General features: G+C 34.6%; 7 protein-coding genes and 1 non-coding gene across 8 annotated transcripts; 3 read left to right on the plus strand and 5 right to left on the minus strand.

Annotated features, from left to right (window-relative positions):
* Positions 1-2,548: 2,548 nt before the first annotated feature.
* On the minus strand, positions 2,549-19,068 carry LOC125825864 (magnesium transporter MRS2-I-like). Its single transcript, XM_049505156.1, has 11 exons — positions 18,535-19,068; positions 17,676-17,705; positions 12,820-12,970; positions 12,553-12,674; positions 10,609-10,683; positions 4,764-4,988; positions 4,605-4,649; positions 3,399-3,443; positions 3,282-3,311; positions 3,026-3,145; positions 2,549-2,912 (listed from the first exon to the last, which is right to left on the minus strand). The coding sequence occupies exons 1-11, from the start codon at positions 18,799-18,801 to the stop codon at positions 2,826-2,828; spliced, it is 1,197 nt and encodes a 398-aa protein (XP_049361113.1). The 5' UTR covers positions 18,802-19,068; the 3' UTR covers positions 2,549-2,825.
* Positions 19,069-20,729: 1,661 nt separating this feature from the next.
* LOC125825851 (protein transport protein SEC23) lies at positions 20,730-33,362 on the minus strand. The gene is made up of 2 exons (XM_049505137.1): positions 32,465-33,362; positions 20,730-22,634 (listed from the first exon to the last, which is right to left on the minus strand). Exons 1-2 carry the CDS (start codon positions 33,143-33,145, stop codon positions 20,979-20,981), a joined length of 2,337 nt encoding a protein of 778 aa, XP_049361094.1. The 5' UTR covers positions 33,146-33,362; the 3' UTR covers positions 20,730-20,978.
* Positions 33,363-37,438: 4,076 nt separating this feature from the next.
* LOC125825875 (auxin-responsive protein IAA4-like) lies at positions 37,439-39,331 on the plus strand. Its single transcript, XM_049505167.1, has 3 exons — positions 37,439-37,765; positions 38,316-38,630; positions 39,156-39,331. Exons 1-3 carry the CDS (start codon positions 37,590-37,592, stop codon positions 39,232-39,234), a joined length of 570 nt encoding a protein of 189 aa, XP_049361124.1. The 5' UTR covers positions 37,439-37,589; the 3' UTR covers positions 39,235-39,331.
* A 323-nt stretch (positions 39,332-39,654) lies between these two features.
* Positions 39,655-48,327, minus strand: LOC125825868 (transcription factor UNE12-like). The gene is made up of 7 exons (XM_049505159.1): positions 48,046-48,327; positions 47,483-47,581; positions 42,701-42,820; positions 42,483-42,548; positions 41,999-42,064; positions 40,692-40,769; positions 39,655-40,558 (listed from the first exon to the last, which is right to left on the minus strand). Exons 1-7 carry the CDS (start codon positions 48,274-48,276, stop codon positions 40,328-40,330), a joined length of 891 nt encoding a protein of 296 aa, XP_049361116.1. The 5' UTR covers positions 48,277-48,327; the 3' UTR covers positions 39,655-40,327.
* A 946-nt stretch (positions 48,328-49,273) lies between these two features.
* Positions 49,274-56,293, plus strand: LOC125825849 (acylamino-acid-releasing enzyme-like). Its single transcript, XM_049505134.1, has 18 exons — positions 49,274-49,425; positions 50,375-50,550; positions 50,723-51,026; positions 51,113-51,334; positions 51,428-51,640; positions 51,799-51,873; positions 52,131-52,269; positions 52,552-52,703; positions 52,794-52,876; positions 52,995-53,116; positions 53,242-53,320; positions 53,484-53,661; positions 53,933-53,993; positions 54,165-54,287; positions 54,464-54,661; positions 55,120-55,188; positions 55,763-55,842; positions 56,031-56,293. The coding sequence occupies exons 1-18, from the start codon at positions 49,274-49,276 to the stop codon at positions 56,092-56,094; spliced, it is 2,490 nt and encodes an 829-aa protein (XP_049361091.1). The 3' UTR covers positions 56,095-56,293.
* Positions 56,294-56,816: 523 nt separating this feature from the next.
* On the minus strand, positions 56,817-56,888 carry TRNAK-UUU (transfer RNA lysine (anticodon UUU)). The gene has a single exon. It is a non-coding gene; the product is annotated as a tRNA-Lys (tRNA).
* Positions 56,889-58,117: 1,229 nt separating this feature from the next.
* LOC125825934 (CBL-interacting serine/threonine-protein kinase 7-like) lies at positions 58,118-59,481 on the minus strand. The gene has a single exon (XM_049505221.1). It carries the CDS (start codon positions 59,417-59,419, stop codon positions 58,118-58,120), a length of 1,302 nt encoding a protein of 433 aa, XP_049361178.1. The 5' UTR covers positions 59,420-59,481.
* An 8,454-nt stretch (positions 59,482-67,935) lies between these two features.
* LOC125825855 (3-ketoacyl-CoA synthase 11-like) lies at positions 67,936-70,696 on the plus strand. The gene is made up of 2 exons (XM_049505141.1): positions 67,936-69,326; positions 69,782-70,696. The coding sequence occupies exons 1-2, from the start codon at positions 68,553-68,555 to the stop codon at positions 70,565-70,567; spliced, it is 1,560 nt and encodes a 519-aa protein (XP_049361098.1). The 5' UTR covers positions 67,936-68,552; the 3' UTR covers positions 70,568-70,696.
* The last annotated feature ends 717 nt before the right edge of the window (positions 70,697-71,413 follow it).

Below are 71,413 nucleotides of genomic sequence, written 5' to 3' on the forward strand. Positions count from 1 at the left end.
ATTTTTTTTGGATGTTTCAGGCGTTAAATTAATGGTCTAATACACACGAAAAAAAAAAGAATTTGCGCCATTACTAAATAAGGGCCTGCAGATGCGGAAATGGGCGTGACAAAAATGGTGTGATATACATAGAAGGTTCTCCAACTCAATACGGAGGTCCTCATAAAGTTTTTTGACAAAAAAAATTTGGATGCTTCGGGCGCTAGATTCATGGGCTAATACACACGAAAAATTGAGGAATTTGCGCAATTCCTAAAAAAGGCTTGTAGATGCGGAAATGAACTTTAAAAAAAAATGGTGTGAGTATACGTGATGGTCCCCAACTCAATACGAAGGTCCTTATAATTTTTTTTGAGAAATTATTCTTGGATGCTTTGGGCGCCAAATCCATAGGTAAATACACACGAAAAATTGAGGAATTTGCGTGATTCCTAACTATGCCCTATAGATGCAGAAATAGGTGTGAAAAAATGGTGTGAGTATACATAATGGTTCCCCAACTCAATACGGAGGTCCTCATAAAGTTTTTTGAGAATTTTTTTTGGGTGATCCGGGCGCTAGATACATGGGCTAATACACACAAAAAATTGTGGAATTTGCGCGATTCCTAAAAAAGGATCTGAAGATGCGAAAATGAGCTTGAAAAAAATGGTGTGAGTATGCGTGATAGTTCCTCAACTCATTATGGAGATCTGCATAAAGATTTTTGAGAAAAATATATTTGGGTGTTCAGGGCGCTAGATCCATTGGCTAATACACACGAAAAATTAAGGAATTTGCGCGATTCCTTATAAAGGGCATGTAGATGCGGAAATGGACGTGAAAAAAATGTTGTGAGTATACGTGATGGTTCCCCAACTAAATACAGAGGTCCTCATAAATTATTTTGAGAAAAAAAATTGGATGCTCTGGACGCCAGATCCATAGGCTAATACACACGAAAAATTGAGAAATTTACGCGATTCTTAAAAAAGGGTATGTAGATGCGGAAATGGGAGTGAAAAAATATGGTGTGAGTATACGTGAAGGTTTCCCCAACTCAATACGGAGTTTCTCATAATTTTTTTTGAGAAAAAAAATTTAGGTGCTTCGGACGCCAGATCCATGGGTTAATACACACGAAAAATTAAGAAATTTGCGCGATTCCAAAATAAAGGGCCTGAAGATGCGAAAATAGGCGTGAAAAAAATGATGTGAGCATACGTGATGGTTCTCCTACTTAATACGAAGGTCCTCAGAAAGATTTTTGAGAAAAAAATTTGGGTTCTCCGGACGCCAGATCCATGGGCTAATACACACGAAATATTGAAGAATTTGCACGATTCCTAAAAAAGAGCCTGTAGATGCGGAAATGGGTGTGAAAAAATGGTGTGAGTATACGCGATAGTTCCCCAACTCAATACGATGGTCCTCAAATGTTTTTTGAGAAAAAAATTTGGGTGCTTCGGACGCTAGATCCATGTGCATTAATATACGAAAAATTGAGGAATTTGCGTGATTACTAAAAAATGGCTTGTAGATGCAGAAATGGGAGTGAAAAAAATGGTGTAAGTATACGTGATGGTTTTCCAACTCAATACGGAGGTCCTCATAAAGTTTTTTGAGAAATTTTTTTTGGGTGCTCTGGGTGCCAGATCCATGCGCTAATACACACGAAAAATTTAGGAATTTGCTCGATTCCTAAAAATGGGCATGTAGATACGGAAATGGGCGTGAAAAAAATGGTGTGAGTATACGTGATGATTCCCCAACTCAATACGAAGGTCCTCATAAAGTTTTCTGAGAAAAAAATTATGGTGCTCCGAGCGCCAGATCTATGAGCTAATACACACGAAAAATTGAGGAATTTGTGTGATTCATAAAATAGGACCTATAGATGCGCAAATGGGCGTGAAAAAAATGGTGTCAGTATACGTGATGGTTCCCCAACTCAAATGGATTCCCATGGATTTTTGGTGATATGTGATTCCGACGGTTTTTGACCGAAATATTTTGTGGGCATCTGTAACGACCTATTTAATGGCATGCGTTGATTCGGAGGGGCAAACATAGGCATTTTCAAGTTCAAACAAGACCCGAAACGAGAAATACCATCTTTTTTCATTTTTCGTGTGCTATAGGCCATGATATTGAGTGATTTGTGATCCCGACAGTTTTTTGGCCAAACTTTTTTGTGGATGTCCATGACGATCTATTTAATGGTGTGTGTTGGTTCGAAGGGGAAAACTTCAGCGTTTTCAAGTTCAAACGAGGCCCAGAACGAAAAATATCATTTTTTCATGTGCTATGTAGTCTAAGAATTTTGGGTGAAATGTGACACCGACAAATTTTTGGCCAAAATTCTTTTGGACATCCGTGACGACCTTATTAATGGAGTGCGTTGGTTCGAAGGGACAAACATCGACATTTTAAAGTTCAAATGAGGCCCGGAATGGGAAATGACAGGGTTAGGGCATTTTGAGCGATGGTGTGTTGGTTCATTAATTTGAGCTTGTATTTATTCTTCAAAATCAATGTAATTCATCACATTGTGAAAAGGGCATTTTCGTAATCCAACTTTGTACTTTGATCATTTCCACTTTTAATAATAATAATAATAATAATATATGATGATATGACAGGGTAAGCCCTGCAGTAGATATGTCAAGCTTGTTTTGTCCAAAAGAGTGAATGGAATTCTCTTGACATGCTAAAATAACTAGTCATTCACAGCTTTGGGTTTTTTGTATGGTTCCTTGACATATGTGCCATCAAGTGTGTTGGCAATGAGAGATGGGCAAAAGCTTTAGCTCGACATTAGATCTGCCTTGACTTGATAGTAGAACTCATGATCCAACAAGCCCTTTGAAGCGAGCGTAAGAGATTATAAGTATGAAAAGCACGGCGCAAATGATGCCGCTAATGGCTACCACCTGCACAACATTAAACCAAATATTAACCAAGTAGCTAGTTTATTTTCCCATAAAGGCGTGGTAACCAGACAACAATATTACAGCTGGTCAGAACTAAGAGGTGTCAAACTTACCCATTTAAACATGTAACCATGTTCGTCATTCCAAGAATATGGAATGTTCATCCCAAAAATTCCAGCAATCAAAGAGTAGATAGACGAACACACAGTTCCTGAACTGAGAAAGAGTTCTAACTGCAGCCAGCATTGACAAAAGCCCATGAACATAGAGACAACTGTCATCGTGAGTTTCATTGAGATTGTCTATAACACAATAAGAAGAAAATGATAGTAGAAGATTGGTAGGTGATTAAGATAAAATGCAGAGCACCTGAATGAGCTGATTTCGATGATTGTCCAGCTGAAATAAGAAATGTAAGTTATACATCACAATAACCCATTCAGATGAATCATATCAAAAAGAAAACTATCTTGCCATTTCAACTACCTGAATGTTTATATAATCTTCTGTGTTGTCAATATATTCTCGTAGCTGCAAATTAAAATACACAAATATTAACTAGAAATTGAAAATAAAATGCATTCGGGAACAACTTCTCTATCTTCACAAGGTAGGGATAAGGCTGCGTATGCACCACCCTCCCCAGACCCCACTTGTGGGATTACACTGGCTATGTTGTGAAAATAAAATGCATTCAACATGGCACTCAGAACTGAAAATTCCTGAAGAACAAAATCTAAAAGATCAATGGATTTCCACCCATCTAATAGTCATGTCAGACGGACCATCAATTTGGAATAAAAGGGACATGTGCTAGTAAGTAAAGGAAAATGAAGGGGGAGGCATTGTGTTGAATGAATGGATTCAATGAAAGCAACAAAGACTGGTCCACATTGAGATCCCATTACTCAACAATGGAAGGCCTAATCCCTCTAGTCACAACCATCTTAGAAGCACTTTGTTTTTCAACATTTGCCAAATCAGAAAAATCAGACCTGATTTGTTGCATCTTAAAGAGGCATGACAGAAAAGGTAAAAGAAAGCAATGACAATTCGGGTTCAGAAAGAAGGAATATCTATATGTAAACATAAGGAGACTTGGTTGCTCTCCGACCATTAAAAACAATGACCACCAGCATTGAGAATTGAAGAGCATTGAGAAGAGGGGTAAAAGGAAATGGATTTATTTTTGTGCCAAATAAAACTATTGAAATGGATTTGTCAAAATATCCTTTTGATCGAGTGGATCTGTCAAACATTAATCAACAAGATACGCAAGCAGAAAATAAATTGATAGCAACAAAAATGGCAAAGCAATAAAAAAGCACCACAGATTGGAATATTAAGGAAGACCCAGATCACTCAAGGTCGGATAGTCAAACACACAGATACGATATCCAAGAGAAAAGGTAGAAAAATCAAGATGCAAAATATTTGTTGGGGAAGGGGGAGGGTGAAGAACTGAACTATTTGGCTCAAGTCCGCTATTCAATCACTTCAAAAGAATTTCAGAGGCAGCATACAACTACTATAGCCATCTAAAGTATTATGATACCTCTACTATTATAGAGGCACAGACCAAATTTAAAGAGATGTCAAACTTGAACTCCATCTAAAGGTTCTAAAAGGTTTTGCCAGCTTAAAATATCCAACTTCACATTACTAAAGCTAAAGATGGCAAAACTTGCATACCGTAGTTAGTTTATTAAATGTGCCATCAATTTGCATGAAGTAAGCCTGCAAGAAAGAGAACCACTTCCTTGTAAGTATGGCTCAAAAGAAGCTTTGTTTATTTTTTTCAACTTTTCCTTCTCTTAGGTATAACGAATGATGGCATTAGTAGAAGGTTACCTCCAACAGCATTTCAAGCTCTTCAACATCATTCTCATCCCCCCGAACTGTTGCAATACTTGCTCTACTAGCCCTAGATATTTTTGAGCCAATGGTGGGTGAGGCAAGAAACCAACTGGCTGCACCTGATCCACTTACAGGTGATGCACCAGCCAATTTTCTGGACAAATAGAGGTCAGCCATGTCGTCGTCATCATCCAGAAGTTGTTCAAGCTCATCTCTCACCTGCAATTAAGTACATAATCATAATGAAGCAAACATAATGACTAGACTGTTCAGTGCATAGTGTGACAAAGGATAGCAATGGCAGGTATTGCACTGCTGATATATGGGTAAAAAGATACTGTATGATATCAAAAGAGGTCTAAGAAAGAACTATAACTTAAAAGGATATTACACACTGTCTAGTGCATTGAGCAACTGAAGGGGGCCGGTTACATCATTTAGAAGGTACAGTTTTTTTTTTGAGACAAGTAACAGTAGAAGGTATAGTTTGCTTAATAAAGTAAAGAAATACACTTATATTTGAGGCTAATTACATTTTCCTTTTTGCCTAATAAACTTCTGAGATTTTTATCCATCCGAACAGTCCATTTAGTGCCAGTTATGCATTAGTTATGCAGGTATTAGTTATGTAGGAATTAGTTATGCAGGAATTAGTTATGCAAGCATTAATTATGTAGGAATTAGTTATGCATGTATTGATTATGTAGGGATTAAGTATGCATGTATTATTTATGCAGGGTTTAGTTATGTGGGAATTACCATACATGAATTTTTTTAAATGAATATTTTTTATTTATTTTTTTGATAAAGTTTTCTTAATGAATATTTGATTTGTTTTAAATTAATTTACATTATTACTGCAAAGAAACAAAATTTAAACGCTCTTAAAAAGGGCCAGAAGTACTCATCATGAATCTAGTTATCACAATTTGATACCTAGAGATCGACTTTTGTTTGCATGATTTGTACGGAAAAAAAAAGGTATTGCCAGCTGGCCAAGATAGAAATCGTAATTTGGATCAGTAGACAAAATTATAGGAGACAATATAAATAAAATATATAATTCTTTCTCATGCTCAATCACATTAAATATAAAGAAAAAAAAAACGTTTTAAGAGTGAATTGATAGAGGTAAATGTGTAATTCATTATTTTAATCCATGCATAACTAATCCCCACATAAATTATTCCACCTTCTACCTCACATAAAATTATACATAGATTTCATCATAAATTATGTGAGCACTAATTATGTAAAATTGCTAAAACACAACCAAACACCAAATGGTTATGTAAAATTCTAGAGAAAATGGTCAAAATGGTCCTTCATGTATGGGGGTTGAATTATTTTGGTCCTTGCTATATACCACACGATAGAAATTGTCCTTAATGTATGTAAAAATGGGTATCATTTTGGTCCTAATCCCTAAATTTAACTATTCTCCGTTAAAATCTAACAACCTCCTCTCAAGCTCATCTCTCTCTTCTCCTTGCTTGCTCTGCCTCCCTCTCTACTTCTCAATCCATTTGATTGAAATGACTTGAAATTAGATTCCACAAAATATCCATCCGACTGAGCTGGCCTAGCAAACATTGTACGATTCCACAAAATTGAAATGGCTTAACTATATACCAATTGATCTCTTCCATAGGATGATGAATATAACCCAAAAATTGTTGTTGTGAACAGAATAATATACACAAGCAAGCTCACAAAGAATGGTATTTTTCATTGTCTATCACCATATACCCTTCCGGAGTGAGAATTAGAACTTTTATCATTAATTACTCTTCCTAAATTAGAATTGGCATATTTCCTCATGCTCAACAACCAGTATACAAAAGAAGCTAAATTTTACAAATGAGTTGCAAGCAAAAAGTTTCCAAGACTCGAGCTTTTCACCTTTATCTCCTCCAGAGAAAAAAAGGATGGAGCTTTACCATCAATGTGAAAAAAAGATGATATGGGCTATCAACAGAAATGGATGTTTCTCTAGAAAGAGCACTGAAGCTCAAAAGCTTTCAAATTTCCACAGATGAAAAAGTAAAATTATTGGTGTTGGGTTTTACTATCCAAAGAAACTGACTAATAAAGGCAAGGTTGAAAATTGAAGAAAAAAGTGATAGCACCAATGTACGACTAGCAGAACAAATTCAAATAAAATAATCAGATTACCTACAAACGATAAATAGATTGCAGTCCTGCTTGCAGTGAAGAACCAGAGAGGCGGTGGGTCAGCAAGGAGAAGAGAGAGATGAGCTAGGGAGGGGAACGTTAGATTTTAACGGAAAACAGTTAAACTTAGGGATAGAGTTCTTCTACTCGAGAAACTACAAAATTCATGGCAGTCTATGTACATATTGTAAACATGCAAGATAAGGCGTGAGGTAAGAGATCAGTCATTATCATCCCGAAAATGTCATTTAATGCTGGGTGGAAGGTCACTGCAGTTGAACTCTCACTTCATTTATATCGAATCCCAGAAGGCAGTTACAAGTGTTGCTAGGAATACAGTGGAAGGACTCCCCTACACAGAGAGTGTCACAAGGAATAAATGGACGGCCAGAGAAATGAATGAGGCCACTGTTCAGGAGAAAGATGGTATCATCACCATTTCTGGAGGAGTCGGCACTTCCCAAAATGAACTCTCTAAGAGCGAGGTGGGTAGCCTTCCAGTAGGGATTTCAGAGAAATATCGTTGGGCTAGTAGCACTTGGAAGCAGGCATACATAATGTTAACATCTATGAGATGGGACAAAACCCTTCCTCCTCGAATTCTCATTGAAGACAACATCAAACCATGTTCTAAAGGGGAAGTGGTATTGGTAACTTCAAGAGTTTAATTTTCAATGGTGGTCGTCGGCAGTGGGCTCTCTCTTAAAAACTTCAGACATCAATCATGTTTGGATCAGGTAGGTTTCCCACTACAATTATGGCCCCATAATGTTTTCAAGGAAGTCAGAGATTACTATGGAGGTTGGATTCAAATTGAAGAAGAAAGAGGGCTCAGAGACCATCTAAAATGAGAAAGACAGAAAGGTGAGAGGGAATGAGGACTTAATCCCAAAGGGTTGCTCCAAAGATGTACAACCTAATATCTTTGAGAACTCATATCTTCTGGCATGTGAGGGCATGACGGCATGTATTTTAAGAGATCCAACTATAACAAGAATCGGCATAGAATTTGACATAGATTTCCAAGGATGCAAAAAGGTGGTTTTATAATTGTTCACGAAGATTGATCATAAGAGGAGAACAAACAAAGGTGACACAGGTTCGCTGATGGCAACAACTCCAAAAATTAAAGGGTTCCAAAGAGCTGAACAACACACTTTCTTTAAAAAGTCCAAGCACCACATGTGAACAATGTTTTTGGAGAAGGAACCCCAACAGTGCTTATGAGGATAACACCATTGGTAAGCTTGGACTCAACACAATCTCACTGTTTGCACAATCTTTCAAGCAACAAAAAGCATCCCCATTCATTTTCGGCCTTAGTGGAGCTTCTCACTTGTGAGGAAGAAAGGGAATCTAGTATCTTAGCAGCAGCATTTTCAAGGCTGGGTTCTCGAAGAGCATGTAAATAAATTAGAATCCTTGAATCTATTTCCATGGAACAGCTAATTCAAATGAAGTTCTCTTTTTCGTCTTTTCTTGGGTAGAAGGTCATAAGAAACTCTAACAAGCCACAATAATTAAATCAAGATATCTTTTTTAATTGGTGAATATGATCAAGATAGCCTGTACAGTAGGTTCAAGATAGAACTGGGATATTGACGAGAAACAAAGCACTTTGGAGTATACAAGGATCCTAAGAATCCAACTGCAACAAATTCCATGACAAAGTTCGTTCTTAATAGGAGTAGAAATTACAGCACACGCATAAGTTGAAGATATTCATTTAGGGGTCGTTTAGTAGAGTGTATTAATAAAAATAATGCTTGCATTAGCTTTGTGTATTAGTAGTACCTTGTTTGATCCATTTTTTTATGCTATGTATAACTAATGCAAGCATTAGTTACACACTCTATTGTGTATTGATAAGTGTATTACTAATACCATGGATTTCTACGTATTAGTAATGCAAAGGATTTAATACATGCATTAACATAATTAAAGACCCAATTACCCCTCAAAAACACTTTTACATCTTTTCCACCATAATTGTGGAGAATACTTCTGTAAATAAATATTTTTATACAATACACACTTTTTTTTAATACACCAAACCAAACAATGCATAAAAAATATCTATGCTTGACTAATGCAAGTATAACTAATACAATCATTACTAATACACTCTATTTAGCATTATTTTTATACACTCTACCAAACGACTCCTTAGTATATCAAAATGGAGTGGAGCTCCATGGCTTTGGTTAGATGGCAAAGGTAGTACAACACAGGGATGTGTCGTAGGCGCATGGCATGAATTTAAAACTTAGTAGCAACACCAAGACTGGATTTCAGCAGAGAAGTGCAGAGCAGGGAATCCATTTCTACTGAGTTTTGAATATGAAACAGCAAATTTCTTGGTTATCAAAACAATATATCAAAATGGAGCAGAAAGAAATGTGTTCATATAATGGGTCACGATTCTAATATATACAAGCTAATCATGTATGAACATTGGGCTTCTTTACTGCTAACTTTAAGATCATTATCAAGTTTTTCTTTTCCCCCTTTTTCTTGGTGGGTGGGTGGCAGTTTCTGTACAAATATCTCTCCGAGAAATGTAAATATACTAGCTGCATATATATAGCTACTAGGGGTGGCAAAATTAGCCCATGAAGATCAGGTCATTGGTTCAAGCCATTTTGAGACGTCCAATTCAGCCTGTAAAGAAATGAATCTTGCGCTTAACTCAACCTCAAAAGTTAGCTCATGAGGGGAGGATTGTCCAAGTCCATATAAGGAGTCCATAATTCTCTCATCCCACTGATGTGGGACTTAACACCCTGCCTCACCCCAGGACTGGACATCTAGTGAGTGGATAATTTAATATGAAAGCCAAACATCACCAGTAATTGGGATGGGTTTGGCTCTAATACCATGTAAAATTAGATTTTGGGACTAGCTCACTCTGCCTAACTCACCTAATTTTACATGGTCTCAGAGAGGGACTTATCTCACCTGATGTTGGGCCCCCAAATTAAATTTGTCCACGTACCAGATGTCCATCCCTAGGTGTGAGGTGGGGGGTGTTAAAAGAATGAAAAAATTTCACATCGGTGGTTAATGAGATGTATGGTCTTCTTATAAGGCTTGGGCAATCCTTCTGCCTTTGAGCTAGCTTTAAGGGTGTGGGTTAGGGTCAAGACCTAATTTTACACAACCATTTAAAAATCGGGTTGATATGTAGCTCAAGTTGACCCATGAAAAAACTTGTCAAAATATTTTCAAAAGGACATTTTTGTTTGATATGTTATATATTACAAAAATAAATAGGTTCTTAAAAACATATTAAAAACAAACAAAGGAAATTAAAACATAGTAAGAAATACTAAAAATTGGGCGGGTTGGGTTATGACCCGTGTTTTAGCTCGTTTCAGCCCAAGTAACTTTTAAGTCATTTAGACCCGCCTAAGTTCAGCCCAACCAGCCCATTTAACACCACTAATCGACACAAAGGCTGGAATCTGTGGTCATGAAGAGGCATTTATTAATGGAACAACGGAATAATATAAAATATGACTCTTTCAACAAAATATCTTTAACAATCTGGAGAGGAAAAAGTTCAAAGGATTTAAATGGTGTTCAACTTGTTAAAACAAACTAATAAAAATGAAAACACAAATAAGAAAGTTAATGTCAATGTCACTTAAATATAGGTTCCAACCTTTTGTACACGAGCAGTCAACCGTGTCATTTGACTCTTTAATTTCCGCACTCTATCCAGATTACGGCTACTAATCTGCATTAAAAATTATTTTGAATAAATTACCCCATGATAGATAGATAACATTCTAGCAATCAACCTTCCAAGGATTGTAGACACAAAGACATCCACATATACGTGCATACAGGAGATTATGCGTGAGGATCAGGAAAAAGGAACCACAGAAAAGAAAGAATCTTAAGATTCTTGACATGAAAAGGAACATGCTGAACTTTCAAATGCAGTACAACCTCAAACTTGTTGAAATTAGTAGCTGCACCTAAGTTACCCAAGAAATGCAAGCAAAACTTTACAAGGACACACAGCAGGAAACGGACACAATGTCCAAGATGCCAAAAGACACTGAATATAGATATCCCAGCAAACTAAGAGAACAGTATACATTCTTCCTTTTTTTTCATGTAGAAAATTATATGCATTCTTCATATGTGGAACAATATCTGAAGGATAAGGACCTCTTTCAGTAAGTTTTGGGGAACACCTTTCATTGAAATAGACATGCAGAGGGGTGTGTGTGAGGGAGAAGGAGAGTGAAAACACCTAACAGTTTGTGCTGAGTGAGTATGGCCTGCCCTAATTGACATCTGTTTATTATTCTTTAAGAAGTAAATATGACCAAGTTTTACTCCAAAACTATCAAGTTTTCTGTGAAGGGTACTCATGCTGAAATTAACACGGCGAAGGGGGATAAGAAGCAGTAGAACTTTTTCAGGAAATAGTTCACACTTCCTCATATCAGAAGCAGTAAAAGAGAGAGTCCAAACAGTATTTAATATGGCGAGGAATTCTCTTTTAAAGGACAAACAAAAACAACTACAAGTTCTACTGTTTACAAAAAGGAATTATTTACTGTTAATAACAAAAGTGTGATTTGATAAGGTGAGAGTGGCCCAGGTGGAGGACAAGTTACGGGAGGCAAGACTGAGATGGTTCCGGTATGTGAAGAGGAGATACAAGAATGCTTGGTGCGGAGCTATGAGAGGTTGGCTATGGATGGTTTCAGGAAAGGTAGAGGTAGATCAAAGTATTGAAGTGAGGTGATTAGACAAGACATATGACAGGACATATGGCAGCTTGATCAGCTTACAGCGGACATGATCTTAGATAGGAGATTATGGAGGACATGGATTACGGTAGTATGTAGATGAGGATTGTCTCGTTCATTCTACCTTACTAGCAATCGTAGTATTACTCTTGTAGTTTTTGGTTTCTTTGATTTCTGTTACTATTTATTATTCCTTGTACTTCGTTTATCGTATTACTTGATTTCTTCACTCATATTATTTTCTTAAGCCAAGGTTTATCGGAAACAATCTCTCTACCTCCCAAGGTAGGGGTAAGATCTGCATACGCACTACCCTCCCTAGACCCCACTAGTGGGACTACACTGGGTTTTGTTGTTGTTAACAAAGTGTTATCTGTGTAGAGATAGTCCAACACTCACCCAAATTTTTTTACTTTTTCTTAACCTTACGATTCCAAGTCAAAATTTAATGGCGTCTCATTTTCTTGAGAGGATAACAATGGCCAAAGGCAAAAAAAAAGAAAGGAAAAAACCGAGTGCCAAGAATGATAAATAGGATCTTAGTTCACGTAAAGTGTCATAAACAAACGAAAAGCATGATAGTTGAGATTGAAGATTTCCAACACACACACACAAACATAAAAATAATTATTTGTGTTAGTGTGTGTGCAGGAAACAGTTAAGGATTGCAAGTTATCAATTGACATATAACAGGAAATTCAGGATAAACAGGGAAAGATAGGAATGTTGGCAGAAGGTAGCTCTTTTTTCTAGGGATGGAAGAGCAATATCATTTAGCATACTTATAATGCAAACATAGAAATGTAAACACTAAACAGATTTATGTTTCATATACACACCTTTGATGTCAGCATATCCAGAGCAGGGTAAACAGCAGTTTCCAATTCTAATGTGCGCGCAGCAAGGTAACTACAGATGGCTTCCAAAGCGACCTCTAGGGCTCGGAATTCAAATGGAGACTCTGCGTTGTATTTGGCACAAGAAAAAATGTTAACATACTCACAAAAAGAACACGAGTAATATCCAAAGAAATGAGAAGCATGAGCTTAAAAATCCAATGTGAGAAATTCACAAGTACAGAAAATTGAGAATGATAAGAGGAAAACCATCTTCATCAGTTGTTTCAATATCATGCTGAACATTGGAATCTTTTTCCTCTCTCTGGTCTTCACGATTTGCATTCATTGGTTTCAGTCGCCTTCTGAGTTCCTCAACAACGGGAGTAACATTGTCATCTGATGGATCCCGAAGAAGAACCTGTCCGATAGAAAATTTAGAAATGGTCATATATTTGGGGCTGATTTTATAAGCGAAAGACGCTCAATGTGTAGAAGTTGATGTGAATATCCACAATAACAAGATCTAACTGCCCACATGGAGCTTCAATTACCCAACATAGTAAAGATGTATGTATTCTTTCTCCTCACCTAAAATAAAAAACTTGGGAGCCAAGGGATTGGAATTTTAATCAAAAGAAAATGGTAGGACCAAATCTGACTCATTTGTCTAATTATAAAGATAACTTTTGTTTATTCTAAATGATGTCTCACTCATGTAGTTAAAATAAAGGTCATTGTACTCATTCATGTTGATTTGATTTTCAGAGAAATATAGCATCAGCGGGAATTCTAATCCTACTTGTGATCAAGATAAATCTAGATTAAGAGCCCACTTGGGTAAGCTATTTGTAAATTGTTTATGAACTTCAAGTGTTGCAAAGCATTTTTAAGTGATGAAACTGATTTTATAAATAAGCAGTTACGTGTTTTGAATAGAAGTACTAAGACTGATAATAAGCAATTAATGTGTTTGGTAAAAAGTAGTGATTTTTTTAATCAAGTAAAAGTATTTTCATTCATAAACATGGTCAAACTGAGCGTACACAAGAGTACACCAAAAGGTAAAGAATTTACCTATTATGATTCTCTACAAACTCCACCCAATCATCTATACAACAAGGGACTTTCTGATTACACCAAAAGAAAATAAGGGATCAGAGACTACTCCTCAACTGAGAAGAACTCAATTCTACTCCTTCAAAAGCTCTCATGTTTCCCTCCCCAGGCTACCCACAATAGCACAAGCACAACCACTTTCCACCCCTTCGTCTTCTCTTCCGCCCGCTCTTTCAACTGCACATCAAATCTTTCACAATTTTGGCATTGCCCAAGGAGTGCCAAACCTCTTAAACATATCCTATCATAATCTCATGGTTAGTCCACAATATAGAAGAAAAATTATCCATGTCCTCGCCTGCCTCCTTACCATGTAACACCAACTTCCGTGTTCCCAAATTTTCTATTGTCAAAATCACCCCTCTAATGGCTAGCCAAGTGAAAAAGCACACCTTCCTCGATGCATTTGGAACCCATATTGCATTACATGATAAAGCAACTCCTCCCTAACCAACAATTTATCATGAAAGGAATTGACTGAAAACTCTCCATCGTTTCCCAGACTTCACCACCAAACATCAGAATTATCCATCGGATTGACTTGCCAATGAAGTAAAACTAATAACCTTTGAAACTCACTCACTTTCCAGTCTTGAAAATCCCTTCTAAATCTCGAATCCCAAAAAGACTATCCCCCTTGTGTCCCCCTAATTTGTTGAAATATTGAGTCTCTTTGGCAAGATAATTTGTACAAACTCAAAATTCATCTTTCAAAACTATGTTCCCACACCATTTATTTCCCAAAAATAATCTCTCCTCCCACCTCCGACCTTGAATGAGATATTTTGCACAAAATAATCCCATCCGTTCATGATATTACTCTACAAACCACAACCGAATGGCAAAACAATATCTCTAGTCTTCCACACACACACACACCTTCCATACTCCCATATTTATTGTTATTGCCCCCCTCCACAAAGCCTAAACAACCATTTGCCTAGTAAAGCTTTATTAAAAACTTTTAAATCTTTCATTCCAAGTTCTCCTATTTTTTAGGAGATGTGATCATCTACCACCGCACCAAGTGGATTTTCTTGTCCCATCCACCACATCCTAGAGGAAATTTCTTTGAATTTTTTCCAACTTTTCAATGACCGAAGTTGGAGCATGAAAGACATGTAGTAAGTGGGAATGCTCGATGAGGTGCTCTTAATAAGCACTTCCTTCCCGCCCTTGGACAAATATCTTTTCTTCCCCCTGCTAGTTCGTTCTCAACCCTCTAAAGAACCAGATTTCACATTGTATGATCCTTGTTCGAATCACCTAAAGGCACTCCGAGATATGTAGTCGGAAAAAGTCCCTACCTTGCAATTCAAGACTCAAGCGATATCATTCATCTCCCCAACAGGAATAATCTCACACTTCCTCAAATTAATTTTAAGACCTAATAAGTTGCTCCTTGGGTCAAAAGCATAAAATACTTACAAACAATTCTAAATTTAACAATATCCTTGTAAAGAAAAGGTAAACGATGAATACAGAGTGAAAAGAAAGTTGGGGGGGTTTATTCTGTGAAAGGTATTTTGAGAATTAAAACAAAATATCAAGGATAAAATAATAAAAAAACTTGATCAAACTAGAAGTGCTCTTATAAGCAATTTGAGTGTAAACCAATCGCGTAGATAAGGCATAAAATGCTTATATGAATTTGACCAGCTTATAAGTTTAGCCAAACACCCTCTAAGATGCTAAACAAAGATAGAAAACCCAGTTCCTATCTTCTCTGGAATGAACAAGACCTGAATTAAGACTAATATGGAATCACTATGTTCAAAGTATGTTAGATCTGAATGCAGCAACTAGGCTTCTTAAGTTGGCGGAAGATGCTTTCACCAAATAAAGATTAGGGAGCTAACCCATTCAATATGTAAGAATCATAAAAAGCATTCAAAAGCTAAGCAATAAATGATCTTGGTCTTCCAATGTATACTTGAAGAGCCTAAAGGATTTAACTTTAAAATCTAATAATTGCATTAGAATCAAACTTCTAATATTTCAAAGTATAGACCTTTTGTTGAATATCTACTTTTTGAGAAAAGGTAACTTGTATTATAAACACAGGAATACTCAGGACGTATTCCAGTGATACTTACAATTAGAAATACAAAAGTGTTGCTGTTTTCCTATGAACTCATTAAGAACTCTAAGATACTAGGGATATCCTCATCTTCATGAGAATATTCATGTTTACACCAAAAATAGAAAAGAGCTAAACACTTCAACTTCATCTTCTCCATAGAGCAGCTCTTGTTCTCAAAACATCTCTGATTCCTTTCCAGCCAAATAGTCCACCAAATGCAGGCTGGGACAATCTTCCATCTGTACTTATCTAATTAGATGTTGGAAAACGTACTTTACTATCTTATAAAGGGAAGCTAAGTTGTCATACTTTTTAGGGTTAAGTGAAACATGAGATAAAAAATCTAGGATGGTATATGGTGGGAAAAAATGTAAAAGGACTAATAATTCTACTGGCCTATGGTGGACTTGACCAACATAACATGTACATGACCAAATTCTGGGAATGGAAAAGGAGGGCACTTGGAAAGAAACAACAGGGATGGGTGGTCTAAATTTGAGGTCAAATGAACATTTTAATCAATTCCAGACTTTGACCACTTTCCAAGTAGGAGAACCCACAAATACTTTAGTTACAAAACAAAATTCCAACAGCCTATCTGAGGTTTGCACAGCATATATCTTCCCAAACCCATGTAAAGAAGGAAGGCTGCAGCAAGATGCCATCTAGTACAAAAATAAATAGTCTACTTATGATGAATTATCTGAACTCCATCTGAGTAAGCTTCCAAAAGCATAACATATCCCATCCTAAAATCCGTGTAAACGATGAGGGTTGACGCGTGTTACTGGCTAGAAAAAAGAACTCCTAACTGTGATGAATCTTATGAATTCTGAACTAAATGAGATGTAACTAGGTACACTGCAATATCGGCGTCCAGGTTTAGTGTTAGATGAGCAACGGGTTCCATAACATCATTCTGGAATTACAAAGTATAAGCAAGGTAAGGTTCCCGCACCATGGAAGAGAGCGGATGAAGTCGTCCCACAAAATCATGCTTGGGTGTGATGCAAGATAAAAGGGTTCCCACATCTTATTAGATGTATGAGATAATGGATACTACCCCAAGAGAGTTGTATTCGAATAGATAGTTTGAACATAGGCTCGTTGATAGGAAAGTAAAAAGAATTTGTTTTTGCCTTAAATAGGAGGAGAGTTGATATTATGTGTCAGCAAGAGACTAAGTTGTTACACTAGTAGAATTAGGTATAAAGAAGTAAAGGCCATAACAAGCATGAGGGTAAGAGAACATGTGGTCTAGATGGTATTATCGAGATTTAGAAGTTAAGACCAGTCAAGGTGATTTTCTCAGTGAAAGATTTTGTTATGTCATACAAAAACACCTACTAACATATTTCAGAAGCTCACTCTTGTTACAACTTCTATAAAATGCGTGTAAAGAATCCTGCTATTATGCTATCCTTTCTAAATGATAGCACAAACATAATTCAGTTACATGTCCTCGTATTTTTTTATAAGTACATGTCCTAGTATTATTGAACATCCTCTCAGAGGAGAAAGGAAAAGGTAGCATTTTTTGACTTCACAGAAAAATAGAACCAAGCCCTGACAATAAAAGATTATAGAAAAATTGTCATATCCAATCTTTGTACTGCAATTGTAGTCTTAACTCCTAATTTCAACTGATGAAAGTGAAATCATAAGCAACACAACACAAATGTTACCCGCCATAATAAAGTGAAACTGTTGGCATGCCTATCATTAAACAAAAGTAACAGTATACTAAAGCAGTTAAACCACAAGATTGGTAAGAACATGGCTGACTGCATCCTGACTTCAAAAGTACAAAAAATGTAGTTCCATAGACTACACACATACATACAGTTAACAAAAATTCAAATAACTTTGCAAGATCAAAAGTTCAGAAAACAAGAAGCTTCTGTGAAAAAAAAAACATAATTACCTCTTCAGATGTAATAATAGCCTTGATATGCTGCCCTTAATCACATAGAAAAAATTTGCAATGGTTAGTAAACAAAGCACTTGAAAATGGAAAATGGAAAATGAAAGTAGGATATAAACTGTCAAGCAAAAAAGCAAAATGTGAAAAACAGGTATAGGTATTTACAGAAAGAACAATTAGCATATCATCGCCAAACACAGAGTGCATATTCCCAACAACTCTGTCTCAATGACAAATAGGACAAAATTGACGGCTTTATGAGTTCTCAATTTTCATTTTGCTCAATTTACAGAGCAGCTATAGCTATTTACAGAAAAAAAATATCATGAAAATCAGCATATCATCTCCAAATGCAGAGTGCACATTACCAACAACTACGTCTAAAAAGGCAAATCGGACAATATTGAGGACGGCTTTAGCCTTTTATGTATTCTCGATTTTCACTTTCCTATTTTAATCCAATACTCAATAATCCAGGATTCTGTATAACAAAAAAAATCAATCACCACTACATTTAACGTAATAATCTCCAAACACAGAGTGCACATTCCCAACAACTAGGTCTCAGTGACAAATTGGACAAAATTGCGGACAACTTTATGAATTCTCAAATTTCATTTTGCTCAATTTCTACCCATTTCACTCCAACACAGAATAATTGGCTATTCTGTATAAGAAAAAAAAATCAATCATGAATTTTCAATCTTCATTTTGCTCAATTTCAATCCATTTCATTCCAATACTCACTAATTGGGTACTCTATATAAGAAAAAGAAACCTCAATTTTCATTTTTCTCAATTTCGACTCATTACTCAATAATTGGAGATTCTGTATAAGAAAGAAAAAAAAAACAATCACCTCTAAATTAAGAACAATAGCTCTTTCACGGCCAAGAATGGCAGAAGGATAAGAAAGGAGTGGATCAATAATCCGAAGATCACGAGCGTGAATTTGCACGCGATGCATGATCTCATACTTATCAACATCTAGAACAGTTTCCAATCCTGAAGCATCCATCAAAAGCCAACTCCTTGCACCCGCTCCCTTCTTCTTCAACCCACCCACCACCGTACCTGGATCCACCGGCACCACATGCCCACCTCCCTCTCGACCCATCATCATCATCAACAACAACAATAACCATTCAACCTCAATATCAAATACCCTTTTACACACAATCAACCATAACCCAGATTTTTTTTTTCCACAATTTGTATGTATATATGAATGTATATAGAGTATATTAAAGAACTTTCTCTGTCGTTTTCTGTACAGAAAAATTCAAGGAAAAATAAACCCTAATTGAATGAAATTATTAGGGTTTTTGGGTGTAAATTGGAAAATGTATAAGAATTACATGGCTATACACACAGAGAAGTGGAGAATTATATTTTGGATGAAAGAGGAACTCTGGGAAGAAAGCTTTATTTTGTTCCAAAATTCTTTTGTATGATGGCCAAATTGGCCCCAACTTCTTTTGGATAGTTTTAATTTATTTGTTTTATTTTTTGTTTTAAAAATATTTATTTTTTGTTGATTTTCTATATGGCGTATTTATTATTATAAGATTTAAGTAATACTTTATACATTTTGTATATATTTAGATTAAAATTATAAAGTTTAAAAGGTTTTCGTAACCTTTTTAAAAAAAATTCGTGTAAATCAAAATTGTTAGATAAAAATATTGAAACGAAAAGAATATTAATTTTCATTTGGGACCACAATTTTGAAGGAGGAATACTTATTTGTAATGGTCAATTTAAGGGTAGCTATTATATAATAAATATTGAATTATCATATCAAAATCAATAGTTAGATGAGGTAAAATAGAATACATTTCAAATTAATTACATGAATTGATTGATCGTCTTGTAGTTTGTCTCAAAATTTACTCCTAATTGAGCTACTGTTCAGTTTTTTCTAGTGTTAATTATTAATTTAGTTGTGTTTACTATTTTTAAGTTGTTATTATCTTTTCCCTTCTAAGAATTAACGTTTCAATATTTGTTATTATTGATGTTTATTCAATCATATATAAGGATTTGTAAATATTATCGAATATTATCATCTTTCTTCTCATGTATCAAAATAATAGAGTATAGACCACAGAGTCAAGATTTTGAGTAATATTCTATGTTATTCGTGTATGTTAAATAGAAAGAATATTTTCAAGTCATAACAAAAGATTTATGCTTCATTAAAGTATATATTTTAAATAATAAAAGAAAAATTCAATCACTTGATATTAAGACTAAAGAACAATGAGATTTAATCGGTTTAAATTTAAAAGAATCAAATAAAATAAGACATTAGAACTTCTTTTTTGGTCTAGTATAAGCATATTTATGCACATGATATAGCTTAACTTGTTTTTTTTTACAAAGTAATTAGTGAAAGAAATACAAGAAAATAAGTTAAAAGGTTGATAGAACCACACGTAAGCTTAGATTTATAATTTGACAATTCCAATATAATTTATATGTGCTTTTGTATCTTTATCCCTTTTTATACTATTATATATATCAGGATAAGTAATTTATATTAACCAACCACTACACTATGATTCCTCCACTACAAATATATTCCTTTATTCTTCTCATAGAACTCTTACATCAACAAATTTGCAAATTTGTAAGCAGTATTTAAATAAATGCTAGTAATAAATATAGAAATATGCTGTTTTACTTTCAAAACTATAATCAAATTGATTTGATTTAGTTCGATCGGTTTTTTTCAATTATTTTGATACAAATTAACTTTGTTATGTGATGACACATAATTGATAAAGGTGCGCTTAACAGCTCATTTTTTGGCTTTTTCACCATGACAACGTGTGAGATTGACACCAACTTTCATTCTCAGAGTCAAAAGTTGGTGGCAGAGTTACTAAAATTACAATACAATGTCATTTTCACTATATATTATAGGCAAATGGAGTGGTAAGTAGTACGCCTGGTTGTACCACTATAGGGCCCAATCATACTCAAAAGAAGAGTTTGATCCTGACTAGAAGGAACGCTAGCTATATGCTTAAGGATCGTGGCAACCGTAAGTATCAAGTACTTCTGAAAATAAAGTGGAACTGCAAAATTTTGTATTGTACTTGTAGTACACTATTTTCGTGTAAGCCAAATGTTCCACAAACAAAAAGGAAAAATTAGAACTTCCCATATGCAAGGCAATGAGGAAATGTTCATTTCACCCAACCAAAAAAAAGAAAAATCTACTTAACAAACAGACATTTTTACCTTGCTGCTAATGTACAACACTTTTATATAACTACTTTATACAACACTCAAAATTTAACCCTGCACTGCTAAGGCTTGCAAGTGCTCAATAAAAACTTGTAGGCTTAGTTCTTCAGTAAATATAATATCTGAGCCTTGTGTGTAAGTTGAGTTGTGTGTAACAGATGGATTCAACTTGGCAAGAAGAAATCTAGCCTGACTACTATGCTGGTCACATTTTACAAGCTTTGGCACAGGAATCCTTTCGGACACTAGTTGCTCTGCATCGATCTCGGGAGCTTCTAACAGTTTGCGGAAACTGTCGTGGCTAGGATCCTTGTCGTAGCCAAGTTTACGCCATTGTGCGATCTTAGAGCCATAATGAATAACCACATAGAAGTAGGAGTCAAAGAGCAAGATAACATCCGGAGAGACGGAGCAGATATCTAAAAGAACAGGGACAGGGGGACCGTCGAATGAATACTGGAAAAGAGTTGGCTGGACCATAATAAGTGAGCGAACTACCCCCTCACGGTTCAACAACAAACGGAAAAAAGCAGTTTCGTCTGGGGTGCAGTTGAAGACATCAATAAACTGGGATCTCCTTAGATAGTAAATGAACTGTGGGAAAAGGGATAAATTAGTCGCAAGACGGAATGATGAGGGGTCTTCTGGGATATAGTCTCCAAACTTTGAAGCAAAACGTATCAAACGTTTATCTAGCCACCGGACAACATCTAGAGAAAAATTGCTCTCTGCTCTATGAATGGCAAGCCTAGCCATCACTGAAGCAGCTGCTTCCTGATCAAAACCAGCAGCAATTTCCGGAGAGTGGTTCCCGACCCACCTTCTTGCAGCAGTGATCACCCTCTTCCGAATTCCCATGCTTCCATATCTATAGTTTGTTATGAACTGTATGAAAAATGCAGAACTAGGTTGGGCTTTCTGTTCATCCCCTACTTCGAAAAAGAAGGCAACACACATTTTATCAGTAAGTGCCCCCAATTTCCACATATAGGTACCTCCCTCGCCAATTTCTTTGTCACTGACTGAACCATTCTTCTTCTGAAGAGAAACACATGAACCAAGAGCCCCACAAATTTTAACATCCTTTGTCGTTACTATCTCAATAGTTGCATCAAGACACATTTTCAAATTACCAACCTCATCATGGCTAAATATATGACGCAAACACTTTCTGAACTGGTCCGAGTCAAATGACTCTGTTAACATCATGAACCCCCCTGAACTTTCAACTGGAGCTCTAAGCTCAGCTGCTCCAACTTGATCCAATGAACAAGCAAAGAGATCAAGAGCAATGGACGAATCAGACAATCTTCTAGATATATGCTTGTAGAATTCACTGGACTTCTTGTAGTATGGTGCATAACCATTACCAATGTCTCGCTGATTCCTAATGGTATTGCCAAAATCAGAGTTTACAATCATCCCTGGGCCGATTGTTGCTGGCCCTGAGGTGAAGACCATGATACGTGAACCTGCAGAGACCAAGCATCCTTCTAGTAGTCCAACAGCAACTGATACTGCTACTCCTGTAGCCCGTAAAGGTCTATGCCCTGGCATAACCTGCGGTGAAGAATGGATATCTTCAATTGCTGATGTGATGCTGAACTCCCCTTCTGATAGTGGTATCAGGAATCCCTGTTTTGGAGCCATATGTACCATTCCTGCTTGGTACTTCATACGATGAATACCCAGGAGTTGCTTGGTCTGTGATTAAAGAAAAAATAGCAAAATGAACAAATTAAAGCATAATCCATAATGAGTTTCTCAAAAAAATAATGAGTTTCTAGATGTTGCTGTTGATGCATATTTTTGTGTTGGTGGGCCGTGGGGGATTGGAAAGGGGTAATCAAGACCACAGAACAGGTTACGCAAGGTAGCTTACTTTAAATTGAATGGTTAAACCAGCTTGAAGCGACTTTTTATTACTATTTCATTTTCCTTATGGTTCAGAATATTGATTAGTAAATTGGTCATCCAGAAACTCTAAAGCATTCTGAAGCCCTTCAAACTATTCTCAATTTGGGCAACATACACTTCAACTATTATTTATTTTTTGGTTTGGCATCTAAGCCTTGAACTAACCCCTTTTTTAATAAAGTATAATTGTATTGATAATGGGAAAGTCATATACAAGAGGTATACAAAAAAACGTAGAGAATTTACAGATAGATATGATTCTTTACGAAAGACGCCCAATCTTCTATACAGATAGAGACCACATGAGTGCACCAAAAGGACATTATACGCAGGAGGCTATTCATCAGATGCACAAAATCAAGCTCTTCCCTTCAAAGGCTCTCCTATTTCTTTCTGTTCCTTATACCCACATAAGTTTTAATGGTGCAACATCCCAGGGTCAGTGTCTTTTCATCTTCTAAGGACCCAACTAAACAACTCATGCTTCACAGCACCCAACATGGTCCATCGTATTGCGAACCATCCTAAAAGCTACACCATAGACATAATCTATGTCGTCTCCCAATTGTTCTCACATGAATCAATAAGTAGCATATGTTATCCACCTCTTCCTCAAGGTTTCGAGTTCAAAATCACCACTAGCCGTCAACCAAGAGAGAAAAGTACATCTCTTAAACTAACCCCTTAAACAAACATTTGTAGTCCAACCTTTGAACTGACAAAAGAGAAGCAACTGATCTGTTGTATTAGTTTTTTGAAAGAAAAAACTTCCCTTTCTTTCTCTTCTTTATTTTGGTTTTATCCCTTCGACGAATTTCGGCTATGACCAATGCCCCACTAGCTAAATAGGAGTCTAAAGGTTCAGTAGCAATACTCTTTACCCCTTTTGTTTTCTTTTTCCTCATTTGTGCACCATCATTGCTAAGCATCAGTCTAGCCCATCAAATACATTGCTCCCTTTTCGTTCTTTTTTACCATGCTTCTTTTCTTCACTCTTTTCTGCTTTCTCTTTACTTTATTTCTTCAACTCCTTCTACTGCCTCTACTCTCGTTACGAATTGCTTCTACTGGCCCTTTTCTTTGTGCAAATACTTTATCAAAGTTAAGCTATGGAACAAAATATAATGTTGCAGCCAGTAGTTGAATAAAGGAGGAGGAATCACCACCACCACCACCCCATTCACCCCACCCCCACACGCACAAAGAACAACTTAAAGAGGATATAACGATGTGCTAAAGGTATCTGCTTTTGGATAGAAACAAAGGTGGAGCCTCGGTTTTGGATTTTGCAAAAGCTTTTTAGTTGATGGTAGCTAACTCAAGTTTCTCGAAGGAGGAACACTTGGTGACCTTCTGTAGTTCGTTGGGTAAGACCGAGATAGATTACTTACTACTTCGGAAGGGTTATTCAGAGTGAGAATCTTACAACCCGACATAAGCTCTTGGTGATGGATTTGAAGATTATGAGGAAGAGGAGGAGGGTTTTGTGTAACAGGTCAAGGATCAGATGAGGTGGCTTGACTGCATCCGGAGCCTAGGATATGGGGAGAAGTTGATGGCGATGAGGGGCTTAGGGGAGTAAAGGGGATGCAAACAGTATGTGGGACAGGCAACTAGTTGCATCAGTTAAGCAACGAGAGAGGTGCTGTGGTCTCGAGGGGCAACTTTGGTGAGCATCAAGGGGATTGGTGGTGGAATGGAGAAGTCCAAAGAAAAGTGGAAGCAGAAAAGGTTGCTTATGAGAAGTGGGTGGAAGCAGGGACGAGGAGGATAAGCGAGAGAATGGGAACAATATAAGTCCTTGAGAATTGCAGGGATTGAGACACCTTGCCCCGCAAAACCCATAGCGAGAAGAAGAGGCTTGCGCCACGAAGGCCAAAGCAAGGTCCCTCCCATGCTTTGAGATACACTCCGCAAGGTCCAGGTCCCCTCGCTCTGAGCTTGCTCCATGAGGTCCTCATTTTCGACACTTAGGCGAATTTTCAATTTTTGCACAGTAATTTCATAAAACTCACATAACTTTTCGTGCGGGGCTCAGATTGACGAATGGTTAGAAGCGTTGGAACACAAAATCACTTTTCCTTCTTTGAAAAAGGTACCTAATCTCATACACACGATTATTATTAGTTTGGATTGAATCAAACACATTTAGCTAGTTCAACATGGCCAGAACTTACTAAGTGTTACATATAACATTCTCATTCAAAATTCCTCATCCTATTATATATATTTCTTAATCATATGGTACTAACTGGCTGGACTAATTCAAATTTGTGTCACGTAAGGTCTATTAAGGAGAAGTGGTTTAACTGCTCCGTATAAAAAATCTTAATTTTAAGGATTCGAATCTAAGACCTTTGATTAAAAGAGAAGGAATCTCATTTGTTGATGGTCAAACCACATCACTTGATGGTTATTAAAAACAATTAGCATCCAGAAAAACAATAGTAAGTAAATAAAAAGCACTAATTGAAAACGAGTGGTATGTTATATTGTTTTGTTTCTTCTTCTTTTTTGAAAAATAAAGATAAAGAATAAATTCAAATGAGGAAGATTAAGGTAATCTATGCTAGTTAGTTGCAAACTTTTCCTAATTACTTAGTTGATGCACTCTAATTTTATGATATTATACTCAACCCCGCTCTATCTCTAAAAATACAATGACCTCCCTTTATTTTAAATTTTTTTTGGTAAAGATCACTCGTGAGATGGTTAATCGTAAATGACATTTATACCCTTGAATAAATCAAAATTTATTTTTGAAATACATGTAAGTAACCTCCCATCCTTTTAAAGAAGGATAGTGAAATCAAAACTCATTTATATTGGATCACATAATATAATAATTATTATTTTTTTGTTGACTCAATCATATAAAACAATTATTATGCTGGTTTGGACAATCTCCCACCAATTTCATTTAACAGATTATTATTTATTTATCTTTGAATTATTTTCTTTATTGGTAACTGCTATCTTTGCCACTTTTTATTTATTGGTAAATGAGTGTAATTAGTACACTCATTTATACTGGATTACATAATATAATAATAATTAACTTTTTTGTTGACTCGATCATATAAAACAATTATTATGCTGGTTTGGACAACTCTCTCACTAATTTCATTTCACAGATGTTTTTTTTAAAATTATTTTCTTTATCGGTAATTGTCATCTTTGCCACTTTGTATTTATTGGCAACTGAGTGTATTGGACACTCATTTAGTCATTTATATTGGATCACATAGTATAATAATTATTAATTTTTTTGTTGACTAAATCATGTAAAACAATTATTATGCTTATAATAAATTGAAAGTATATACAAATACAGAGAAAATTCATAAAATATGTACAAAATCGAAAATAATTCAAGATTAAAGTTCCTTGTTTTATATATTGGACCATATTAGAAGGATAAATAAAGTAATAATTATACTATATTTTTCATTAAGTAATATAAAATAGGCAATTTAAGTAAGGGTAAACTTGGAAAATGCCAATTTTGCAAAACTTTAATGGAGTGATAATCGGCAAGTCCTTTATGAAACTCAAAAAATCTAGCCAATTTGATAATTTAATGAAGTTGAGGGTGGAAAATAATTTTGTTTAATCACAAGGAAAGTTTTGGTAAATCACAAAACTTAAAAACTGACGGGTCTATAAATATACAGGTTTGCTCTCTCGTCTGTACTCACTCTGATATGAGATTGGAAGACTCTGTCAATACAAAATTTATATATCATACATCTTATTGTATTAGTCATGACAAGAAAGAGCTCCCAGATGCAAGAAAAAAGTGAAAAGAAGTCTACCAAAGAGATCACGTCCTCCAACAAACAGAAAGCTCTTTGCAAGCAAGCAACAGATCTTTCTGTTTTGTGTGGAATCAATATAGTTATTATTAGTTTTTCAATTATAGATGAACCATTCATATTTGGTTTACCAAATGCTAAATCGGTTGTTGATCGATTTTTGCAGGTGAAATCATCAACTGAGTGTTCCTCAAGTTGTAGGATGACAATTGAAAAAAATTGTCACCCTAAAAAACATGAGAAGATGGACAAAACAAAAAAGAAGACAATCGATGACAAGGAAAAAGGAAAGGTTATTGAAGACGATTTTGAGCGCTCTATATCAAAAAATTTCAAGGGGACTGATTTAGAAAGAGAGAAGCAGCTGACACAAGAGATCAAAAAATTTGAAAGAGATTTAGATGATAAGATTAACGAGTTACAGTCAAAGATTAGAGCAAAAGATACCGAAACAGGACTTAAAATGATTTCTTCAACCACACTGTCTAATTGGTTGGGTCTTTAAGTGAAAATTATGATATAATAAATCTAAAAAATATTTTATTGTGATCTATGTTTCTATATAACGATAAGTTATAATGTGAGACATGAATTTGATGTTGTTTATTATTTACATATGATGTTCTTTCTAGACATATACTTCTGATCTTCACAAACTTTCACATTTCACAGATACATCCGCTTTAACAAAATATATAATTAATATGTTATTACATATTATAAAAGTTTGGATAGTGATACTAGTATTTCACAAGAATATAACAAAATTACATTTTTTTTGTGAGTTTATTTTGTGTCAACCTTTTATATAATTTTTATTTTTTTTGAGAATGAAAATTTTATATAAGTAATATTATATAAATCAATATTATATAAGTAATTTTTGCTTACTGAAAGTTTAAATCCCTCTTCTTTAACATTTTAACCTAACTTTGTTTTTTACTCCTCCGCAAAAGCTCCATCCTTTTTGCTATTTCAAAAAAGCTCCATCCTTTTTGTACATTTGATGACTAAAACTCACAATCTTACAATTGGATTTGAGGGGTGCTTAGCATCCGAGCAACTTCCTCCGGCCGTTTCAACCTAACTCACAAATGTTAATGGTAAAATTTTACTAATTGTAATTTGAGATATTACTCTCTCCATTCTAACTTATGCGTTATCGTTAATTTGACACGTGTAATCCTTGATTTCCCTATACTGCTCCAGCAGTCTTCTCATAAGGTGAAGGACTTCTAGACTGGGTCACCTTGGCATGAAACCAAACTGGTTCTATAAAATAGACACACCCCTCCTGACCCTCATATCTACCCTTTCCCCCAAACTTTCATCGTGTGGCACAACAACTTGATCCCCCTATAGTTGTTTCAATTCTGAATATCATTGTACTGACTGACAAAACTTGCAGTATGGCTAATGCTAGGCAGGATGTTTGGAGCCAAATCCTAGAGTCAAAAGGGTTCAAGTTAAGCAGGACCAAGACTGAATACCTAGAGTGCAAGTTCAGTGATGTAACGCATGAAGTTGGAGTGGAAGTGAAGATTGATACACAGGCAATCCAAAGAAAGAAAGTTTCTTTACACAAAAAAGTCAAATAAAAATATACAATTCATCTTGATTTTCTCCAAAAATTGTATTTGTCTTCAAAAGCTCTATGGTTCCTCTCCTTCCAAATGGTCCACCATATGCAAGCAATGATAAGTTTCCACCAATTTTTCTGACTAACTGCCCCATCATTCTGATTCCAACATTTCAGTAAATCAACACGTGTTGCTAGCATTGACCATCTGATTCCTATTAGGTTCAAGAATGGTTGCCATAATTGTCTAGTAACAGGCAGTGAATGAATAGGTGACTATTATTTTCCCCGGCAGCTCCACGCAAAAAGCCTATAATTGGAATCCCCTTCTTTGAAGTTTATCCTATGTGATGCAAGCATTTCTTACTACTAGCCAAGAAAAGCATACCACCTTAATAGGAGCCTTCATCTTCCAAATGGATCTCTGTGGCCACTGATTAGTTGATTGTCTGTGCCTAATCAGAATGTTATAAGCTAGGTTCCTTTACTGGTGGGCTTCCATAAAAGTGAATCTTTAGTATCTTTGAACCCTTGGAATGACTCCAAGGTCTTGAAAAATTCAACAAAACACTTTCCAGATCCCATTCATGTAGTAGCTTCTGAAAGTAATATTCCATCTATGTACTCCTTTTGCTTATTCCAGGCTAATGTTTGGCGTAGTCGCAATGCTAAAGAATTCAGGGAAGAGTTCCTTTAGAGGTCCATGCCCAAGCCAATTATCACACCAAAAAAGAATTTTCCTTCCATAGCCCACTCTTAAACCAATATTTCCAGCCATCAAAGTCCAGAGGGATCTGATTGCTTTTGCTTTCCAGACTCCTACAGGGTCTCACAATCACTTTTGAACACCACTGGTCATCATCTTGACCATACTTGTCATGAATGACATTTCTCCATAAAGCATATGTTTCAAGATTATACCTCCATATCCACTTCATTAGTAAACTTTGGATGTGAGCATTTAGGTTCTTGATGCCAAGGCCTCCCAACTTTTTTGGATTTGATAAGAACATCCCAATTAACCAAGTGGAATGCCCTTTTTCCGTTGTTGCCTTCCCATATGAAATTCCTCCTGATCTTGTCAATTATTTTCCTTACCTTGCTAGGAAAAGGAAAAGAGACATGACATAAGTAGGAAGGACATCCAAAACACTATCGGCTAGTATGACCCTAACACCCAGAGATAAGTATTGTCCCTTCCATATTGCAAGCCTCTTTTCACACCTCTCTATGACACCACCCCTGATCTACAAGGCTTTACTTTTAGCACCCAAAGTTAGCCCCCAATAGGTAGTAGGTAGGGAACCCACCACACATCCCAGAACACCTGCAAGTTCTTGAATATTGTCCACTTTATTAACCAGGATAAACTGCTCTAATGCCAGTTAACATGAAGTCCAGAAACTGCCTCAAAAATCACCAGAATAGTTCTCAGATGTTTGACCTGATCAATATCAGCATCGCAGAGTACCAATGAATCATCTGCGTAAAGTAAATGGGTGATCTCTATACCACTGTTCTCCCGGTCTGTAACCTTGAAACCCATCGGGGCTCCTATGTCTTTTGTAATTTTAAACATCCGATTCAGTCCTTCCATAGCTATAGAAAGAGGAAAGTGGAGAGAGGATCACCTTGTCTCAATCCTCTCTCAAAAGAGAACCCTTCAAGAGATCCATTTACCAGAATAGAAAATTTGACAATCTTAATACAGAAGGTGATCAACTTCATACCAAAACCCATGTCTTTTAGAACTTTTAGGAGAAAATTCCAGTTAACATGATTGTAAGCCTTCTCAATGTCATGTTTGCAGAGAATACCAAGAGTGTGGTATTTGATTCTAGAGTCCACACACTCATTGGCTATCAATGTCGCATCTATGATCTGTGTACCTCTAATAAAAGTCATTTGATGTCTATCACCAGTTTATAATCACTCTCTTGAGCCTTTCAATGAGAAACTTAGAGATAATTTTATCAATCAAACTTATAGGTCTGAAATCTCTAAAACTTTTTTCTTGGGAATCAGGGCAACATAAGTTGCATTGAAACTCTTTTCAAAATACTCTCTTGTGAAAGTTTCTAATAGTGTCCATCACATCCTTTTTCACAAGATAAGAGTGGCGGAAATGAGGATGTTGAGGCGGTTATGCGGGCATACTAGGAGAGATAAGACTAGGAATGAATATATCCAGGACAAGGTGGGAGTGGCCTCTGTGGTGGATAAGATGGGAAAGTAAGACCAAGATGGTTCGGGAATGTGAAGGGGAGATATGCAAAGGCCCAAGTAAGGAGGTCCGAGAGGTGGCAATGGTGGGTTTAAGAAGAGGTAGAGTCAGGCCGAAGAAGTATAGGAAGAAGTGATTAGACATGACTGACTCATCTTTAGCTTACCGAGGACTTGACCTTAGATAGAAAGTTGTGCAGATCGCAGATTAGGGTAGAGGGTAAGTAGTGGAGTGGTCTCGCTTTCCTACGGGGTAGGCTTAGTGGTAATTTTGTAGTTCCTTGTCCTACGCTCACTGTTACTACCTCTTATTTCTTGTGATTCAATTATTGCACTATTTCACTACTGATACTGTTCATTTTCATTGAATGTAATAAAATTCTTTCTCTATTATTTATTACGCCTCTTTACTTCTATATGTTCTTTGCCTTAATGCTCTGATATGTGATACTTGAGCCGAGAGTCTTTAGAAAACAACCTCTCTACGTCCATGAGGTATGGAGGTAGAGGTAAAGTCTACGTACACCCTACCCTACCCTCCTGAGACTCCCCCTGTGCGATTTCCTGGTGCTTGTTGTTGGTTGGTTGGTTTGCTTGAGAAACAAGATTTCACTAGTGTGCGAAGGTGGGGATGTTGCGTCGGATGTCAAAAAAATATGGCGAGAAGAGATATGGAGAAAAGAACAAGGGGGAGAGGGGAAGAGAAAGATGAGCATATACTTATTGAAGTGGGATGGAAGAAACAAGAAAAAAGTGGGGAAAAGTGGAAATTCACGAGAAAGAAACACAAAAGCAGATTAGAACTCGGGTTAGAGAAGGAACTGAAGGAGAGAGTACGCAAAGTCTAGTAAGAAAAAGAAGGAAAAACTAATGAAGTGGCTGACTACTCCTAAACGGTGAGCATTGACAAGAAGAGAATAATAGAAGCTGGCATTTCCAACAATTCTCTGAGTTGAAGTTGATCTTAGTTAAAAACTCACGGAAGGGATCAGTTGCTACCGTTTAAATGTTTAGGTGGCTACATGTCATGGAAGATGTTTTATAGGGTATGTTGCCAAATTTGAAATAGTTATAGAGGCTCTACAACACTTTAATGTCCCAATTTTTTTAAAATGATGCCAAGCACGTGTTCATTAGTTAGCTTGGAGCTTCAGACTAGAATAAAGGCATAGATAGGACTCATTCAATGAGATCCCTAATATAAATCACACCAATGAAACGTTGTAGAAGGAGAAGCCATAACAGCAAAGACCAATCCATCTCAATCTACACTACAGAAAGCATTGCCTCGTCTGCCCTCAAGACACTAAAACACTTCCTCTTAAGCTAACCTCTTGTGCGTCACATCATAACACACACTTGCTTCCCTTCAAATTAAATACAACTATTTGGCTAGAACTTTTACGATGTGCTGAACAAGTGCACTATACAAAGTGGAGCAAACAGGCCAGCTGACTGATTTAGTCTTTAAACATTAACTATAAGGTTTTGTCTGATAAAAGTGATCCTATATTCATATGCAGAACTGAGAACTTCAAAATAATGTCCCTCAAACTTCCTTCGACTCTTCTTTGGGGATCAGAAGAAATAGACTAAAAATTCAACGTGGAGCTTTCTTGTTCTCCTCAAAAGTATAGTGCTCGCCCCCCACCCGACTCTAAAGTTCCTCCTTTTTTATCCCCTTTTACTAATTCCCAAACGACAAAGGCTAATTCATCTCACATTTCTTACGGAAAGAAATGTATCAAGATTCAATCAGAGATCCACAGCTCAAAAACAAGTAAAGCATGCATTCCTGCATTGAACCCAAACTTCTCTAGTTGTTTCCCTGATGCATCAAACATTTGGAAAGCTACCACTGTTTAAATTGCATTATCCTTGATATAACTAGGGTATAATATATTTCAGAAAGAAAAACAGCTCTTTGTTAATTGAATGCATTAGTAAACTGAACTAGACAAGCACATTGACAAAGGCTTAGATAATATTTCACATTTTACCTGCTCAGAAGAAAGCTCACGCTCACCGTGGAACATCACAACTCTACAGCACTCTCCAAAACCAAGATCGTAAACTCTAACCATTGAATCAAATACCACCAACCCAACTAATGCAGTTTCAGGCAATTGAGCAATCACATGAAGAAGCTCATTTTTCACCACCCCAAGCTCCTCATCCGACGTACAAGCATCCACAACAAACACAAACGCTGGGCCAATCCCATATCCCGCCCAATCCAAGCTCGAGGGAGTACTCGAAAACGAAGGCATTTTCGATGACAGTGACATATTTCCAAAATTAGAGCTCGAATTCGGATTTTGAGCTAAACCCCTTTTCCCCAAATGATACTCAACAGTACTGTACGTCGGGAAAAGCTCAGCAGGTATATTGTTTTCGTTGATTCCAAGATACGATTTTGGAAACGGGTTTTTCCGGTAACAAAACGGGCAAACCCAAATTCTCGATTGGTAATCAACACGAGCATATGGGTTTAAAACGGCGCCGCATTGGGTGCATATAAGAGGATCATAAGGAAGTACAGGGAGCTCGTTAAAATGCATCAATGGTGTACACATAATAGATAGTGGGATTATCAGACCTGAAGCTTCGGATTTTGATACTGGCCATGAATTCCATGACCACCGGAGACCTTCAATTGCCTCCAGTTCCACGAAATCCATGGAAAATTTTAGTATTAGGTATACGGATTAGTGAAATCTGAAGGCAAAAAATTGGATTATTAATTTACATAATCATGAAAAAAAAGTAAAGGGTTTTGAGTTTTTTTGGGGAAAATATTGGATTTGATTTTAGCGTAGGGGCTAAGTTTCAGAAAGATTCCGGCGATCGGCCGGCCAACGGAGTAAGAAAGCGGTGGGCCGCCGATTGGAGGATGAAAATTTAATGGGGTAGATTCGATTCTTTGATAGTGAAATTGTGTGATCACGTGATAAAGTCATGTGACAAATGCTTGAGTGTAGATCTTAGGTGGCTTCTTGGTGGGGTTCGGGGAGGGGTTTCACTCGATATCTGATATTCGTACATTAGAAATTCTTTTCATACACAAAATGTGAATTTGAAATATCTTGATTAAGAGTGAATGATCATATATGTATATCATAAATCTTGAGGCTTTTGTTCGTAAATTAAGTAGTTATCAAGAAAATATTTACTTTGTTCGAATTCTTGTTATATTGATATTTTTTATTAATTGGTTTATGTTTGATATGTTTGAAACAAAAAAAATGTGTTAACCTTCTGATTTCTTTAGACTAATAGAACTTCTTGAAAAATAACATCTAGTAAGTATCCTTTAGAAAAATTGTAAAAATAAATATCAAAAGAAACATCATTGTATTGTAGACTTGTAGTGTGTATTTGTGAAATTCGATCAAGAGAGTTTCACCTTAAAATAAATAAATGACTCGCAAATTTCATTCGTTGATGAGAACTTTGTGTGGACTAGCTTCCAGAGAAATCTGCTTGAACATGGTCCTAACTACACCCAACACATTATCAATCAAAGTGTTGCCTTGAACATGATTCAAAATGATTGAGCAATGCAAGTCGATGATAGCATCAAAACTCCAAGATTCAAGTAATCACATTCCATTCTATAAAGAGTCTATGATCTCCTCATCAACAATAGCTATCGTGCATAGGGTATGTAAGTTAGTTAGTGAGGTAATTCCTATCTATATTTATTTCAAGATCCCTTAATGGTATGACATCTAGTTTTTCACCTAGATACAATATTGTTTTGTACTATTTTCACTAAGTAAACGGTTATTGAAATTTTTATCAAGCAAATGATTTTGAATCAAATTATGCGAGTTTAATTGAATTTGAATGAATTAAAAAGAATTGAGTTAATATTTGGTCAAGTTATATTAAACTCTCTAATGGTTACATAAGTCGAGATACTAGGCCCCAAAACATGCTAAATAACTCTGCTCAACACTTACCAATTTTAATTTCTTTATTTCTTTCTTATAATTTGATTAATTATCAAACTAAACTAATATTATTTGTTTTTATTGAAGTTAAGACGTTGAAGTCTGAACGCACAAGGTAATATTAAGATATGCATTGAGATTTAGATGTCTGAATTTGAATACACATCTGATTATTAAGATATTGCATTAAAATTTGAGTACTAAATAGTTAAGATTGCTTGTTTTCTCAACATTTGAATATATAAAATTTTATCTTTGTATAATGTTCAAATAAAATACTAAATTGATCTAATATCATATCAATTAAAGAAAATTAAAAAATTATATGGCAATTGGTGATGGTGATGACTAACCATAGTGATTGTGTATTGACTAACAATGATGGTTGTGAGTAGTATCTTATGGTATAGTGATTGACAATGATCAATTGTGGTCTTTGGTGGTGGCAGTGGCAAAAATTTACATGGCGATTAGTGACGGTGATTACTAACAATAGTGATTGTGTGTGTCGATTTAAGATGGTATTGACTAATGATGGTGGTTGTGAGTAGTATCTTATGATATAGTGGTTGGCAGTAGTGATCAACGGTGGTTCTTGGTGGTGGCGGCTGATAATTAGCAGTGAAATGATGCTAACAGCTAATGGCTGGTGAATGATGATAACGGTTAGCGATATATAATGTTGATTAATGATGGTAATTATCGATAGTAACTAGTATGACGAATTCGATGGTAAAAGTTTTTAAATTTAATAATTGAAATTTTGAATCCACCTATGAGTAGGAATACCAAAGGTAGGATGGTGGTGAACGCCTTTATGGTGTGCTAACAGAAGATATTGAAGTGAGGTTTGGGCCTACATGTAGTCTTAACAGCAGACTGAGAGTCCAATTTCAATACCCTCTCGTGTGCATCGAAATACGTGTGGGGAAGAGTGAGTTGCGTTCATCAGTTCTTCGGCCTACCATTTTTTTCTCCTCAAGTCCATGGCAGAAACATCCGAGGGTTTATCAAAAATAACTTATACCTTCATAAAGTAGAGGTAAGATTGCACACTTCACCTTTATCAGACTCCACTTGTCGAATTATATTGGATATATTGTTGTTGTTATTGTTGTCCATGAACGGATCTCGAAGGTCGATTACGAGTTCATATATATATATATATTATATACATTAAGAAATTCATTAAATGTACATAAAATTTGAGGTGTAGGTAGTTTGAGTTGTTCGACATAGGTTATGCCTCACTCTTCAAAACTTATTTTTTATAGAGACAAATTTTTGTACTCCCTTTGTCCCAATTTATGTGGTACTTTTCGTTTTTCGAGAGTCAAACAGTTTAAGTTTGACCAACAATTTACCCATGAAATCTTTAATTTTTTTGAAATGAAATTTATATATTTATAAACTACGTAAAAAGTACTATAAGTCACAATAATCAACAACTCAAAATATTAAAAAGATGTATGAAAAATTTACAGTCAAAGATAGACTTGTTTGAATCTCGAAATTCAAAAAGTGTCACATAAATTGAAATAGTGGAAGTATATTTTATTGGACTATTGAGATCGAACAATACACACACACATATATAGATCAAACTCATTCTGAATCCACTTATTATGTTAGGTTTTAAATTCATCTATTTTAGAGGTGGAACTTATCGAACTTAAATTCTAGATCCGCCTATGGATGGAAGTGATCTAATTTCCACCCTCTTAAAATTGAATGCATTGGTTAGATGTCAAAGACAGGCAGGTTTGTTGGGGTAATTAATAATGAGGAGAGAATGAAAGGCAATGAAAACACAGCCTAAATACAGCAAAACTGATTTTGTTTTCCTTGAAAACAATATGTTGCCATGAAGCTTCTAATTAACAAAATCCAAGAATTGTCTTGTCATTGTTGGTTGTATACATTCTTTCAACTACATAGACAAATTGATCTGTGATTTGATTGTTCAGAGTTGTTCTACAATAATAGTGTTCCTCTTTTTAATGTGCTTTACGCAGGTGTAAATCTGAATTAATCGGGATGCTAAAACAATAGTAACAAATATGAAGAAAAAAAAGAAAGTACAATCTGTACTCATGAAATGTAGCATCTGATTCCCTTCTTTCATTTCTCTCTTAACTTTTTCATTCAGTATTCACAAATCATTTCTTCTACTAATAATTAATATAGGTACGTACCGTAGCATTTCAATACGTACCGTAGCATTTCATACCTTGAAATTCTATATTTCAAAGTGCTCAAACTCGAGACTTCTAATTAAGAATGAAAATTTCAACCATCCTACCATATACTCTATTGTTTCCTTTTCGCCAACTACATAGTTGGTCCCTTATTGTTTCACCACTTCTCATTTTGACATAACAATTGACCTAAATTTATTACACACAACAACTTCAGTCAGTGCATGCCTATTAAACAGAATAGGCCACCATGTCTTATTTAGACGTGTGAATTGATCCGATATATAAAAGGCATATCTTAGACATACGTTAGATGTCTAATAGGTAGCAGGATAAGTTGAAGTGTCTAAACGAAAAGTGGTAACAAATATATTAACAATCCCTTTAAGTTGTATGACTTTTCATTCCAACGCTTCAACTGACCATTATATACCAGACACTTCGAGTTCAGTCAATCAATGTATGCCAATTAAACACAATATATAAACCGACATGGACAAAGAACATATATCTCACCTGTCTAAAGCACGTGAAATTGATCCGATAGGTAAGAGTTGTATCTTAGATATATGTTAAATGTCTAACAGGAAACAGGTCCAGTTGAAGTGTCTAAATGAAAAAGAAAAAAAAAAGTCTTGTAGAGTTTTAGTCCATATATGTGGGTGAGCTTGTCCCTCTCTTGTCCCCTACATGTTCAAAGTTGCTACTCTTCCAGCCAACAGCCTTAGCTTGTCTTTGTCCCAAATTTATGTACTTTTGGAACATTTCTTTAATGATTCTCCAAACTCTTCCCCCTTTTCCCTTATATAACAACAACCCACAAACTATTAGCTAACTCATATTTTCTTGAACACAAATACAAGGTCAAAAACAATCTCTTCACATCAATCTTGAAGAAGAAAACCAAGAAAGACCTAGAATTTTGAGTTTATAGTTTAAGGTATAGTTGTGCAGAAGTTTTTATCACCAGGATGGAGAAAATTTTGAATCTTAAAGCAACAGAACTTAGATTGGGTTTGCCAGGGACAGAGGAAGAAGTTGATCACCAACAAATTGTGCCCAATTCCAAGAATAACAAAAGGTCTTTGTCTGAATATGAAGATGAATCAAGTTCAGATTATGAAGCCACAACACCCCCTGTTGCCAAGTAAGTTTCATACTCCATCTGTTCCAATCTATCTGACATAGTTTAACTCGGTTAAGCGAGAAATGAATAATTTTAACTAAGGGTGGAATGGAAATTTTAAGTTAAATTGCTACCACAAACAAGAAGTAACTATGAAATTCGCCACTGCACGTGTATTGACCATCCAAAATGCACTATTTTTGAAAGATCTGACATGGCTGTGGCGATACTTTTGGAGGATCTGAGCAAGATAGGCTATGGTAAATTGGAAAGTTCTATTAAATTTATTTCCAAATTTAGAAAACTATTATTCTTGTAAATCAACTAAAAAGAAACGATGCCACACATAAAATGAAAAAAGAGGGGTTACTTTTTTTCAAGTCTTGAATGAGTAGGGGCAAAGCAAGAGAGGAAGCAGAACTACTACCTTTGGTCAAAATCCTGTATTTTTCTTAAGAGATCCACTTAATATATATAAACAGCGTATCCAGAATCGAATAAGCTGTTTTTCTATTTATTAGAATTTAGAACTCATTAACTCAAACTTCTGGCTCCGCCTACTAAATTGCAGGGCACAAATAGTGGGGTGGCCACCAGTGAGATCTTACTGGAAGAACACCTTACAAATTACTACAAAGAAAACAGAAGCTCATCAAGATCAGTGTGGAATCTATGTCAAAGTTAGCATGGATGGAGCCCCTTTTCTTAGAAAAATTGATCTTAAAATGTACAAGTGTTACACTGAACTCCTTAAAGCAATGGAGAAAATGTTCAAGCTCAACATAGGTGAATATTCAGAGAGGGAAGGCTATAAAGGGTCAGAATTTGCACCTGCTTATGAAGATAAAGAAGGTGATTTGATGCTTGTTGGAGATGTTCCTTGGGAGTAAGTTCTTGAACCTTCACTCACCCCACCCCGAACTATTACCATTAAAAATAGTTGCACAATCAGATCATTTATAAGGTAGCTGTAAACAAATACATATGATTGATAAATCTGATAAAAATAACAATTAATTTGCTAATATAGGTTAAACTGCATTGGTCGAGAGTAAGTTCTTGAACCTTGACCACCACCCACCACCACTCCACTTGTTAAAAGAATTGTTACACAATCATAAGCAAATTTTTGGAAGATAAGATTATTAAAAATGTATTTTAGAAAAAAAAGAAAGAAAATAGGCTAAGCTGCATTAGTCAGGAGTAAGTAGTTAAACACTTGGTTAACTTTTAGAGTGATATATATAATTGGTAATCTGATAAATATGGTAAATAATTAACATGTTATAATAAGTTAAAATACATAGATCGTGTAAAAAATCTTTACACTGTCAATGTATATAACTTAAATTTATATAAGTTACATGTCTAGGCATGGATTTTAATGAGATTATTTTCATGGATATTGCAGAATGTTCATGTCATCATGCAAGAGGCTGAGGATAATGAAAGGATCAGAAGCAAGAGGCTTGGGATCATGTGAACTATGATATATATAAATATACCACACGCATTTTTGAGGCTTTTATGAAGATTTCTCTGTTTAGAAGAATCCTGAAATAGATTTATTTATTTATTTTGAAACACTGTAATCAAACAGAAAAAAGACTTAGTAATTGCAGTTACTTTTTCGTTTTTGTTCTTGTTGTAACATCATATATATAGCAGGGGATAAACCATGGTGGTTTAGAAATCCTGCATATATTTTTGAGACTGGGATAATCTCCCCTTCAAACATACAAAGTAACTGTACTTTTTTTTTTGGCTGTGAAACCAATTGTACAAAAACACATTGTATTTTTGCTTTTCAATTCTTGATATGAAAAGTATGTTTTGTTCTCCAATCTCCATTTTTAATTACACTACACTTTACAAAGTGCCAGCTGATCACTTTTATAATTATTATTTTTGAACAGGTAACATTTTTGTGTATTAATAACAAACTACACGAAGGGTGTGTAGTCCGTCATATTTACATCCAGATGAGCAAAAAAACAAAAAGAAAAAAGAAGAAGAAGCTCCTAATCCTTAATCTTCTCATAAGGAATCTAGTACATCATATTCTAAATCCTCCATTAAGCTATGTTTACACCAAAAAAAGAAAAGCCCTAAACATTTCATCTTTAGTTTCTGTATACTAATGACTTTGTCTTCAAACAAACTTGGTTTCTTTCTCCCCACACAGTCCACCGAATGCAAGCTGGGACAATTTTCTTTTATAATACATCGCTAGCTATCCACTATAAAAAAGATACAAGGAGTCACAACCAACCCACAAGAAAAAAGGGGAAACAAGCAGCTAATAACAGAGAGTTTGAAAAAAAAATACACTCTTCCCTACAATGATACAAATGGATTGGTTGCTTTCTTAAGTGTTGCCTTTGTTCAAGGTGTGACTAAACTCAAGAAAGTTGATAAAGGGGCCAATGGTTGAGCTAAAAGCAAAAATTGTGTCATCTGAGTTGAATTGCATTACCAAGGATTTCAGAGGGGTGATTCAAGAGAAAATAGGTAAGGATATATAGACGGATGGGACTAAAAGAAATTAGGAGTTCTTGATTGCACCTGCAATAACTTAGAAGTCTACGATGGGGCCGTTGGTTCTGGCTTGACCATTGATTGGTCGTCAGTTTGCTGAGTAGGATAGATAAGTGCAGCAAGTGACACAGGCATGATGCAGAGTGATTTGGATTGAAGGTACTGCATGGCTGTTCCAACATCTTCCCCCATGAGCTTTGCTACCTCTTGCTCTGTTTCAGAATCGGACCACTTCTCCCAGACGTGCTGGTTGGATCGACTTTCACAGCTGTCTCCCTAAAATAATGACGAAACAATGAAGTCTTGGAGAAAATTTAGCAATCTTACAGTTGAGTAATCAGAAACTATAGAGGTATTTTCGAAGATGTTCAGTTAGTTAGAAGCAGAAAAGAGTGATTGTGTTCATTACCTCAACAGACTGCAATGGAATATCAGCAACAAGTTGTGCTACCGCGCTAGTTCCTCCCAGCCTACTCATGCTCAGTACCTTTAGGCATATTTAAGATAAATCATTTATTCGATCAACATAATTAAGAGAACTAATAAGGGGTGGTTTATTCATGTATTTAATTTGTCCAACCTTTACTACAGCCAGAACTCCCTTAAAAGATTGCAATGATGACCAAAACAAAGTACAACGGTAAAAGATTAAGAGCTTTGAACATGACTACCATGATGATCATTGATATTCAATTAAAGATTTCAGCCAGTAAATTCATTACATAATGTTTCGACTAGACAAGACTTTAAGAGCCACCATCCATCCTCGGCGAGGTTATGTATTTAATGGGAGGGAAAAGAGGAAGAAGAATTTCAATTGATGGAAAGAAACAAGTTGAACCAGCGTTGAATGAGATTCTTTCTTTTTTTTATATTGTGAAAATTGAAACACTCTTAGAATGGTTAATGCAAGGATAACCTGCAGTTTGAATTATCAAGCAAAAATTGAAATCACTCAGGGGACGTTTGGTACGGGGATAAGGGATAATAATCTTGGGATAAAATACAGGATTACTGCATTTGGTTAGAGGTATTAATTCCATTTGAAATAAAATGATAGGATTAGTTATCCCATATAAATGGTGGGATAACTAATCCCATGGGATATCCCAATCCAAGGGATAACTTTGTCTATCCCATCCCCGGTACCAAACGACCCCTAAGAGTATTATTGCTCATTAGCAAACTACAAGGTGCATCAAACTTGCAAGGAAGCAAATAAATTAATGGAAACACAGTGCGTAGTCCTTCGCAGTGTACGGTTAAGGTGATGTTAAGTCAATAACCTTCAATGCGTCCACTTTATCTCAATTCACAGAATGAAGCTAGTTGAGGTTGGCAAAGATATACTCAAACAAAGAATTATTAAATACCACCATGAAAATTCACAAACAGATTGTGAACTTCTCAGAATGGCTTAGACTAGCTTATTTTTTCGTGGAGGCGGTGGCTTAATATGTTCCCCATTTCAAAAGACCGGTTCCATTATCCAAAATGAGAATGAAATCATATGGCAGAATAAAAACAAGAAGAACCAGTGCCGTTGTTGATAACTCAAAATTGCAAGAACTTTAGTGATGCTTGTCATGGAATATAATGGCTAGACGATAGAGTCATCAGCTAAGCTAGCAGTTGGCTTGAAAATTAGTTGACTGTCAAATTACCTTACTTTTTTAAAAACAAAAACTTTTTTCCTGATAATGATCGACAAATTACCTTAACTTGAAGCCTTAAGAACTTCACATAGTCCAGAATCTCATCAACCATTGCTGCCCTATCGGTCTGGCAAGATAGAAAAAAAATATCAATACCACAAGCTACGACATCTTTTGAATTGCATCTATTACTGAATAATACCAACTTGTATCTTTAAAAATAAAACTGAAGTGAGCCAATTCTTAGAAAGTATCAATTACAATGAAGTATAGCTTGTTTGAAAATTGCAACCAATTTTCATATTTAGTAACTTGAATACATTAAGCAACAGTCAAACTTGTTATAACAAAAGAATACTATTTTTCCCAATTTTAGGTAATGTTATTTTAATATCATGACAAACGATGGGTCAGGACAAAAGTTAATATATCCATTATTTGGAATATATATCTTTAAGATTGAATGAGCCTGAATTGATATCTGTAGCAACAAGAAAACGAATGCTCATCAATGGAATTTGTGGCAACAAGAGAATAGAGCACACCTTATTACAGTTGGGGACAAGTTCTTGCAAAGCCTTTATTCGTTCTGATATCCTTTCTCTCCTTAACTGTAAAGAGATGGACACATTATTCAGACACTTGTTTCTAGAGCATTATCCACAAATCCCCACATTTTACAACAAAATTGATTTAATTTTTTTGAGAATTAACATAGCTTAATGTTCTCCTGACAAACATCTAAATATATTAGTCATATTACCCGCTCAGCAATACTATGTGGATCAGTAGCCTGTCCTCTTCGTGCCCGAACCCTAGGATGAATTGCAGGTTTGTGTGGTATTGTTACTGTTGCGCTTGATGTTGGGTGGCCTTGAAAAGGCTGCAAGAACCAAAGAGAAGTTAAGAGATCTATTAGTAAATAATGGATATAAATCATAAACTGACAAAGATGCCACATTTTAAAAAAAATATATCAATATAAGACTCGTCAAGCCTGTCGCATGCAACTAAACTGGAATTAGGAAGTGAGGGGTAAGTGAAATACATAAAAATTAATGCAAAAAGAATCACGGTTTGAAAACTGGGTGGACACATGTTAGCCCATATTCCAAATGGGTGGTTTAACATCAATGGTTTGGGGGGGTCAAAACAATTTTGAGCTGAAATTGCCACCACTACTCAGATTTTAGAAACAAGCTATCACAGAAGGAAGCAACAAAAGAATATGATAAAGCCTTTCACTGTCTCCCCTTCCTTATGATCCATAGCCAAGATGTAGATGTCCAGCTAATGTGAAGTACACAAATAAAATAGACATCTTCTTGGGGAACAAAAGGTGCAATTTTTACACCTTTACTAGGAACATTAAGTATCTGAAGCTAAGAGGTCAAAAAAGATTCAGCAGCCTGTCCGTTTTATATTGGGAGTTGATGCTTTTTTCTTATAACCGTGGTGTCCAGGCTAGCTTGCGAGCACCTCAACTAATTCCCCAGTATACCTACTACTACCTGTTGACACCCAATTTTGACCCTCCCCGATTGGAATTAATTCTCGAGCTTCTTAGATTTCTAATGATTTGGAATAATTAATTTATAAAACTTAAATATTTTTCAAGATTTTTAAAGCAATTTAGTCGGGTTTATAATATTTTAGATAATAAAGGATTTTTACATAATTACTTATATAATCAACGTACATTATTAGTATTTGGAAATCATCTTGAAATATTTTGCATTTTTTAAAATTGAATATTTTATTGATTTTGTTTAGTATAAATTATGGTTATAATTTTGAGTTATTTGAATTAGTTAGTTTATAATTAAATTAATTATGTTATTTCATTAGGATTAAGAAGCTCGTTAATTAGTTAATTATATTGATTCTTCTTATTTTAAATTTTGCCGAATTCACCATTTAATTCAAACTTGGTCATATTTCTAGGTCAATTTTGACCAATCGTAATATATGTGATTAAGTTGTAAAGGATTTGACTTACTCCTCTTGAACCATTTTTGTTTTCTGTTAATTTCAAGACCATCACTGCCCATTTTCCATTCCAATTCATCAGCCCAGGCCCACTTCTCCCCCAACCCACTTTCATTTGTTCACAAGACCAACAATACTATACCCACTACATTCAACAACTCCAAACAACGTCCAACAACAAAAACAGTACCCCACCAGCGTGTTTTCTTCCCCAGACGCGAGCAGCAACAAAAATTGCGATCCAGTCCAAATCGCGCGTGAGTCCGGCGTCCCTTTCCTCTCCCTTATCCTCTCCGTACGCGAATCGTACCCGATTCATCTAAATGGAGCAATCTCACGGCTTCTTCGTCCTTCGCTCAGAAATTGGACGGACACCATTCTCTATCCGTTGAGAACAGTACGAATTATAGCTCCTCCAACTTTATCCTCCAAAGAATTCAAATTTTGAATTTCAAGTTTCCCCCCACCCTAAATCGAACCCTAGATTTCCCTTTTATAAATAGCCCCCCTATTCTTCATTGGAAGGGGGGGAAAAAAAAGATTAGAAGGAGGTTAGAAGAAGGTTGGAAGAAAGAGTCGAGATTAGAGACAAAAAATACAACAAATTACTAGTTATACGGTTTCGAATATACTAAAACAAATCCAGATTTACTTAGTCCTTTTCTCATTACCTCTGCTCGGTTCGTCGGAGCTTTCGGAATCGCATCTTGGTGGTGGAAGCTCGTCACTGTTCTAGCTCGTTGTTGTCCCGAGTTTGCTGCTCCAAAAGAGGTACATCTTCCCTTGCTCTTTTGCCTTCCCTCCTTTCGATCATGTTGAATCATAGTAGTGATGGGCTGCTGTGTGAGTAGTGAGGTACTGTTGAATTAGTTTCTTGACTTAGATACGGGCCTATTTTGTTTCGAAAGCGGCTAATTTTGCGCTTTGTTCCACTCGGAATGGTTTAAAACTTATTTGGATTTCGATATTGAGCTTATCTTTTGTGTGGCCTGAATCATTCATTGTGAGTTTTGTCTTCTGTGTAGTGTTGGTTTTCGATTGCTTTCTCTGTTCAACTCGTAGCTACAGATTTTCGCTAATTTTAGCTTATTATCATGTCAAGAGTAAAGCTTTGTTGTCTTTTGCGAACATGAATGTTGTCCTTATTTGTTCGTTATTTTGCTTTCTCTCGTTTTCAATGCATAATATTGTATTAGGCTGGTAGTTTCTTCTAATATTTTGACTGATTGTTCCATATTATGCACTGTTGATTTATAGAGGCTTTGTCTTGTTTTTTTTGTCATAATTTTATTCTATCTAAAATGGTCTCTTAAGCTTGAGCTTAGATTCTTTTAATTGGATTAGACCCTTTCGTTAATACTACGTGTAGTTTGTAATAAAAAAAATAATAATTAGAAACTTGCTAGTGACCGTGCTTATTAAGACTTAGTTAAAATTAAGAGTTTCCCATTATCAATTCTAGACACTGCCTTGTTTATGCTTTCTCTTATTTATTTATTTATATTTTGACGTAGCATGGCTTGTCGGTATTTTTAAACTATGTCCCTTCTTTGATATCCTTTCACTCTCATAGTATATATGTTCTTTAGTTTGGTATTCATTTAGGAATAGTTCCTTCAAGATTTCAATCCATTTTCTACATGTATACCGAGTCATTGTGGGTCCACTGATGCATAATACTTATATGGTTTATCATCTATCGTAATGCTCTATTATATATGCTTATTATTATTATTATTATTATTTTAATAAAGGGGTTAATGAGTTATACTTATATACATATTTCCTTTTGTTGCATGTGACACCCTCCGAGTCCATTGGACTCCATCCTTGCATTGAGCCGAATTGTTTCGAGTCATCCTCATATTTGGTGAAAAAGAAGCCGAAACAGGCCCCGAAAAAGTCCCAAAAATGGGTTGTATACATATTGTATACAACAGTATACATCGATATACACTGATATACAGGTTAAAACGCAGCATCCACAGGTCGAAAAATAAAGGATGGGTTGGAAGCTGAAATAAAGGTCCTAAAATCTCAGAAAAATGGGCTGTATACATCCGATATACACGGATATACAATGGATATATACAAAAACGGGTTTAGGATTAAACCCCCAAATTTCAGCGAATTTGGCCCAAAAGGAGGCCCAAATTCAATTTCTCCCTGCTCTTTAATTATTTAATTATGATTATTTATTGTTTATTGCGTGTTGACTCTAACTTTTAAATTGTTAACTAACCTAATTAAATTCCCCAAACGTTAAGTTAATTTCTTTACATCGGCTTACCTTTAATACATTCTTATATTTGTTTTTGTATTCACTTTATCTTACTAATCAAATATATTGGCCACAGTTTATTTTAATTAAATCTTTCGTTTTTAAAAGAATATGTTTTGAATGTTCTTCCTTTAATCATTTTGCTTATTTAAATGGTTTTAAGTTAACACTTTTCTCAAATGAACTAAAATAACAAAAATAAAAATAAAATAAAATTGTGTGTGTTCTCTTTTTATCAATTGATTTAAAATGGTCTCATGCTTTAATTGGTTCAAATTATCATTTTAAAAATGAATTAAATAAATTTTAATTAATCTAGTTTTATTGAAATTCTAATTACTTGTATCACAAGCCAAATGTGTCATTTCGAATTATTTTCTCTAAAAAGAAAATGTGTCGTTTATCTAATTATTTTCTCAAAATTAATTAAATATTGTAATTTATTTAAATATCCTTATGTTAAATTTCTCAAAATTAGTCAGAGTCATTTTAGTCAAATCGCCGGTCAACCGCAAGTTAGCGGGCATTCCGAGGGCCTAACACCTTCTCGGAATGTATATTGAACTTCGAACCCGTTTTCAATTGATTTTATCTGTTTAAATCTTTTGAAAACCGTAAGTATTTTTTTTTCTTGATTTTTTACTAAAAATTAAGTGGCGACTCTGTCCTTTTGGAAACCCGATTTCTCTTAAACCATAAGTTTAATCGGTTTTCGAAGACTCAGTCATTTTTCCTTTTATATATATTTTAAATAAAACTCTACCCCCACCAACAATAGGTACCAGGTAACTCTGTTCACCAAGGCTAGAACATATGAGAAGAGATCACCTATTGTTTTTATCTCTGTTGGATTTGCACCTGAGACCTCATGGTGCTCAACCCACTTCATTGACCCCTAGATCACGCCCTTGAGTATATTGGGAGTTGATGCTTCTTGAAGACGATTTCTATTATCTCTGTTATGTAGAGATAGTAGTGATGATTTCCATATTTGCCTAGTTATTACATTCTTCAACTCACTCTGGTCCCTTCATCGTCACCAAACTAAAACTCTAGGAACAATAGGAATCTTACTACAAGGACCCATATCAAATCACCGGCAAAACCAGGTTTCCAACAAGTATACTAGTGATTAAATTCTCAATAGCTACTTACGTAAAGTGATTAAATTGATTTATTTAATTTTGCTGATATTATATGGAAATACTAGTCTAAAAGAACAAAAATGTAATGACTATGAAACAATAGCGTAGTGAAAAAACAGAAATATGTAACCTGGACTTGGTGAACTTGAGGAACACTTAGGCAAACAGCATGAGATTGCAAATGCTCTAGACCTGAATATAAATTCCCCATGTGCATAGCTTCTCTTTCCTGCAAAAGAACATGAATAACAAATAAAAAAAAGGGTACTATCCCCCGAGCTTACCCCTTTTGAAATGCATATCCAGTTCCTTCCCCACACCAGCTAAACTCTAAATACACTGATTATTTTGATAAAGTAAGTACATTTCACTTATGCAAGTATCATCAAGGAGGTACTGCAAAACAGAAGTAAACAAAAAAACTCTAAAATACTATGAACTGAGTTCAAAATTTTCACAATAGAAAAACTTCCATTGTCCCAATTTGTTTGGCCCACTGTCCTTTTATCTTTCAAAAGAAGAAAAAAAGACACATCTTCACATTCATGAACTCCAACATCAATATTTTTATTTGTCATAATACATAGACAGACCCTCAAACTTGATTATGAACTCCTAGAGGAACAAGTAAAAAGGTACATATTTTTCCGTATAGTGTCAGACAAATTGGAATTGAGGAAGTAGTACGCTTACAGTCTTCACTTGAAAACCTCCAATGTTGTTGGCATCAGCAAAGCCATTGTCCAAGCTTAACCCCAAAGGGAACAGCCGCTGCTGCTGGAGCTGAGAGATACCAGATGCTGAATTCTCCGATGAGGCACCGGCGCTTATATCAGTTACCGGTAGACTAGCATAAGAGGTAATCGCCAGAATTTGCTCGAGAAAATCATCGGCAGCATATATCTCCGGTGCGTTGTTCGCCATACCGGAGTTTGCCGGAGTTTGGGTTTATTGAGCTTTAAGAGGAACGGAAAAAATGGGAATTTTCCCCAAAATGTGCACTTTTGGACTTTGGTAGTTATAAAAAGGGTTACTCAAAGTACTTAATTTAAACCAATTTTTTTTTTATTAAACACCTTAATTTTCTAAAATAAATACCCTCTTCGATCCATATTAGTTGATCATTATACTAAAAATGATTGTTTCATACCTCACTTAATCAAGAAAACATTAATTAAATTTCTTTATATTGTCTTTGTAATTAATTCTTTTTAAAAGTGTTCACATTTATTTGTAAAATTACCACAGTAAATTAATAAAATTATCTTCTTATATAACGTTTCTTAAGCATATAAAATAAAAAGTGATCAAGTAATATGAAACGGAGGAATAGTAATTTTTGGCTTTTTAAAAACTTATTCAAATAAGCTATAAGTCGCAATCAATATGTATTATAAGTTCAAAGAATTATTTGTTTTCAAAGAATCACACTCCTTATAAATCAGACTCAATAATTACAATTAATAAATCATTATCAATGAATAATAAGACAGACTCGAAACTATTTATAAAACAGATCTACAAATGCAAATAAACATTGTGGGTGAGTCCACAAATGTGATTTCTAAGTAGAAAGCTAAAAATATGATTAATAAGTTGGACTTGATCATAACTATTTATAAGTTGAGGTTGATAAAAAAATTATAAAATATACTTAATTATGATTTATCTGACAATTAAATACTTAAATTTGAAATATATAAATACTTTACTTCATGAGGTAGACATTCCAACTTATAAAATAGCGTTCAAAATTTATTTCATGTCAATAACAAATGCCGATAAGATTTAATGAAAACGAATTGAAGTGTTTAGTTTTCGATTGAGGCAAGACGAATTAAGTGATGTTTGGGCCAATATGAAAAACTTTTAAACTAAAAAAAAGGAGCCAATCTGATTAAAAAGTAAAATATTGTGGACTATGACTAATATACTTTCTCCCTTAGCAGCAATACGCACTCACTCCTTCGTCTCAGTTCTACTGCACTCTCATCGTTTTCCCCCATTTTCGTCTGAAACTGGACTTCTCAAGCAGCACAAGCCTATTTCCTGCAGACCCTTTTGGCTCAACAAGTAAAATTTATTTCTATCTATCTTGATTTTGCTAATATTTGCTCAAATCTTCGTATAGTTGTACTGATTCTGTCTTGATTACATTCAGTGATTCCAGATTGCATTTAGCAAGTTTTCATTTTGTAGAACCATCTGATTCTTTATTTGAGGGTGTGGGATCTTTTTCTTGTTGATTTTCTACCATTTCCTCAGCTTATCTTGGATTTTTGTGTATTTTGTGTCATATGGTGCAAAGGTTGACTTGTACTCGGATAAGTGTTGAAAAAGAAAGGAGAAAATGTAGGTTCTCTTTTTTGTCTATCTTGATTATGCTAATATTTGCTCTAATCTTTGTATAATACTGATTCTGTCTTGATTACATTCAGAATTTCAGATACCATTTAGCAAGTTTTCATTTTGCGTACTATCTGATTCTTTCTTTGAGGGAGGGGTTGGGGGGGGGGGAGGGAGATTACTGAATCGAAACTTGGATCAAATGTTGATTCTTGTGAATGATTATGAAAAGATCATATTTTTACTTGAATCAAGTTGTACATTACCAGGAAAAAGATCCATTTTTTTCATAAAAAGAAAGAAAACAAAAAGAGGAGTTCCATTTATCCAATGAGTAGTAGAAAAATCAAAATGATGTAGTATTTAGTTATTCGTTGTTTGAGTTTCTTTCACTACTGGTCTCAAAACTTTCATTAATGAAGTACAAACACTTGTTTGTTTGTTTCTTTGTCACTTACCTCCATTTTGTCATTACATTCTGTAAGCACTCAAGACGGAAAAAAATGTGTCCATCACTATTAGACTCCCTTTTCCTGTATATATCAGAGCTGGGGACGGATAGAGAGGGGGTCTACAGTTTCCTGATATTGTTTTTTTGATTGGAAACTAACATTTCCTTGATCCTTGTGAACTTCTCTATATTAATTGGTCTTCTTTTTTTGTGTTTGATTACTAGACAAAGTTTCTCAGTTTTCTCCAAAATGAATAGCGTGGGAGCCAGCTCTCCTAAAGAATTTCCTTTGGGTTTGGATGCGAGTTTAGAAGAAGAATACTCTTCTCAATCTAGTTTGCTCCAAGATTTCACTAGTATCCCCACCATTGACAAGGCATGGACTTTCACATCTGACGGTGGTATGATTTCTTTACTTCTTTATTCTCTTTTTTTTGGTAGATAAACTATAGTTAATCTTACCTGGAGAATAAAGAATTGCGTAGTACTAATTAAATTCTTGCATTCCCGCTTAATATATTATGCTTATTCTTTAACTGCTGCTAGTTTGTAACCCTTTTTCTACCTTTCAAGGTTCCCAGGGTATGTTCTCGATGAGCCAACCAAATCTCCTAGCCAACAAGAAGAGGAGATACATATTACCTTGTCATATTTCAAAAGAAAGCACAAATGCTGTAAGCTTTCAATGGGCTGCATTCCCTATTGAGATGTCCAATGTGTCTATGATGATTCCATCACCTTCAGGTTCAAAGCTTCTTGTAGTTAGAAATCCTGAAAATGATTCTCCGACCAAGTTTGAAATTTGGGGTCCATCTTTGGTGGAAAAGGAGTTTTATGTTCCTGCTTCTGCCCACGGCTCTGTATATTCAGATGGATGGTAGTTATTATATGAACTAAGCATCACTTTACTTACTTCACATCCCCATTCATAGACTCAATGTGTGTTACTATTTGATAATGCAGGTTTGAGGGAATATCATGGAACAGTGATGAAACTCTTATTGCTTATGTCGCTGAGGAGCCGGCTCCCTCGAAGCCTACATTTACTACTTTTGGTTATAAGAAAGATAATTCTACAGATAAGGACTGTGGGAGCTGGAAAGGTCAAGGGGACTGGGAAGAGGAGTGGGGGGAAACCTATGCTGGAAAAAGACAACCTGCTCTTTTCATTATTGATGTCAACAGGTTTGAAAATTTACTATATTTTCTTATATCAGACTGGTAACAGGATCGAGTTCTGATGTCTTGGATAGAAACCCTAAATAAAAATTTGTGCAGTGGAGTAGTACATCCTGTTGAAGGAATCGGGAAGTCACTGAGTGTCGGACAAGTTGTATGGGCTCCATCCCGTGAAGGCCTTGAACAATATCTGGTTTTTGTCGGGTGGCCATCAGATAATAGAAAGTTGGGCATAAAATATTGCTATAACAGGCCTTGTGCCTTGTATGCTGTTAAAGCTCCATTTTCAAAGGTAGAGGTCCATCAATCTGGGTAAGTAACTTGCTAGTTGTCAGAAACGAACATGTTGTGGATTAACTACATTTGTTACTGCATGAATGTAGTACATAGGGGACTAATTTAGTGGAGAATTCCCTTATATTTGATTTATGCTGTTTTTGTAGTCTCAATTGACTTTTTGTCACTTTCAGAACTAATGCAGCCAACGATGTATCTCCAATTAAGCTGACACAAAGCATAAGTAGTGCTTTCTTTCCTCGTTTCAGGTTTGTCTTGAATTACTTGTCTGACCAACTCCCTCCCCTGGTCCCCAGAGTAAAATGGAGAGAAAGAAAAAAAAAAGGAGAAAGGAGATGTGTTGATGAAGAATTCATTCCCCTAATTCCTTCTCTATAAGATAACATTTGAATAACATTAGTTGGTTCCGTGTAAGGAATCTTGCATCTTCTCGTGTCTTTTAACTGTTGTGGCTAGTTTGTTTGATAAAATGGAACTAACTAGTCTTTTCAAAAAAAACTTGCAGCCCGGATGGAAAATTGCTTATTTTTTTGTCTGCTAGAAGTTCAGTAGATTCTTGGGCACATTCTGCAACTGATTCACTTCATAAGATTGATTGGTCATTCAGCGGAAAGCCAACTCCAGATGTTACAATTGTTGATGTGGTACACTCAGTTTTTGTGATTCTGATTACTTGCATCAGCACTTTGAGGCTAGTTATTATTAGCCATTTTAGAAGTACTATTTACTTTTTTATTGATTCCGAGCTTTGAGCCAAGGGTCTATCGGCAACAACCCCTCTAACTCTGAGGTAGGGGTAGGGTTTGTGTACACTCTACCCTCCCCAGATTGCACATTGTGGGACTACACTGTGTGTGTTGTTGTATTGATTCCAAGCTTTATCCTACAGTCAGCACACCTGTTCATGCTGTAAGTGGCAACTGCAGGTTCCTATTGTGATGTGTCCTGAAGATGGTTGCTTCCCTGGCCTTTACTGCTTTAGTGTTCTTAGTAGACCTTGGCTTTCCGATGGATATACTATGATTTTATCTTCTATCTGGGGCAGCACACAAGTAATAATTTCAGTAAATGTGATAAGGTAACCAAATATTTTGCTGCTCAAGCATGAATTCTTTTTCTGTACCAATGAGTTAATAATAGTGAAATTCGTCTTTATCAAAAATAATAGTGGAAACATATCGCGGATCAGCCCTGGAGACTCTAGCTTCTCTTGGAATATGCTTGCACTAGATGGTGACAACATCATAGCTGGTAGGAATCAGTGTTCATACTTTACTTCATATTGGTTCCTATAATAGTATGCTTCATATTGGTTTCTATAATAGTATTCCCATTAATCAAAGAATCTGGCATTTTCTTCCGGTTGAAGTTTGTAGTAGTCCCATTGATGTTCCTGCAATCAAGTATGGTTCCCTTGCTCGTAAGGCCTCCGTGGAGACCTCATGGAGTTGGTTAGATATTTCAAGCCCCATATCTAGATGCTCTGAAAAGGTCAGTCTGTTTTTCGTTGTTTCTTTTGTTTTCCTTTATTATAATTCCATCTTAGTTTGTTCTGTTTGGCATTTTCTTGTTAGGAAGGCTTTCTGAAATTTAAATGTTCCCAACAATGCTCACAGGTTACATCTTTGCTGTCTTCGCGCCAATTTAGTATTATGAGGATTCCTGTCAGGGATATCTCTGAGAACCTTACTAAAGGTTAGAAACCCGTTGAGCTTTGAGGGGAGTTCTATAAATTCATGGATCAACACATGATTGTGACCTCTTATGCTATCCGCAAATCAATAGATGCTTGAATCCTTCTAGATTACTAATCTCTGCTGTTTCTACTATAATCTTCAATGAGTTTTTTTCTTGTTAGGTGCCAGCAAGCCATATGAGGCTATCTTTGTATCCTCCAAGACTCAGAGTCGTAACGTGTGTGATCCGCTGATTGTAGTCCTTCATGGGGGTCCTCATTCTGTTTCATTGTCAAGCTTCTCAAAGTCCTTGGCTTTCCTTTCTTCACTTGGTTATAGCTTGTTGATTGTAAATTATAGGTAACCAACATAACTGACTTCTTTCTTCATGCCTCTATTAATTCAAATGGTTATTGAAATATAACACCAACTGTGAAATACTAGTAATGTATATGAGATGCTACACTAATATTATAGGTCGTGCATATATATTGGACATCTGTATATATATATATATTTTAGATATAAAATCTCTGAATATCTCATTTGCTGTATTTTATTTTTTGGGTAAGGAGCAGTAATTGCTTTGAATTTTGATTAAGCACTTTTTTATTTAATCTCCTTCTCACAGAGGCTCCTTGGGTTTTGGGGAGGACGCAGTACAATCTCTTCCTGGGAAAATTGGATCACAGGTACTAGTTTGCCGTCTTTTCGTTTTCTTTCCCTTGAAAAGATTTCTTCCTTAATTTTGTTTAGGCTTGAATGGTTTTGTTATATGAAATACAATTCCTTCTTTTTCATAATAATTCTATTAAGCAATTGGAACCTAAGAGTGTTCTTCCTCTTTTTTCCCTAATCTGCAGGATGTTAATGATGTGCTTGCTGCTATAGATCATGTCATTGAAAAGGGACTTGCAGATCCATCTAAAATATCTGTGCTCGGCGGTTCCCATGGTGGATTTTTGACAACTCATTTGATTGGCCAGGTCTACCAACTTCCTAATATGCCACCGTCTTTATGGTTGCTATGTACCCATTTTTCTCAACTTTTGGTCCTTCAAGGCTTTGTTCAACAAATATTTGTGGCCCTTAATAAGGGAAGCTGGACAAGCTTGTCTTTCTTAACGACTATTGCTTGACAGTTCTGCTACTATTTCTGCAGGCACCAGATAAGTTTGCAGCAGCAGTTGCAAGGAACCCTGTCTGCAACCTCGCTTTGATGGTCGGTACATCGGATATACCTGATTGGTGCTACGCAGAGACATTTGGAGAAAAGGGAAAAACAAATTTTACAGAGGCTACTTCATCTGAACACCTTGACGCCTTTTACAGAAAATCACCAATTTTACACGTATCCAAGGTATGCACCTCTATTAAATCTGGATTCGACAGTCATTCCATTTTAAGCAATATGTCTTTCTGTTAGTTCTCTAGAAAGGCCTATGTTTAAATTGCAGAATAGACTGAAGTTATAAGTCATGCTAGATTTCAAGGATCACAGATCCTGTTACAATCAAACCTCTGTATATTGGTGTCATTTGTGCGGATATTTTTTTGGCTGCTATAGAGAACTACTGTTATAGCAAACATATAATATAACATAACATTACCTGATACCTGTTGTTGGTGGGAGGTGACAAGTATCCCATGGAATTAGTCGAGGTGTGCGAAAGTTGGCGCGGACACCATGGTTATCAAAAATAAAAAATAGAACATAGCATGCCCTGGGTAGTGAAATGTTGTTATAAAGGATGACTGTTAGACGTGTGAATCTATTAGGAATGCATCTCTAGCATCTTATGTTTGCCAATTTTGCAGGTCAGAACTCCTACGCTTTTCTTGCTAGGTGCTAAGGACCTCCGTGTACCAATGTCTACTGGGTTGCAAGTGAGATTTCTTATAATCTATGATCTTTCTTGTTTTATTTGTTGAACATAAGGTTTCATTCTTAAATGCAAACGGTATGAGCAAGTTCACAATTATGAATATCCATCGTGATTCCATATCAGCTTTCCTAGTTGCACCTTTTATTGGTTATGTATGTCTGCTGATACATAGTCTATACTTACCTTTTGATTCTCTTTGAACAACTATGCATCCATCCATAAACAATAAAAAAGTAAAAGAAATACTGATCCATCCAGAACACGGCGATATCTTTGTGGAGGCTAATTGTTGGTTCTATTTGTAAGTCAACCTTCAAGCTTTGTATTTACTAATGAACTGTTGTATCCAATCATCTGTGGACCAAAAATGTTATGTCTGCCAATGCCAATGCCTTCTGTGAGATGAAGGTGGGTTACTTATTGTGTATACACCAATAATGCTAATATGGTCTAATGGAACCATTACATTACTATTTGTCCTGGCTTAATGACTAATGACGTTTTAACTTATGGTTTTATTTCAATACGATGTATAACTCAAGAAAGTGTATGCCTTTCACTCTTATTGTGTGCAGTATGCACGCGCGTTGAAGGAGAAAGGAGGAGTGGAAGTTAAAGTGATCATGTTCCCTGAGGACACTCATGCACTTGATAGGTAAACTGGTATCATGCTATGTTGTTCGGAATCTCCACAATGCTATTGAATCCGTGCAGATGATCCAAAAGTGCACTGACTTTTGGAAGATCCGACACAGAACCAGCAGCATTTTTGAAGCGTCCGAGAACATAAGATTTTACTTCACTTTAATGTTGTGAACTTACACATACACATCTGTTTTGCAGACCACAATCTGATTTTGAAAGCTTTCTGAACATTGGAGTGTGGTTTAGGAAGTACTGCAAATAGATTCACGTCTTAACCAAAAGTCACAATCCAACTTGAAGACGGGAGATTTGGTTTCGTAGTCCATTTATGACCCTTTTCACAGGAGATCAGTAAAAAATAAACACAGGACATGAGATTCGTGGGGTCGTTTTTTTCTATTCAAATTGTAAGTGGTCATAAGAGATCGTTTCCTTTTTAAAGACCAGACTCTTCTGATATCAGTCACTAGTCACAATGATTTATTGTACATCACAATTTACTAAATTGTTAAATTGATCTCTTTTATCTAATTCTAATGTTACAAAAAAAAAAAGGATCTTTGTGTCATAATACTTGTGCAACTCAAATTAATGATGTAAATCAAGTAAAAAATGTATGGGTTATTAATTTGGAATCCTTGTTTAAATTTATATTGTAAATGACAAGTATACAGGTTGTTAGGATGAGATAAATAAGAATATCTTATCTTTTAGTACAAATGATGGAATAAAATAATTTCGTGATTAGCTAATATCTCAAATCAATCATGAAATAAAGTTACTTTCAAATTTTATTTCGAGATTATTATCCTTATCCTACGTATCAAACAATTCCGTAATTGTGTAGCAGCGTCTAGTGGTAGAGTTCTTAATATAATTGACATAAAGAAAATGAATAATTTTTTCTTTTATTCTTCTTTAAGCCAATAAAATATAAAATAAATTAATATAAGTCTCAAAATAAAAGAAATAAAAAATAAAAGTCGCCGTCTGTGGGGATCGAACCCACGACCACGTGGTTAAAAGCCACGCGCTCTACCACTGAGCTAAGACGGCTTGTGTTTTTGTTATTTTCTTTAATTTAATAAGTTATAATGATAGTACTGTTTTTAATGACAATGATGATCGATGGCGGTGGAGATTAGGATGGTGGTGATTGATGACAGTGATGTTTATGATGGTGATGATTAGTGGTGGCGGTTACTGCAATGGTGGTAATTGGTGGTAGCAATGGTTGTGATGGCTATAAATGGTCACAGTGGTGGTCTTGATGATGCTGGTTCTGATAAAGTGAGTGGATTCAATCCCTTTCTTTTGAAAATTATATTGTGCAAATCGGATAGTAACTTCTAATACCTTATCCTTATTGAAATATAAAGACCATCACAAATATTTTAAAGTAGGTGTAAACATTGATTGTAAATAACTTTTTCTATCTTATGGAGACTAAACACTTACATATTGATTCTATCACCCTTTTGATAAAGAAGTTGAAGTGTTTTTTTTTTACAACTTTCTATACAATAGAAAGAAAGTTATTCACACTTGATGTTTATATCAACTCAATAAATAATTGTATGTATTTACATACTCTTATATTGCTTTATCATGATTAATCCTTATGTATTAATACCTTATCAAATCACTTAAGTATGATAAATTGACATAATTTGATGTAAAGAAAAAGATTGATTTGATAGTTTCAAACATATCTTTGTTCTAGCCTAAAATCATATTTCAAATTAACATAACATACTCATTTCTTATATAAAGGAACTAGCGAAAACATATTTGCAACTAAAAATCAAGAAGAGGATTTTATTTACAAAATATTATTCAAAAAAAAATAAAAAATCTTAACAACCAACAAGAACAACATGCCTATACATTCAAAAATATCAGAGAGCAAACTCATAAGAAACGTCTTCCGCTATAGTGAATTGAGCGTCAAGATCTAAAAATGAAGAAAGTCATAAGAAGCACTTCCCAATATAATGGATCAATATTAAGCTCGAAGAATGAAGAAACTCGTAGGAAACATTTCCTACTATAGTGGACTAGTGTCAAGCTCTAGGAACACCTCATAATGGATCGGTTTCAAGCTCTAAGAATGAAGAAACAAGAACTCGTAAGAAGCGCTTCCCCACTTAGTGTACCCTATGTGAGGTGAATTCATCATAAACCTCTTCTACTATACTGAACCTTAACGTAATATGAATTTAAATTAATTAAATCAAAACTAGTGAATTTTGTTACGAGTCCTCCACCTTTCCCATCAAGACTCATCATTGTACCATGAAACTACAAATATCATTCATCCCAAATTTCAATTCCTCCCATTGAGAATCATCAAATTCCAATCCTCCATTATTAACAACCTTAACTTCAACTAACAACAACTCCATTGCCACCTCCAAAATTTCCACCATAAAAACAACTCTCCCTTTAACCAACTCAATTCCCCTTCCCTTCCCTCTTTCAACTTTATACCCTCCTTCTTCTCCAATTTTCATCACCTTCTCTTCAATCTCCTCGATTCGAGCATTCGTCGTAAACTTCATCTCTCTCTTGCTCAAATCACTCTCGAATAACCTCGATAAATTCAACCCTGATGACATTGATATTATGTCAAATGCATTTATCCCGCCCAAATTTGTACGATTCTTTTCGAAAACACAATCGCTTGATTTTTGTTGTTGATTCGATTTCTTAAACCATGAAAGCTTCATTAGTTGCTCAATACTTAATCTAGTACTCGGATTTGGATCGAGTAACTTGTTAATTACACTCCGAGCTGATTTTGAAACCCAATTAGGGAATCGAAAATCGCGACGATGTATTGCACGGTACATGTTTGATAAATTGCCAGAATCAAATGGAAGATATCCAGATAGAAATGCAAATAGAATTACCCCACAAGACCATGAATCCGCCTTTTCGCCATTGTATCCCTTTCTGTATGCTACCTCTGGAGCTGTATAACCTGGTGTACCGCAAGCTGTATGAAGGAGATCGTTTTTCAGCTGTTCAGGCAAGGCGGAGAGCCCGAAATCGGAGATTTTGAGGTTGTTATTTTGATCAAGAAGAATGTTTTGAGGTTTGATGTCGCGGTGAGTAACGCCATTTTGATGGCAGTAATGGAGAGCGGAGACTAATTGATGGAAGTAGAAACGAGCAGTGGAATCAGAGAACCGCCCATGACGGATAAGCTTAGCATGGAGATCGCCTCCAGAGGCGATCTCCATGACAAGGTAGATTTTGGATTTCGTAGCCATTACTTCATTGAGTTTTATTATGTTGGGATGATTAAGACGGGACATGGCGGAGATTTCACGTATGATTCGGGGCTCCATTGAGACATCGGTGCCAATGATTGATTTTTTATCGATTACTTTGATGGCGATATTTGTGTTATCGTCTAAACAAAGGCCGTGGTAGACTTTAGCAAAGCTACCACGGCCTAAAAGACGGCCAAGTTGGTACTTGCCGAGAATGATGGTTCCGTTTCCGGCTCCACTTCCGTTGGTGCTGGTGGTTCGTCTGATTCTCATGGCGGAGGAGGGTGGTTTGGTGCATTTCGCCTCCATGCTTGCGATTGCGGATGGAGGAGGAGGAGGGGGAAAATGGGTGGTTATATAGGAGGAAATGATCACTTTGAGTGAGAGGCTTGGCTGGACCTCAGTTGTTTTACTTTACTTGGTATTCAAGTCGATCGTTACGTAAAATGAACATTTTCGTCGTTATATAATAATGAAAAATTTCAGGAATAAATTTGAATTATTTCATAATGTATCGTATTTGTGGAAAAGATAGATAGTACTTTCGTTACGTCATACACATAAGTAATAGTATTAACAAGACGAGAAGAAAAAAGTAACGAGACAATCACACTAAATTGATCGTCACATAAAATAGAATAGTTTGTTATTACAAATAGACAATACAACGCGATAAATAAATAAATAAATAAGTAGGATGTACACATTTTACATCTATCTTTATTGGATACAAAGACATTTACTAATAGACTCACGATTAAAATAACGTATTCGACGCAGGTTTATGAGGAAAAAATAAGACTGAAGACTGATTTATCATTAAAAAATTATCAACTTTAATTCATATTGGAACAACTTGTCATTTCTTACAAAAGAAAAGATTGAACTATTTCTCAATAGTAAATAGAACACATGAGGATTTAATTTTAATATTAATTATCTTTTGATTACTTTAACACAGAAAAATCTCATATATATCTTCTTATGGATCTGCATATATAAATATTGTCCACTTCCATACAGAAAATTAATTAATCATCAAAGTTATACAATGGATTTTTTTTTTCTAGATTCTTTAAAAGCTTTCACTTTCACTTTTTTTTAATGAAGATATCACCAGCTTTTTATATAGGAAGTGGTTGGCAGATAAGCAAATGGATCTTTCTTTTTCTTGTGTTCTTTGATATTTATTGATTCGATTAATTTAAAATTCACATTGTATATGATGTTCTAAAGGAAAAAAGGGATCGCTATTAAAGATTTTTTCATTTTCAGTGCATGAATTTGTGACCTTTAATTAAGAATTTCATTTATCTTATCGATCGTATCTTATTAACTCGAGCAATTCATATTTGTATCGTATAGGACACAATAAGAAAAGGAAGTCCTTATTAACTCAAGACACGAACCTGATCTTTAGTTAAAAATGAAAGATCTTATTTATCTCGTCATATCCTAGATGATTCTTTCAGCAGATTTAGTTTAAGTCATTTGTTATTTGTACCAGTTGATTCGAAAATTTAGATTCACACTATATATAGACACATTAACACAAGAAAGTATTCCCTAGGTATAAACCTAAAACCTCTAATTAAAGAGGAAGAAACATCATTTATTATCTCATCACACATCCAATTTTATATTCAAGCATGCATTTGTAAATAGGCCAAAAATGGTTGTGCCAATGTAGACTATCTATATTATACTTTCTTAAATCGTGTACTATCCTTTATCGACTTTATGATAAATACGAAATACTTTATACACCGATCTGTTTTTCACTCGAATGATTCCTTTAGATATTTTATCAAGTGGTGACAAATAAACATGCACCACCTTGTGCATGACTTTACAAGATATTTTGCACTTCAATTAGCACTATATGAAAGCTTTTTAGTAATGGTCAAAGTCTTGAGAGAAACGCTATTGCTTCTTTTTTTACTTTATGTAAGTCACAAGATGCATGCTATCCCATTTTGTTCTTTTTATTAGATTCGAAATAAATTATCTAATATAATAAATATTTTTTAAAAAAGAAATATAAAATTAAAATTATTAAACTTTGTCAAGTTCCTATAATTGATATTGTAAATCCCCCCGCCCCCCCTCGTAGGAAACTCTACACTATTGATACAAGTTTAGCATTATAGACACATGATGAAACAAAATGGTCAAGGTAACATATAGATGTTAGAAAAAAATATGTCGGAAAATTATATGGTGTACATAAATAAAATTTTGTAATATGCAATTGATTTGAAGGGGTATATAATTGACCCCTTTACCTAAAAATTATAGTGTTAGATATAAAAAAAAAAGTTGTGCAACACACAAACATACTTAGTTATTCTTCATTTTTTGAAGCTTTTTGTGTTATGTATAATCGTGCTCTATTAAATTGGGAAGAAATGTGTAATGAATCGAGCAATTGCTCATCAATTGTTTTGAATTTAGTACTCTAAAATGTAGAAGCATGTAAGTTAGTATTGATCGAGACCAAAAAAATAATAATTGTAAATTACTCGTTAGATATGAACAAAAAAATATCTAGATTCGTGATATATTAGAACTATCACAAAAACGAATTCATATTCACTACTTTTAAAAATAGTACTATATTTTTTTTTAACTTGGGACATATAGATATAACATCTTTTGGTGCCTCTCAAGGGTCACCATTATATATGTCAATTATATTAAAGTGTACTAACTATTGTCTTTGTCTTCATTAAGCTTGTTATAATCACACCTAACCCAATAACTTTCTACATTTTAAATTTCATATTCTTGACTTTGACAGGTAAATCTAATCATGTTTGTTTATTGGCCCAAATGTCCACTTCCTTCAATGAATTACCACCAATAGTTACTTTAATATAAATAGGATTTGCCACATTATTTAACAAGAAGTTACATATTCGAGACCTATGAATGAGAAATATCATGATAAAAAGTATTTTTCTTCTTAATAAACTTAAAATGGGACAAATCAGGATTAGTTGATACCCAAAGCGAATATCAGACATCAAACAAGAAATAAATAAAGGGAAAAAAGGCCATAACTAAATACAACCCTAACCAATTAGGATATTTGTCTTAGTAAGCATTGAAATATTTTTTCCAATAAACTTATCAAATTAAATGTGGGAAATTCATGACATATGAGAGACGAGACAAATTCATTATTTAAAATCTAAAAAGTTCTTTACACTGAACTTATTAAACTTTGAAATTATACATTTATAATATAAATAATTTATCTATGCTGTGAACCGAAATATTGTATTTGATTGACATAGCAAATAATGTAAGTTTACACTGCAAATAACCACTTTTTAGCTCCTATAATTAAAAATAGTCATTTTAATACATTTCCAAATTCCACAAATCAAATTCTTAGGAGATTATCATAGAATTTCACCCATGGAATTTAGTACTCCATAGCCAATGGCTATTATTTAAAAAATAATAATGTGGAAATGGCTATTTTTACAATAGAATTCCATTGGGCCACTCATGTTAACTTACTGAATTTCAGGCCTAGGGCCCAATAGGTCAACAAGGCATGATTGGGAATGGGTGGGTACGTAGGATTATGGCCCAACCCAATGAATTATAATTCGAATTTAAGTGATATACACTAATATATATATAAGGATTAATTAATAAAATCATGATTAGTAAGGTAAATATTATATTTTTATCAAGTGTTTTATTTTATGTATTGAGAATAAGATATAAGGTAAAGTTTAAAATATGTTCAATTCTTACACTAAATAAAATCGAAAGGTCGTTGATGATTGATTAGAGGGAAAATAAAAGATCAATTTTGTATTTTGGTGTTGAGTCCATGTATTTTCAAATCATGTTTTATTGGGAACAAAATAATATCCAATTGATGTATCAATTACGTTAAAGTACATGTTAAATAAGTTATTGTAACATTTTGAGAAAAATATATTGTCAAACGCATATAATTTAAATCATTTATTCTCCTATTTTCTTTTGTTGATTTTTCACTAAGTTCTTGAAAATACTCTAATTGCATGATAAACACGAATGAGTATCAAAATCTCAAATTTCGAATGTTAGATTATAACATGTCAAAAACAACTTCTTTATTGTATAACAGTAAGATTCACTCCTTCTCCAAACTTCTCTTATGTGATTATATTTGGATATGTTATTATTATTATTATTGTATTGAATTATGACATGTTACGTGTCAGGTAAACGCTTAGTCGCTCAATAATTCCATGTAAGCATTTCTTCTTTTCTTTCGTCTTTTCCTCCCAACTATTTTTTTTTCTTTTTCCCAACTATGTAGTCATCCCTATCAATTATATAATGGTGCTAAATGGATAAGAGTAAAGAATTCAAGTAATTAAAATAATACGAAAATAAATACGTGTATTTTCGTGTGGATTTAAATTCTTGGCTACCACTCCAAACAGATAAGAAGTATATTTTAAAGCATATATATATTTGGTCACCTAAGTTCACCAAAAATAGTAATTTCCTATCCATTTTTTTTTCTAGTCCAAACTATAACTATTGTATAAACATTGACCTTTTTGCCAAGGGCCTATGAATATTTTTTATTTTATTTTTTGTAATCTTAATATTTTTTGCCAGTCGAAAAAACCTTTGACTTGACTATCGAAGCCTAAGGGGGGAATTGCGGCAATCCCTTACGTAATAGTTTGTAATTATCGTGGGTATATACTCAATTCGATGTATAATAAATGTATATATACAATATACACATTGATTGTGTATAGATTATCCAGTGATTATCTATTGTATTTCCTTGCATACTGGGAAGGTAAAATATACGCATATCTTATACTAATTTTTTAGATAGAAAAGTTGTATTCAATAGATCATCAACTCGAAGGAAGTTATCAAAGCAGGATTAAAGGAAAACAATATTGATAACAAATTGAAATGACAAGATAAACAAAGTAAATGAAACAATAATAGTAATAAGAAATGAATAATGTATAAGATGCTGTGTGAACACTACTAATTAAGGAGAAGATGAGTAGAGGGTCAAGCCCCTGCCTCTCCTCATAAAAGTAGGATAATTAATGCTCGATTATCTGCTATTCTTCTATTCTAATTCACGACCTTCGTACTTTAACCTATATATCTAGGGTTCTCATGTTCTTAGTAAGGTGTAGATGAGCCATGTTATGTCTAATCATCTCCCCTTAGCTCTTTTTCGGCCTACCTCTAACTTTCCTAAAATCTGTTATGACCAAAATCACACCTCCTTACTAGTACATCCGCGCACCTCCTTTTTTACATATTCGAACCATCTCAGCCTTATTTCCTTCATTTTGTTCATCATAGAGACCACTTTTTGATTAAGAACGGAGAAATTTCAATCGTACCTACTTATATACTACACTTATTCTTGTGTGAGATATGGAATGACATGCATGTTTCAAAATTGGATTTCAAGTTGGGTGGTGATATTGCTGGGCAGCTACTGATATATAAATATTTACAACAAGAAATCATGCACAATTTGTTGTTTGTTCATCCAACTTCTTTCCCCCTACTTTAAAATAAAAATAAAAATAAACAAAGAATAATTTAATAAAATGCAGTTGACTTTAATGTGTGATTGGCAAATAAGAACTGATTTTGAAATGATATCTTTAATTTGAAGTTGCTAGTCAAATAATGTTGACAACATTTTTATATGTATTTTCTAAACTTGGGATCTTTAATTCTTTTATGGGCATTATAATCTTTAGTAATTACGAAGGCATGGACGATGCATATATTTTTTTTATGAACTTTAATTTCTTTCATATTTATTGTTTATGTCAAATGCATGTTACAAGCTGAGATCTGTTTGAACGCGATTTAATAAATTTTTCGATAGGAAAATGTTATAATAGAGAGAAATTGAATTTTCTTGCTGTAAAAAGAACTTGTATTAACTGAAATAGTTATATTAAAGCTATCTTAGAGCTAAACTTTCTATATAAAAATTTGAATTTGAATATCGATAAAATAAGGCACTAAGGAAGGTTAGTAATCGTACGTACCAAAAAGTTTACTATTTACGTGACTCAAAATTGAAACTTCTTATTAATTAAGGATAAAGAAATTTTTAATTATCATGCATACCACGCAACTGATTTAAATGTTATTTTTGTAAGCTATCATATAAATTTGTCCCTATAAATGAAAATTGTTCAAATATATCGTGAAATAACTCTTTCGGACGACGTTAGATTCTGCTCATATCTAATATTATTTAATATTTTCTTAAGATAAGATTTTCAGTGTGCTCAATATTATTGATGTGTGAGATATTAGATGATGTGAACCAATATTGGATTACAAGTTGGGTGGGCAATCATGGTTCCTTTGTTTAATATTTGATATCTTTTAAGAATAATACAAATAATATATCGAGTTTTGTTGATGATCACGGGTTTCGGTGACTCATTTTTTATACTTAAATTTGTCTTTGTTCTGTCTAATCACCTCCCTTTTAGTGTTTATTCAGCCTACTTTTACCTTTTCTAAAATCTGCTAAAGCCAACTTCTCACACCTTCTCATTGATACATCTACACACTTCATCTTCACATGTTTGAACCATAAAGACTTTTTTGACTAAAGATAAAGAAATTTCAATCGTACGTACTTACCATACTCATTCATGTGTGAGATATGGAATGACATGTTTCAAAATTGGATTGCCAGTTGGGTGGTGATATTGTTGGGCAGCTACTGATATATAAATATTTACAACACGAAATCATGCACAATTTGTTTGTTTGTTCATCAAACTTCTTTCCCCCTACTTTAAAACCAAAATATAAATAAACAAATAATAATTTAATAAAATGCAGTTGACTTTAATGTGTGATTGACAAATAAGAATTGATTTTGAAATGACATCTTTAATTTGAAGTTGCTAGTCAAATATTGTTGACAATATTTTTATATGTATTTTCTAAACTTGGGATCTTTAATTCTTTTATGGGCATTTTCTTTAATAATTACGAACGCATGGACGATGTATATATTTTTTATGAACTTTAATTTCTTTCATACTTATTGTTTCTGTCCATGCATGTTACAAGCTGAGATCTGTTTGAACGCGGTTTAATAAATTTTTCGGTAGGAAAAAGTTATATCATATACATAAATATAGAGAAAATTGAATTTTCTTGACGCAAAAAAGAAAACTCATAAAGTAGTGAGAGAAGTAACTCAAAACTACTTCAAAGGACATATTATATTAAAGCTATCTTAGAACAAAACTTTCTACTTAAATTTGAATTCAAATATAAATCAAATAAGGAGCTAAGGAAGGTTAGTAATCGTACCAAAAAAGTTCACTATTTGCATGACTCAAAATTGAAACTTCATTTTAATCATAGTGCGTAGCGTAACACATTATTTATATATTTGTAAGTTATTATTTGAATTTTGTCCCTATAAATGAAAATTGTGCAAACATATAGTCTTCATAAATAACCCTTTCACGCTATATTAGATTCACATATAATGTTTGCTCATATAGGACATGCATACTTACTCTTTATCTTTAAATTTTTAATCACACGTAGTCTAATATTTTCTTAAAATAAGATTTTCAGTTTGCTCAATATTATTGATACGTGAGATATAAGATGATGTGAACCAATAATGGATTGCAAGTTGGGTGGTGATTGTTGGGGAGCTACTGATATATATATAAAGATTTATATCAAGAAATTAATTATGATAAAAATAGAATTTATTTGATTTAAAATGCTGACATTTTTTGGTCAAAGATTACTGTCAACAAGTTCTTTATTTTCATATGTATTTTTTGAGCTTCATTTATGGGGTTTCCTTTAATACGAAGTCATGGGATTCTGAATTATGTATTTTTTTTAAAAATTGAAAGAACACGTAAATTTACATTAAATAAATAGCATGTAAAATCGTAACAATTTTTTAAAAGAAATTTCTTGGTTGTAAAATCTCATGTATATTAATTTATCGATTTCTTGTGTTATCTCTTACTAATTTCTTTTGAAAAAGAATATAACTTAAATAACACTTGAAATGGGCCATAAAGTTTATTTTCCCGCTAAAAAGCATAGAGATAATCTCCTACGTCCACTTATAATTTGAATAAAAACAAATGACACTATAAAAAAGTGATTTATCTATCGATCTTTCATGTTATTTTTCTGTTGGATTAATCCTATGAAAAGAACCATATAACTCAAATAATATCATGCATAAATAGCTAGCCTAGAGGAACAAAAGAACGTAAACAATAACGGAGAAAAGTATATCATATCTAGAAAGACGGAGCAAATGAGTGAAAGATGTCATGTCATGTCATAGACTTGAAGTGGTGATTAATTTCGTCTTTCATGTAAGACAATTAAATGCACCTCAATAAATTGATAAACTTCAACACAAGATAGATAATGCAAGGTATGCAGATAAAATCTCCCATTATCTCATGTAAATAGCCGAAAGTATTGAATATTCTATTGTAAATCCTTTCTATTTTTAATGAAAGGTCAATGCTTCAAGTCAAATAAAACTTAATATAATCAGTCATTAAATCTATCTTCCTTCAATTTTCAAATTACTAGAATTAAAAAAAAAATTATACACGAAACTTAGTATTATATTTATTTTTCCCAAGTGGCAAATTAAATTGCCATAACAATTAAAAAGTTCGTTGGGGTAGTTGCACCAGCCTGCTGTTCATGCATCCTATAAGTTGTCCAACAAATTCAACATTTTTTCCCAACACATTTACAACTCTATTTTTTTTCAATCTCTACAACAATCTTTCTCACTTAGGTCTCTCTTATTTTGTCTAAAAAGTTCTAAAAAAAATAATCGTATTTCATCTAAAAATCAATTTCTTCTTACTTGGATCTCTCTTATTTTTATCTAAAAGTTATTTTTTTCACTCTGGTATTTTTTATTTCATTTAAAAATCAGTTCTTTCTATCTGGGTACCTCTTATTTCATTTAAAAATCAGTTCTTTTCACTCATATATCTCTTATATTTCATCTAGAAGACATTTTTTCAGTCGGGTATCTCTTATTTCACCTAAAAATTCATTTTTTTTCACTTGGATATCTCTTATTTCATCTAAAATTCTGTTCTTTTCACTCGGTATCTCTTATTCATCTAAAAAGTTCATTTTTCACTCGGGTATCTCTTATTTCATCTAAAAATCCATTCTTTTCACTCGGGTATCTCTTGTTTCGTCTAAAAATCCATTCTTTACATTCAGGTATCTCCTATTTCATCTAAAAGAACAGTTCTTTACACTCGGGTATCTCTTATTTCATCTAAAAAACAGTTCTTTACATTCGGGTATCTCTTATTTCATCAAGAAAACTTCTCATTTTCTCTTCTCTAAGTTCATTGAATTCAAGCTCAGTTTAACAATGGGGGATGAGAACAACAAGAATTCAGTTAGCTCTGAAACCGCGCGAATTTCGGTTGAAGTTAACAATCTTCCTAATTTTCTTCAATCAATCAGGCTCAAATATGTCAAACTTGGTTACCACTATTTGATCAGCAATGCTATGTATCTGTTTTTGGTTCCTGTTTTGGGGGTACTTTGTGTTCATGTTATGACTATTTCAGTAGATGACTTAATCCAATTATTGGATAAATTGAAGTTCAATCTTGTTACAGTGATTTTATGTTCTGCTCTTGTTGTTTTTTTGGGGACACTTTATTTCATGACAAGGCCTAGAAAAGTGTATTTGGTTGATTTTTCATGTTATAAGCCTAAGCCTGATGTTATGTGTAGTAAAGAAGTTTTCATGGAGAGATCAAAACAAGCCGGGGTTTTCACTGAGGAGAATTTGGCCTTTCAGAAGAAGATATTAGAGAGGTCGGGTTTAGGGCAAAAGACATATTTTCCTGAGGCACTTTTGAGAGTGCCCGCGGAACCTAACATGGCTGAGGCAAGGAAGGAGGCTGAGATGGTAATGTTTGGTGCTATCGATGAGTTGTTGGCGAAAACCGGGGTGAAGGCTAAGGATATTGGGATACTTGTGGTGAATTGTAGCTTGTTTAATCCAACACCATCACTTTCTGCTATGATTGTTAACCATTACAAGCTCAGGGGAAATGTTATGAGCTATAATCTTGGTGGAATGGGATGTAGTGCTGGACTCATTTCTATTGATCTTGCTAAACAACTATTGCAGGTTTGTTCTTTTTTTTTTTTAACTTATAGTCTGTTCGGTTAAGTTTTTGGAAAGTCAAAAGTGCTTATTTTAGAGTAGTAAAGTGTTTGACAAAAGAAAAATAGATGTTTCGAATAATAATAGAAATTGTTTGGCAATTCTTGATGAGTCCCACTTCTCAAAAAGTATTTCATTAACTTTCTCCCATGTGGGAAGGTGAACTCAACTAACTTATGAGACAAGAGTGACAAACATTGATTGTATACAAACATGGTACTATTTGAAAAGGACACCCCGGGCCGCACCGTAAAGGGTGTAATGTAGACATCTTACCCTAATGCAAGCATCAGTAGTGATTGTTTCCATGACTTGAACTCGTGACCTAAGATAACTTTACATAGTACTATTTGTTTATATCAAGTATATTGAAATTTCTAATACTAACTGTTTGATTTTTATCAATGTTGATGTATCAGGTGAATCCTAATTCTTATGCACTTGTAGTGAGTATGGAAAACATAACACTCAATTGGTACTTTGGCAACAATAGATCAATGCTTGTCTCAAATTGCATATTCAGGATGGGAGGTGCTGCAATTCTTCTGTCAAACAGATCATCAGATCGTCGACGTTCCAAGTACCAACTCATCCATACAGTACGTACACACAAGGGCGCGGATGACAGGAGCTATGGTTGTGTGTTCCAGGAGGAGGACGAGAAGAAGGAGATCGGTGTTGCCTTATCGAAGGACCTAATGGCTGTTGCAGGGGAAGCACTAAAAACTAACATCACAACTCTCGGGCCATTAGTCCTTCCTATGTCTGAGCAACTCCTTTTCTTCATGACATTAGTCGCGAGGAAGATCTTCAAGATGAAAATCAAGCCTTACATACCTGATTTCAAGCTGGCATTCGAGCATTTCTGTATACACGCTGGTGGAAGGGCTGTACTGGATGAGCTCGAGAAGAATCTCGAGCTCAGTCAGTGGCATATGGAGCCATCAAGAATGACACTTTACAGGTTTGGTAACACATCAAGCAGCTCTTTATGGTATGAATTGGCTTATACTGAAGCTAAAGGGAGGATCAAGAAAGGAGACAGGACATGGCAAATTGCATTTGGTTCTGGATTTAAATGTAACAGTGCTGTGTGGCGCGCGTTGAAGACGGTTAATCCTGCTAAAGAGAAGAATCCATGGATGGATGAGGTTCATGAATTCCCAGTTGAAGTACCTAGAATTGTCACAATTAATGATTCTTGAAAAATAATTTTTAATTTTCCTCCAGTAAAAGTTATGTAGTAGTATTATCATTCTTTGTTACCTTAAGGATTGCAATATACAATGTAATTTGAATTGATTATTTATATAAAAGTGATACCAAATATTCTATTTTCTAGCAAATGAAGATCACAAACACGACGAAGAATTGTTAATCTGAGAAAATAAATGGTTACAATTTGTATTATGTTTACCTTAAAAGGAAAATTCACAGTAATAATGTATGGTTTGAGTTGTACATTTTCATTGTGTTAGAAACAAAGCACATATAATCCATTGCATGTCTAAACAGTTTATGTGACACGTTTTCTTTTAGTTTGTTCAAAAAGAATAATACTATTCTCTTTTGGAAACTATTTAATCTTAATATCGTTGTTTTACCATTAATAACATGATTTGTTAGAATCAACTCATCTAAATATTCTAAATAGAAGGAATGCATATAAAGTCAAGACAATTTAAGCTTAACGGTTATCGTTATCTACCAAATTCTAAAGCTTTCGAGTTTGCCTTCTTTCTAACATGAAAAATATGGGGAGAGAAAATCGGCATAATATAGTAGGAAAATTTACTATGCAAGAAGTGGAGGAAATATACTTAAAAGAGCTGAAGAGAGAAAATAAAAAAAACGTGTGAAACTCTAATCACCACTTATTTAAAAGGACAATTCTGATACATAGATATAAATGGGTGACATGTCAAAGGTCTTCTTCAATTTCTTAAATTTTGAGTTCATTCAAACACCATTCATTTAAAACGAAACGAAAGAGGTTGCTACAACAGTACAACTAGTTGTATTTGGGGTTTTATGATAAAGTGACTAGAACT

The sequence above is a fragment of the Solanum verrucosum genome, unplaced genomic scaffold (assembly GCF_900185275.1).
Source record: "Solanum verrucosum unplaced genomic scaffold, falcon-dt-bn FXZP01000161.1, whole genome shotgun sequence".
Lineage (NCBI taxonomy): Eukaryota > Viridiplantae > Streptophyta > Magnoliopsida > Solanales > Solanaceae > Solanum > Solanum verrucosum.

Excerpts from the sequence above, each read along its gene's own strand:
- LOC125825855 (XM_049505141.1), top strand. The coding sequence starts at position 68,553 with ATGGGGGATGAGAACAACAAGAATTCAGTTAGCTCTGAAACCGCGCGA. Across the intron at positions 69,327-69,781 it reads TTGCTAAACAACTATTGCAG|GTGAATCCTAATTCTTATGC; the intron begins GTTTGTTCTTTT and ends TTGATGTATCAG.
- LOC125825849 (XM_049505134.1), top strand. The coding sequence starts at position 49,274 with ATGACTAATATACTTTCTCCCTTAGCAGCAATACGCACTCACTCCTTC. Across the intron at positions 49,426-50,374 it reads AGACCCTTTTGGCTCAACAA|ACAAAGTTTCTCAGTTTTCT; the intron begins GTAAAATTTATT and ends TTTGATTACTAG. Across the intron at positions 54,288-54,463 it reads CAACTCATTTGATTGGCCAG|GCACCAGATAAGTTTGCAGC; the intron begins GTCTACCAACTT and ends CTATTTCTGCAG.
- LOC125825868 (XM_049505159.1), bottom strand. The coding sequence starts at position 48,276 with ATGGCGAACAACGCACCGGAGATATATGCTGCCGATGATTTTCTCGAG. Across the intron at positions 42,821-47,482 it reads CTCAAGTTCACCAAGTCCAG|CCTTTTCAAGGCCACCCAAC; the intron begins GTTACATATTTC and ends TGGTTCTTGCAG. Across the intron at positions 42,549-42,700 it reads CACATAGTATTGCTGAGCGG|TTAAGGAGAGAAAGGATATC; the intron begins GTAATATGACTA and ends ATCTCTTTACAG.
- LOC125825864 (XM_049505156.1), bottom strand. The coding sequence starts at position 18,801 with ATGATGATGATGGGTCGAGAGGGAGGTGGGCATGTGGTGCCGGTGGAT. Across the intron at positions 4,989-10,608 it reads TGACTGCTCGTGTACAAAAG|GTGAGAGATGAGCTTGAACA; the intron begins GTTGGAACCTAT and ends ACTTAATTGCAG. Across the intron at positions 2,913-3,025 it reads ATGGTTACATGTTTAAATGG|GTGGTAGCCATTAGCGGCAT; the intron begins GTAAGTTTGACA and ends AATGTTGTGCAG.
- LOC125825875 (XM_049505167.1), top strand. The coding sequence starts at position 37,590 with ATGGAGAAAATTTTGAATCTTAAAGCAACAGAACTTAGATTGGGTTTG. Across the intron at positions 37,766-38,315 it reads ACAACACCCCCTGTTGCCAA|GGCACAAATAGTGGGGTGGC; the intron begins GTAAGTTTCATA and ends ACTAAATTGCAG. Across the intron at positions 38,631-39,155 it reads GTTGGAGATGTTCCTTGGGA|AATGTTCATGTCATCATGCA; the intron begins GTAAGTTCTTGA and ends TGGATATTGCAG.
- LOC125825851 (XM_049505137.1), bottom strand. The coding sequence starts at position 33,145 with ATGGATTTCGTGGAACTGGAGGCAATTGAAGGTCTCCGGTGGTCATGG. Across the intron at positions 22,635-32,464 it reads GTGAGCTTTCTTCTGAGCAG|ACCAAGCAACTCCTGGGTAT; the intron begins GTAAAATGTGAA and ends CTTTAATCACAG.
- LOC125825934 (XM_049505221.1), bottom strand. The coding sequence starts at position 59,419 with ATGGAGGCGAAATGCACCAAACCACCCTCCTCCGCCATGAGAATCAGA.